Here is a 72,089-nt window from a genome sequence, read left to right as displayed (position 1 = left end):
ACTGGCACCAATACTAGGGGCGCCGGCTGATTGAGCTGAGCGCATGCCCGGTCAGCTGGCCAGTCTCCTGCACTCTCTCCCCAGTCCCTAGTGTCCCTAGTGTTAGTGTCAGTGTTTTTTTTTTCCTGTCAGTGAGCTGCACCCTGAGAGCGGGCTTTTTGCCCAATACACAGGCAGGGGTTGTACCAGAGCTGGGACAGATAGGAAGGCAGGAGAAAGCAAAGATGTGAGAGAGTTTTTTTTTTTTTCGGGGGGGGGGGGGGCGAGGGCTGTGGAGGCAGGTGGGAGGATGGGAGCAGAGCGCACTCCTGAGCCCCGCACTCCGTACCCAGCGCACACGAAAACTCCGCACGCAACCCTACACTCCGCACTCCGCACGCAACCCCGCACTCCAGAACTCCGCACTGCGTATGCAATCCCGCACTCCTGAACTCCGCACTCCGTATGCAACCCCGGACTCCTGAACTCCGCACTCCATACGCAACCCCGCACTCTGTACCCAGGCAACTCCTGAACTCCGCACTCTGTACCCAGCACACTCTTGAACTCCACACTCTGTACCCAGCGCACTCCTGAACTCCGCACTCCATACCCAGTCCACTCCTGAACTCCGCACTCCGTACCCAGCGCACTCCTGAACCCCGCACTCTGTGCGCAGCGCACTCATGAACCCCACACTCCGTACAACCGGCCCTTTGAGGGCAACTATATTGCTGATGCGTCCCCCAATGAATTTGAGTTTAACACCCTTGCTTTAGATGGTCAGAAACTGCGGACATAGCACATAAGATGGTCAGAGACTGCAGACATGATACAAGAGATTATTAAAGACTGTAGACATGGTATATCAGATGGTCAGATACTGTGGACATGGTATAATGGATGGTCAGAGACTGCAGGCATAATACAAGAGTTGGTCAGAAACTGTGAGCATAGTATCAGCATGGTATATGAGATGGTCAGAGACTGCGGACCTGATATATGAGATGGTCAGGGACTGTAGACATGATACAAGAGGAGGCCAGAGACTTTGGGCTGGTATATCAGAGACTGCGGACATGTTATATGGGATGGTCAGAGTATGCAGACGTGGTATATGAGATGGTCAGAGACTGTGGACATGGTACAGGAGGTAGTTAGAGACTGCAGATGTGATATAGGAGATGGTAAAAGACTGAAGACATGATACAAGAGTTTGCCAGAGACTGTGGGCATGATATTTGAGATGGTCAAGGACTGTAGACATGGTATTTTAGATGGTCAGAGACTGCAGGCATGATACAAGAGTTCATATTAAACAAGCAAAAAATTTGGGGGAGCATACCCACTTATTTCTAAAGCTGGTGCAGCTATGAACCAAGAGACATGTATATTAAAAAAGAATAGCGCACACATGCAAAAGAAACTACCAAATTTGAAGACAATCCATAAATAAAAATGGGGATTTGGTCCCACCATATGGCCATATAGTGCTCAAGCCCACCACTGCGTCAAAGTACCACATTACTGTCAAATGTGTGGTCAACCTTCCGTAGTGCGATTTCTGTTCAAGGGCAGAGGGGGTATAGCTCAGTGGTAGAGCATTCGACTGCAGATCGAGAGGTCCCTGGTTCAAATCCGGGTGCCCCCTGGAATACCCTAGCCCTGTATCCAAATGGAGAAGAGCAAAAAAATTACAAAAACAAGTATTGCAAGGGAGACTTGATGGAGCATTTAACCCCACTGATAATGGGGTACTTTGACGCAGTGGTGGGCTTGAGCACGATATGGCCATATGGTGGGACTAAATCCCCATTTTTATTTATGGATTGTCTCCATATTTGATAGTCATTTCTTTTGCATGTGTGCGCTATTCTTTTTTAATATACATGTTGCTTGGTCCATAGCTGCACCGGCTTTAGATATACATGTTCAGGGTTTGCTCCCCCAATTTTTTGCTTGTTTATGATACAAGAGTTGATCAGAAACTGTAAGCATGGCATAAGCATGGTATACGAGATAGTCAGAGACTGTGGACCTGATATATAAGATGGTCAGGGACTGTGGACATGATACAAGAGGTGGCCATAGACTTTGGGATGGTTTATTAGATGGTCAGAGACTACGGACATGGTATATGAGATATTAAAATATTGTGATCCCCGTGCTATGTAGTGTGTGGAGTGCGTTTACTAGACTGCTGCTGGGATGTAAGGTGTATATCCCTCTCAGGTATATTTTATGTGTGTACCCAGCGCTGTCTAACCATAAAGTGCTTAATTTGTATCTCTAACCATTATTTGTGCAGAAACATAATATTTAAATAACAATACATAATATTAAAAATTAAAGTGCAACCAGTGCAAAAAATGTGCATGAACGATAAGTCCTTTCAAGTGCTGGTTATCTTATTCTTCCAGTGCCAGTATGTTCCAACAAGTCACCGACTACTAGTGATGGGTTAAACGCCTGTGCTTCAAAAATAATCCTCCAATGGCAAAAAATGTTTTTTTTTTTTTTAAGACCCCGTTCACACTGGGGCGACCTGTCAGGCGACCTGGTTGCCTAACAGGTCGCCGTAGGTCGCCTGCCATAGAGAAGCTGTGGACCCGTTCTAATAGGAGCGACACAAGTCGCTCCGACTTAGAAAAAGGGTCCGGAGCTTCTTTGGGGCGACCTGGAGCGACCTGCATTGACTTCAATGTTATGAAGTCCGTGCCGGCCGCTCCGAGGTCGCGGTGCGAGCTGCGCGCTGCGACCTGTGGGGTCGCCCCGGCAAGTCGGATCGCCCCAGTGTGAACGGGGTCTAATTCTTTATATTTTTATTATTTTCCATCAATAAACAAAGATATGACAGATATATATATATCACATACAAAAATATAATAAACAGTGAGTCGTCCCTTTTATCCTCCTCCAGGCGTTCCAAAGAGCAGACGTGATGTAACCGGAAGAAAGCGAGTGGATACTTCCAGTTAAGTCACGCCTGCTCTTTGGAACGCAAACCGCGACTTTTGAATTCCAGAGCGGCGTCATTACATGCTCACATGCAAGAGGAGAGGTTTCTAAGTGCGCAATCGGCTTTTATATGTTTTTTTAATAATAAAAACGGAATTTTTGTAAAATCTTACCTGTAAAATTCCTTTCTCTGAGTCCTCCGACAGTCGCCGCCACCTCTAAGTCATCACTGTTGGGTATTGACTTCCCATCCGCAGGAATAGCTAGGCATATAGACTTAGTCCAAAGACAAAAGGCATTAGCATATACACACTCATGGGGGCTGTCCCATCTGGTCAATACCCCCCCTGCATCACCACTCCCAACTCAGTTTGGTATCATAGCAGTAGGTAATAAGAACCCCAAAAGAGGGGCGGGGGCGGCGACTGTTGGAGGACTCAGAGAAAGGAATTTTACAAAAATTCTGTTTTCTCTTACGTCCTCCGACAGTCGCCGCCACCTCTAAGTCATCACTGTTGGGATGTCCCAAAGCAGTATAGACATGAGGGGTGGGAGACGCAACCGTAGAAAAGGCTACGCAGTACCCACATCAGAGAAAGGAACCTTACAGACACTGTAAGAGAACCAACTGGGCAACATAAAAAATACGCTCAACAGGAGCAACAGCCCAGGAAAGCAAATGCCAACAGCCAGGGACCCAGAAACAAACAAGGGTCCATCATGGCACTGCCGCACTGAAAACTTTGCGGCCAAAGGAAGCATCAGCCGATGCCTGAACGCCTACTTTGTAGAATGTGGAAAAACGCGTGCACCGATGACCAAGTCGCAGCCTTGCACACCAGGGCCACCGAGGCCCGATGCCAATAGGCCCAGGACGCACTCACAGAGCTGGTGGAGTGCGCCGTAACAGGGAACGGCGGAACCCGTTCCTTCAAGGCGTAAGCCTGTGCAATGGTCTGTCTGATCCATTTGGCGATAGTGGCTGCAGATGCAGCCATGCCCTTCCGAGGTCCCTCGGGAAGGACAAAGAGGGAATCCATCTTCCGAAAGGACTCCGTAGACGACAAGTAAACCCTGATCGCCCTGACAACATCCAAGGAATGCAGAGCAACCTCCTTAGGATGCTTAGGCTTTGTACAAAGCGAAGGCAGGACAATGTCCTCATTAACGTGCAACTCAGAGACCACCTCAGGAAGAAAGAAGGGATGCGGACACAAAACCCCTTATCCCGGTGAATCACCAAGTACGGAGAACGGCAAGATAACGCTGCCAGTTCAGACCCCCTGCGAGCCAAAGTGATCGCCACCAAAAAGGCAGCCTTCTCAGACAGCAGAGGAAACAATATTTCCCTAATGTTTACAAAGGGAACACGCTGTAAGATGGACAGAACCAAGTTCAAGTCCCATGGAGGTAAAGGCTCCTTCCAGGGAGGAGCCAAACGTCGCACACCTTGAATGAAGGTGCGAACCAAGGAGTGAGACGCCACAGGGCGTTGAAAAAGAATGGCCAGTGCGGACACCTGGCCTACAAACGTGGCCAGCGCCAGGCGCCGGTACACCCCCAACAGGAGGAAGGTCAACACTCTGGACACCGAGTACGAGCGAGGGGAGAACCCCCTGGACTCATACCAGGCAAAATAAGCCTTCCAGGTATGGTAACAAAGTATACCAGAGGAGGAGATCCTGGCCTTAATCAGGGCAGGGATGACCCCCGGGGAGAGACCCTAGTCCTTCAAGACCAGGGTCTCAACAGCCAGGCTGTCAAAGCCAACGACTGTAAGCAGGATGGAAGATCGGACCCTGAGACAGGAGATCTTCCCGCAGAGGCAGACGCCACGGAGGCGCCACTGCCAGGTGAACAACGGCGGCGTACCAGGACCGGCGCGACCAGTCCGGAGCCACCAGAATCCCCACGCGCGGTTCCGAAACCATCGGCGGAGGAACCGGGATAGGAAACGAAACGGGGGAAAGGCATACATCAGATGATACTGATGCCAAGGGGCTACCAATGCATCCGAGGCGTCCGCCAACGGATCGCGCGGTCTTGCCACGAACCTTTCCACCTTTTGGTGTAGCCGGGATGCGAACAGATCCACGTCCAGGGATCCCCACTTCGCACACAGCATTAGGAAGACCTCCGGGTGTAGGGACCATTCCCCCTGGTCCAGGGTCTGGCGGCTCAAATAGGCGGCCCGCCAATTTTTCACACCCGGAATGTGAACTGCTGGGATCGCCGGGACATAAGTCTCGGCCCAAGACAGAATGTCGGTCACCTCTCGGGCCCCTCGAGCACCCCTGGTGCCCCCCTGGTGGTTCACGTAAGCCACCGCAGTAGCATTGTCCGTCTGTACGCGGACAGGCAGGCCCCGGACACGGTCCAACCACTGGAAGAGGCAGAGTTAGATCGCCCGCAATTCCAGCACATCCATCGGGAAGGAGGACTCCTCCCCCGACCAAGTGCCCAGGACTCCACCCCAGCCCGGCAGGCTGGCATTCGTGGTAACCACCGTCCACACCAATGGACGGAAGGATCTGCCTTCCGCCACCGACGGAGACTGGAGCCCCCACAGAAGGGCCAATCTGGTCTGACGACTCAATGAGACATCCAGATCCAAGGACTGAGACAGTCCGTCCCAACCTGCCAGGATCTCCGCCTGGAGAGCCCGCATGTGGAACTGAGCAAAGGGTATCGCCTTGAAGGCTGAAACCATCAACCCCAGGCCCTGCTTACAGGTCCTGAGTGATGAGGACGGGCTGTTCCTGAGGGACCTGAGCTCGTCACGCAAAGTCCGGAGCTTGCCCTCCGGCAAGAACACCTTTGCCAGGAGCGTCTGTACCGTGATGGACAGAACGCGCACAAGGTCCTGGCTGGCACGTGATCTTAGAAGCAGATCGTCCAGGCAAACCAAGACCGCAATGCCCTGGACCCTCAACAGGCCCAGAACCGGCGCCAATACCTTGGTAAACACCCTTGGTGCCGAAGCGAGGTCAAAAAGGTAACGCCACAAAACCGGAAAGGTCCTCTGCGATAGAAAACCGCAGGTACCGCCGACGACCCTCAAAAATGAGGACGTGCAGGTACGCGTCCTTCAGATCTATCTAGGCCAGGAAATCTCCCGGACTCAAGGAGACCACAACCGAACGGAGAGACTCCATTCGAAACTTCCGAACACGCACGAAGCGGTTCAGAACTGTCAGGTCCAGACAGGACGCACTTTGCCCTCCTTCCTGGGCACAGTGAACAGATTAGAAGAAAGCCTCCGAAACCTGTCCCAATGAGACACCGGGACAAACACCCCCTGAGAAAGCAGGTCCAGCACCGCTTGATGCAAATCCTGCAGGCGCCCCAAAAGCAGATGAAGAATGGAGGGAAAGAATCTGTCCGCCGGCCGGGAAAGGAATTCGATCTTGTAACCCGATCAAACGATTTCCTGAACCCACCTGTCCGATAGCCGGAGCGGCCAAGGTTGGAGGAAAACGCGCAAACGTCCCCCCACCCCTGAAATGGGTGAGGGCGCCCCTTCAGGTAGAGGCGGATTGCCCCGCCGAGCCGGCATTGCCGGACTCTTGCTTACCCGCCCAGGGCTTCTTCTGGGTGCCCTGGGCCTGGAAGGGCTTACCCTTGGGATGGGTCCGAAAGGCACAAAAAGACCCCCGATTGGAACTAGACGCAGAACCCCGCCTGCCTCGAAAAGACTTGGTCTTCGGGTTCTGGGGCAGCATAGTGCTCATGCCCCCCGTGACGCCTGTTACCAGGGTGTCCAATGCCTCGCCAAAAAGGCGAGAGCCAGCATAGGGAGAATCAGCAACAGTGTCCCTTGAGGACTGGTCGGCCGACCAGCTCTTCAGCCATATCAGTCGCCGTTGAAGCACCGCGACACTAGAGAGGCGAGCCACTAAGGGGGCCTCGTTCAAGGCTGCATCACACAAGTACATGACTCCTTGGTGGATCTGATCCACCAACTTCAGCCGGGCAGGTGTAACACCAGCAGACACAAGATTGCGCCTAAGCATCTTAGTCCAATCAGCAGCCGCCTGAGCCACCAGGACGGACGCGAAAACGGGTTTAAGCAACGAACCCGCCACCGTACAGGAATGGCGAGATAGGGACTCCAACCACTGGTCTGTGGGACCCCGGAAAACTGGGGCATCCTCAGTAGGAACCAAGGTAGCCTTGTTCAGCACGGCCACAGTGTGATCTACCTGTGGAGGCACACACCATCGTGATTCCGTAGCCGGATCAAAAGGATAAAGCAACCTAAACCGACTAGGTACCAGGAACGGACGTTTTAACATGTGCCACTGTTCATTAACAGTGCCATGGAATTCTTCTGGGCAGGGAAAAACCTGCACAGACTTGCGGGTCCTGTGCGTCCCAATGTAACGCTCTAGCATTTGTTTAGAGAGTTGGATTTGCAGCTGCAGAATCTCCACTCAGTAGTCGTGCAGAGATGTGTTGAATCACCATGTCCAACTCTCCAGACTCATCATTGTGGCCAGCCTGCTTCAGCATACAATATACAAACACTCAATAAGATGTTCCTGGAGTGATAGGTTGTATATGATAGTATAGAGGTGATGTGCTGAAAGGACAGGCGTGAGTTGTGATAGCAATGATGAGTACTCAATAGTAATGTTCAGGAGAGTAGTAGATGATGGTAGATAGGTTAGCAATCATGTGCAATAACAGGTGGTAGGGGACAGCAGATGGAGTGTACAAGAGAGGCTAACTTAGTGCAAGGATATAGATGGTAGTAGAATCAAGAGCTAGCAATCTATGTAACAGTGCAGATGATAGAAATAGTAATGCATAGATAGTAACAGTCCTTAGTATGCAGAAGTAGATAGTGTAAGTTTGATAGGAAGGAATCCCCTGTGGGGTACTTATCACTAGTTAGATTAGTAAGCTGAAGGGTCCGGTAATGAGTGAATGATCGGGTAGCGAGATACGGGATCAATAGCGAGGTTCCGGTCTATCCAGGTATGGCAATAGCTGGAGGCTCCGGCAGCGTAAGACAAGGCTGTATACCATGCGGTTTGAACGAACAATTTGTGAGAGAGAAGCCGGCGATTGAAATAGCCGCTCAGAGCGGCGCTTAGTGATGACGTCATGCGGCTTAAAGGTATATGCGTTCCACCTAGCTGAAAAGGTGGGGCGCAATATGAAGAAGGAAATGACCTATAAGGGTACCGAAGGTACCAGAATCTTACAGTACCCCCCCCTTAAGGCCGGCTCCGGAAGGCCTATAGTACTGGTCTCTCCGGGTATTTGGAGTGAAACCTTCGTATAAGCCTGGGTGCGTGAACGTCAGAAGTATCCAACCAGGTGTCGTCTTGGGGTCCATAGTTCTTCCATCTTATGAGATATTGGAGTTTTCCTCTGTGGATACGAGAATCCAAAATCTCCCTAATCTCAAATTCCTCTCCGCCTTCAACTTGTACTGGAGGTGGAGGCGAGATGGTAGGCCTTATTCCTTGGTTGGGAACATGTGGTTTCAGTAACGACACGTGAAAGATGGGATGTATTTTAAGATCTGCCGGTAAAGTGAGTTGCACTGCAGCTCTTCCAATGAGCTTTTTAATTGGAAAAGGTCCGAGAAATAGAGGTCCAAGCTTTTTACTGGGTATCTTTAACCTCAAATTTTTTGTAGATAGCCAAACGAGATCCCCAATAGCGTATTGAGGAGAAGGTTTTCTACGAAGGTCGTAATACCTTTTTTGTTGGCTATGAGCATGTGAGATGGTGGTGTTAAAGAGGAAGTAAAGTAAAAAAAAAAAACGAGAAAAAAAAAAGCCCTGTAAAGAGAAAGGCATAATGAGCTAGTATGCATCGCATACTAGCTCATTATGTAGTACTTACCTTAAAACGAAGCCCCCGCCGTGCCGCCACCTCAGCGACAGGACGGCGACATGTCCTGCCGTCCCGCTTCCGGGTTCGCGTCCTCCGGCCATCTGATTGGCCGGAGGCGCGATTACATCACTCCCGCGCATGCGTGCGGGAGCCGCCGTTCACGGCACTGAGCTCTGAAGGAACGGCACGGGTGGCCGTTCCCTCAGAGCGCCTGCGCCGATGACGTCATCGGCAGTTTGCGCTGTAAATATCTCCTAAACGGTGCAAGTTTGGGAGATATTTATAGCACCTATAGGTAAGCCTTAATATAGGCTTACCTATAGGTAAAAGTTATACAAGAGGGTTTACAACCTCTTTAAGTAAACCCAAAGAGTCTTTTATTTGGGTAAGATAATCTGAGGCTACTGGGTTACTTGATGGAAGGATGCGTGGTGGAAGAAGTGTTGGATGAAACCCATAGTTTAAGTAGAACGGACTCTGCTTAGTAGTACTGTGGGTTGCATTGTTATAAGCAAATTCTGCCAGAGGGAGGAGGTCCACCCAATCATCCTGTAGGTATGAGGTGTAGCAACGTAGGTATTGTTCAATGCACTGGTTGACTCTTTCAGTTTGTCCGTTGGTCTGAGGATGGTAAGGAGAAGTGAGTTTTCGCTCAATACGTAGTATATGACATAGAACTTGCCAGAACTTGGAGATGAACTGTGAACCTCGGTCAGATAGAAGAGTCTTTGGAATTCCATGTAGCTTGCGGGTAGTATGGTGACTTTCAAAAGACTCTTAGACTTGCATCTCAAGGATCAGGAGATTAAAGGCTATGTTAGATGATTACAGTCACACACACCTACACAGGTTGAACTGGATGGACTATTGTCTTTATTCAACCTCACCTACTATGTAACTATGTAACTATGTAACATGTTTCACTAGTAATTCCGCTGTTTGTTTAGATGAAGGTAGTCTGCGAATAGAAATGAAATGTGCCATCTTTGTCAGATGGTCCACTGACACTAGAATGGTATTAAATCCCCTGGAAGGTGGTAATTCTACTATAAAGTCCAAGGATACAACTTCCCATGGAACCTGGGGTATTGGTAGACTGCAAAGTAGACCAGATGGTTTTGTAGTGTCAATTTTGGACCTTGCACAGATGTCACATGAGGAAACAAACTTTTGTACAGGTGTTTTCATATCAGGCCACCAAAACTGCCTGGTGAGCAAATTAAATGTCTTAGTCATACCCATATGTCCTGCCATAGGTATGTCATGTGATAATTCCAAGATCTTGGTACACATACTAGGAGGTATGTAGAGTTTGTCGTTAAAGTAGAGGAAGCCTTCTGCATCAGCACTTAGTTGTGGTGGAGGTGAATCCAGTCCTATACTGTGCAGAATCTCTTCCTTCAGGGAGCGAACAACACCAACAATACGATCATAGGGTATTATAGGAAATGAAGGGATTTCGGCGCAGTTATCTTCGGTTAATCGTGATAGCGCATCCGCTTTTTTGTTTTTGTCTGCAGGCGTGTAGGTCACTAGGAAGTTGAATCTTAGGAAGAATAGTGACCAACGTACCTGCCGGTGGGAAAGGGTCTTGTTAGTCTGAAGGTATTGGAGATTTTTATGATCTGTATATATGAGAATTGGCAATCGAGTACCTTCAAGTAGATGTCGCCAATTCTCTAGTGCCAGTTTTATGGCAAGCAACTCTTTTTCACCCACTGGGTAATTCACCTCTGGGTTGCTTAATGATTTAGAGAAGAAAGCAACTGGGTGAAGTGGTGAAGTATTTGTTGGTCGTTGGGAGAGAACTGCTCCTACTGCCATATTTGACGCATCTACCTCCAGTATATATTGGAGGGATGGGTCTGGATGGCGTAGTATGGGAGCGGAAGTGAAGCTTGATTTTAACAAGCGGAAAGCTCCATTGGCTTCTTCAGACCTTTTAAATGGTTTCTTTACACTTGTAAGTTGTGTGAGAGGTCTCACAATAGCAGAGAAGTTCTTGATGAACTTCCTATAGAAGTTTGAGAATCCAAGGAATCGTTGTAATGCTTTACGAGTTGTTGGTACAGGCCAATCCAGAATACACGATATCTTGCTCATATCCATTTTGATTCCGTTCTTAGATATGATGTATCCTAGGAATAGTACTTCTTCTTTATGAAATAGGCATTTTTTTAATTTTACGTATAAATTGTGTGCGAGTAATCTGGACAACACAAGTCTTACATGTTTTATATGTTCAGACAAAGATTGAGAATAAATGAGTATATCATCCAGATATACCACAACACAAACATCAAGTAAGTCTCTGAAGATGTCATTTATGAATCGCTGAAAAGCTGCGGGAGCATTACACAACCTGAAAGGCATCACAAGATATTCGAATAATCCGTATCTGGTTCTGAATGCTGTTTTCCACTCATCCCCGTCACGGATTCGGATTAGGTTGTATGCCCCTTTTAGGTCCAATTTAGAGAAGTAGGTAGCTCCGCGCACTTGTTCAATGAGTTCAGGAATGAGAGGTAAAGGATAGCGATCCTTTATCGTAATGGTATTTAATTGCCTATAGTCAATAATAGGCCTAAGACTTGAATCTTTATTGCGGACAAAGAAAAGTCCTGCAGCTGTGGAAGAAGTAGAGGGTCTGATGAACCCTTTCACTAAATTCTCATCCAAATATTCCTTGAGATGAGAAAGTTCATCCTGAGAAAGAGGATAAACATGACTGAAAGGTAATTTGCTATTAGGGAGTAGATCAATAGAACAATCATAGTCCCTATGGGGAGGCAACACTTGAGCGTTTTTCTCAAGGAAGACTTCTGACAGATCCTGGTAGCATGGTGGTGGTGTAATTTCATCTGACACCATAGACAGGATTTTTTTATATGATTGGAGGTTACACGTGATCTCGCAATAGTGAGAAGGGAAGGTTAGAGTCCGTGTCTTCCAATCAATGGTTGGTTGATGTATGTGTAACCAGGGAAGTCCCAAAATAATGGGAAAATGTGGTGAAGGTAATACATCAAAAGTGGTTGTCTCCGCATGAGACTCGTTAGCAGTAACAAGGAGTGCTTGTGTCTGATTGGTGATTGGACCAGAAGATAACGGGATACCGTTAATGAAACTAACAGAGACAGGTTTAGGTTTTGAAATAATAGGTATTTTATTTAAGGTAACAAAACGAGTATCGATGTAGTTCCCACAAGATCCTGTGTCGATCATAGCCTTGGTGGTGATCCTAATTTGGTCCCACTGTAGTGTCAAATGAATAAAGAGATAGGGATTAGAAAAGGAAGTCGTTAAACCCCCCAGCAAGACATGTGAACACTCACCGTCTTTTTTGCGGACAAGGGGACAGACGCTTATCAAATGATCCGAGGAGGCGCAGTACATGCAGAGGTTTTCGTATCTTCTCCTGGCTCGTTCAGTAGTCGATAAAGGTGGGCGTATCGTTCCTAACTCCATAGGAGTAGGGTCAACGGGCGAAACCCGAGAAGGACTGGACAATGGCATTCCCATCTTCTCAGCCTTTCTTTCTCGCAGTCGCCTGTCAATATTGATGCTGAGCTGTATTAAGGCATCCAAAGTGCCAGGTAGATCCGCTCGGGCGAGCTCGTCTTTAACGGCTTCTGATAACCCGAGTCTGAACTGAGTTCGCAGAGATGCATCATTCCACCCAGAATCAAGGGTCCATCTTTTGAACTCTGCTATGAAGTCTTCAACAGGTCTCCTTCCTTGTTTTAAAGCCCTCAATTGGCTGTCAGCAGTACTCTGCCTATTGGGGTCTTCATATAAGCTAGCAAGTTCCGCTATGAACAAAGGATAGGAGTTGAGAAGAGGGTCCTCTTTCTCAAAGAGAGAGTCTGCCCAAGCCCGTGGATCACCCGATAAATATGAAATAGTAGTACAGACTTTAATTTGGTCTGTAGTATAAGTACGAGGTTTTAAATTAAAAAGCAATTGACATGCGTTTTTAAATTCACTAAATTTTTTCCGATCACCTGTAAACCCTAGAGGAGGGTTTATTTTAGGCTCACGAGGTTGAGCAGCAGTGAGTTGTGAAACACGGGCTATCTGCTGTCTTAAAGTCTGATTTTCATTTTTTACTTCAGTAAGAGCAAGGATTAATGCATCTACCTTTTGTGTTAATTGTATCACTTGAGTGGCTAATTCTGCTGAATCCATTTTTTAAAGGTTCGTTCAATCTGTAACGCTCTAGCGTTTGTTTAGAGAGTTGGATTTGCAGCTGCAGAATCTCCACTCAGTAGTCGTGCAGAGATGTGTTGAATCACCATGTCCAACTCTCCAGACTCATCATTGTGGCCAGCCTGCTTCAGCATACAATATACAAACACTCAATAAGATGTTCCTGGAGTGATAGGTTGTATATGATAGTATAGAGGTGATGTGCTGAAAGGACAGGCGTGAGTTGTGATAGCAATGATGAGTACTCAATAGTAATGTTCAGGAGAGTAGTAGATGATGGTAGATAGGTTATCAATCATGTGCAATAACAGGTGGTAGGGGACAGCAGATGGAGTGTACAAGAGAGGCTAACTTAGTGCAAGGATATAGATGGTAGTAGACTCAAGAGCTAGCAATCTATGTAACAGTGCAGATGATAGAAATAGTAATGCATAGATAGTAACAGTCCTTAGTATGCAGAAGTAGATAGTGTAAGTTTGATAGGAAGGAATCCCCTGTGGGGTACTTATCACTAGTTAGATTAGTAAGCTGAAGGGTCTGGTAATGAGTGAATGATCGGGTAGCGAGATACGGGATCAATAGCGAGGTTCCGGTCTATCCAGGTATGGCAATAGCTGGAGGCTCCGGCAGCGTAAGACAAGGCTGTATACCATGCGGTTTGAACGAACAATTTGTGAGAGAGAAGCCGGCGATTGAAATAGCCGCTCAGAGTGGCGCTTAGTGATGACGTCATGCGGCTTAAAGGTATATGCGTTCCACCTAGCTGAAAAGGTGGGACGCAATATGAAGAAGGAAATGACCTATAAGGGTACCGAAGGTACCAGAATCTTACACCCAAACGGGGACACAACGCCCGGAGGACAGGGCTCATCCTCCAAATGTAAGGTGTCCTTAACAGACACAATCAACCCATCTATGGTCGCCCGTTCTTCAGGTGACCCCGGGGAGGGGGCATCAACCCCTTCCATCTCAGCCTCCCCCTCAGACCCCAGGGGGGTCCAAAGATGAGCGGGACCCTGAAAAGGGCACGCTCGCAGCAGCAGCAGCCATATCCCCATCTGAATCAGAAGAGAGAGACAACCTGGGACTCTTTCTCGCAGCCCGTTCAGACATCAGCAGTTCCATATTCGCCACAGCAGCCAGATCGGGGCGCAGCGGGGCCACAGGAGAACTGGGGCCCCCCACTAAAGCTGGAGGAAACTGCTTTCCTGAGAATCCATGGCTCAAGTTATCAGACAAACTACAGTGCAAAAAACAGTGTACTGTCCCCTTTAAGAACGCTGCGGTGTGCGCAGACCACCGCTACTGCAACAGTGATGAAAGACCCCCAAAAGGAGAAGAGAAAACTGAGCCAGAAGCGATATACAGAGGGAAATATGAGAGTGATAAACTGCAGAGCCCGCAGAGCGTTGCTACCAGTGTCCTTGCTGCTGATGGAAATGCTGCTGGAGAGGGCTGGACTATAAGCCAGACCCCGGGAAAATGGCTGCCCCATAGGGATGCATTGGAGGCCACACCAAAATGGCTGCCGACATGCGGCCGGACCGATCGTTCCACCACCCACAAAATGGCGGCGGATGGCGCCAAAACGACATGCAGGAGAGCCCCAGAGGAGCTACACATGTGTGCCCATAGCAAAGATGGCGGACCGCGCAGGGAGTCACACAGGCACAGACATGGGGACACACAGCAACACAGACTGCCACCCCAGACAGAGGCCCCACACAGAAAAGTACTTACCTGTACCAGATGGCGTGGGGGAGCCTCTATGCACGGAAAACCTCTGTCCTCATCTGACAGGGAGTGCCGTGAGCCAGGGACATGACGCTGCAGCACCGCAGACGAGTCCTGTGAGGTAGCCACCTCACGGCTTCATCCCTGTAGCGAACAGGGATGGGTCGTTCGTAATGCCAGGGCGAACCATAGCTGAACGCTCGATGGCGGGCTGGGGGTCCATCTGACCCTCTGTGCCCTGGAAAACCAGGGCGGTCAGTCCGAATCCCAGCACCGCATGATCCATCTTCATCCAAAGAGAAGACTAACACTAGAGCTGACAAAATAACCAGCTAGTAAAGCAAGAGAAAAAACTGACATTTTCAAAGAAAATCAAATAAAAGATTTGGAAGGCTGAGACTGAAGCCCCAGCACAAGGGAAGCCTGACTATTCCTGACGCTAGGCAGATTAAAAGTTGGGAGTGGTGATGCAGGGGGGGTATTGACCAGATAGGACAGCCCCCATGGGTGTGTATATGCTAATGCTTTTTGTCTTTGGACTAAGTCTATATGCCTAGCTATTCCTGCGGATGGGAAGTCAATACCCAACAGTGATGACTTAGAGGTGGCGGCGACTGTCGGAGGACGTAAGAGAAAACAGAATTACACTACGGATTCCTCGATTCTATCTCCCTACACTCATATGAGGTTCTGTAAACCTGCCTGGAGTCACAAAAGAAAGAAAAAAAATTTTTTTTGCCACTGGAGGATTATTTTTTAAACACAGGTGTTTAACCCATAACTAGTCGGTGAGTAAGGGCACATAAGGGGGGGAGCACAACGGCACTTGTTGGAACATACTGGCACTGGCATAATAAGATAACCAGCATTTTAACCACTTCTGGCCCGGAAAGGATTTTCCCCTTAAAGCGGAGTTCCACCCAAAAGTGGAACTTCCGCTTTAGGCAGTTTTAACCCCCTGACATACCAGATTTGGCATGTCATTTTTTTTGGGGGGGGGGGAGCGGGTACCTAGTTTTGACAGGCACCCGCTCCCACTTCCGCTCGGAGCGCCGCGGTGCCCTGAGCGGAAGTTCTCCTCTCCCCCTCCCTCCCTGCAATCTTCTGGGACATGTCAGAGGTCCCAGAAGATTGCCGGCCAATCACGACGCACAGCGCAACTCGCGCATGCACAGTGCGTACCCGGCTGTGAAGCCGACAACTGTCACAGCCGGGTGCCCACACCAGTGATGCCGGAGCCGCGGAGAAGAGCGAGGCTTCGGGCGGCCGCATCGCTGGACCGTTGGACAGGTGAGTGTGTGAGGCTGGAACTCCGCTTTAACCACTTTACGACCGGCGCACGACGATCTATGTCGGCACTCAGCCCCGGCCAGGCAAACTGACATAGGGCTACGTCAGCACTTACTGCCGGCCCTGTGCGTGCTCCCGAGCGCCCCCGCTGCCGCCGATGGCTCGATTGGGTTCAGAACCGATCAGTCATCAGGTCCAGGCCAATCATTTTTGGTCTGGACCTGTTGATCGGTCCTGCCCAATCAAATGTCACTCTAAGCCTGTGAAATGTAAACACAGGCTTAGAGGAGATGTACCCTCCCCCCACAACGGTCTTTTTGGATCCAGCGTGAGAGGAGAGCACATCTAACTGTGAGTATTGCACCAAGCACACCCACACACAGGTAGATAGGCACATTTCACCCCCGATCGCCCCCCGATTAACCCCTACAGTCCCTGACACAACACACACTGTATACAGCATATAGCATTTTCCTATATACCTGTATACGTGTGATTTGTGGTCAGGTGTAGCGCTTGCGACCCCCCCTTTTCCACTTAAATTACCCCCCCTAATAAAGATTTAACCCACTGATCCCCCCTGACCCCCCCTGATCACCGCCGTTAACCCCTACACCCTCTGTCACATCAGCACTAATACAAACGTAATATACGGTATTTTTGTATTTTTGTATTAGTGTCATTGTGATCAGAATTAGCGCAGGCGACTAAGTTTCTGTCCCAAGAAGGTTTAGGGTCCCCGCCACCCGCCCAATAAAGATTTAACCCCCTCACCCCCCCCCTGATCACCCCTACACCCCCTGCCATAACACACACCGTAAACAGTATATAGCATTTTGCTATATACCCGTATAAGTGTGATTTGTGGTCAGGTTTAGCGCTTGCGGCCCCCCTTTTTCCACTTGAATTACCCGCCACCCCTCCCAAATAAAGATTTAACCACTTGATCCCCCCTAATCCCCCCCTGATCACCGCTAGTTAACCCCTACACCCTCTGTCACATCAGCACTAATACAAACGTAATATACAGTGTTTTTGTATATTTGTATTAGTGTGATTGTGATCAGAATTAGCGCAGGCGACTAAGTTTCTGTCCCAAGGAGGTTTAGGGTCCCCGCCAACCGCCCAATGAAGATTTAACCCCCTGACCCCCCCCCCTGATCACCCCTACATCCCCTGCCACAACACACACTGTATACAGTATATAGCATTTTCTATATACCCGTATAAGTGTGACTTGTGACCAGGTTTAGCGCTTGCCACCGTTTCTTTTATCCGTAGGATACCCGCCAGCCCCTTCCAATAAAGATTTAACCCCCTGATCCCCCCCTGATCACATCCAGTTAACCCCCACACCCTCTGTCACATTAGCACTAATACACACATAATATACTGTTTTTACTGTATTTTGTATTGGTGTCATTGTGACTTGAGGTTGCGCTAGAGAGCTAGTTTCTTTCCCAAAGGAGGTTTAGGGTCCCCGCCACCCCCCCCCCCCCAGATCCCCGGCGCATAGTTTAGAAATAACCCCTTGATTACCACACACACACGCACGCACGCACATACACTTCCATTACTAGTATAGTGTTTGAACAGATCAATATCTGATCTAATCAGAACTATACTAGCGCCCCCATAGTTTAGGGTTCCCAAAACGCGGTGTTTGCACGATCAGCACTGATTCCGGCCAGCACCTGCGTTTAACCCTTTCACCCAGGCAAGTGTAGTAATCAATAGATTACTGTCACTTGCAAAAAAACACAACACACAAAACCGCTGTGTTAGCAGAGTCAGGCCTGATCCCTGCTAGCATTAGCAGTTTTTTTGGTAGCGCTTGAAATAGTCTTCGACAACCAGGTGCTTTTATTACCTATGAGTCGCATCACTGTACAGGTAAATTTAGTTACCAAAATGTCTAAACGTTTGTACAGTGATGAAGAGGCTTATAGTTATATGCTGACCGAGTCATCTGATAGCGATGGGGAAGCTACAATGACCGAATTAGTGTCAGTATATGAACCTGATGATGGCAGCGGCTCCCTGACAGATAGCTCCGACGACAGATGGGTCCCTGTTAGACCAAGGCGTACCCGACCCCATTCTGGAGTTGTTGAGATGCAGGAATTGCAGGGTGCTCGTATGGAGCAGAGTGTGGTTACTAGTGCCGCTCATTTTTCTGGCGACCTGGCAAGCGCCAGCGGCCTAGTACACCCTGGACCTAGTACAACCAGCACTGCAGTAACACCTGGTGACGTGGCGAGTCCCCTAAGTGCAGTTGAAGCTGGTGCGGTGGCTAGCACGAGTAGTGGCCCGCAGCCACCGCGTATTCGAAGACAGGCCCGTAGAGCCCATAGTGCCCTCCCTGATGCGCTGGCATTTCCTAATTGGCAACCCACTGATTCTACAGCGCCAGTACTTCCCCCATTCACCGCCCAACCTGGAATCCACGTGGAGACAGCTGGTTTTACGCACCTGAACTTTTTTGAGCTGTTCTTCACGGAAGATCTTTACAGATCTATCGTGGATCAATCAAATTTATAAGCACAACAATTCATCGCCGCCAACCCAAATTCGCACCTTGCCAGACGATTCGACTGGAAACCTATAACGGTTTCCGAATTTAAAATCTTTCTGGGCCTTTCCCTCCACATGGGCATAACTAAACAGAGTGAATTGCGGCTATATTGGTCCACTAGCCCAGTTCACCATATGCGCATGTACTCTGCCTCCATGTCCAGGGCGAGATATGAGCAAATTCTGCGATTTATGCATTTCAGCGACAATGAAATCTGTCGTCCTCGGGGAGACCCTGCATACGATCGGCTCCACAAAATTCGGCCCCTCATAGACCACTTCAATCAGCGGTTTGCAGCCTTGTTTACCCCCGAACAAGTTGTCTGCGTTGACGAGTCCCTGATTAAATTTACTGGCTGCCTTGCTATGAAACAGTACCTCCCCAGCAAACGTGCCAAGTACGGGGTCAAACTGTATAAATTGTGTGACAGGGCCACAGGCTATACAGTTAGTTTCCGGGTCTATGAGGGAAAAGATAGCTGTGTGGAGCCCCCCAACTGCCCAGACTACATAGGGAGCAGCGGTAAGATTGTTTGGGACTTGGTGTCACCCTTATCCGGAAAGGGGTACCATTTGTACGTGGACAACTTTTACACAAGCGTGCCACTATTTAGTCACCTGCTCGAATTACAAATTGGCGCATGTGGCACCGTGCGACCTAATCGCCGGGGCTTCCCCCAACGGCTTGTAGATTCCCGTCTTAGTCGGGGGGCGAGAGCCTGCTTGAAAACGGACAAATTGCTTGCGGTGAAGTGGAAGGATACACGGGATGTTTATGTTCTGTCCTCCCTTCACGCAGACACGACAGTCCAAATCCCTACGGCAACTGGCGTTATGGAGAAACCCCTCTGTGTCAACGAATATAACCTTAATATGGGAGGGGTGGACCTTAACGACCAGCTTTTGGCGCCGTATTTAGTTGCCCGTAAAGCCAGACGCTAGTACAAAAAAGTGTCTGTTTATTTATTCCAATTGGCGATGCTGAACGCCTTTGTCCTATACAGGGCGTCAGGACGAACTGGATCTTTCCGGGAATTCCTGGAAGAGATCATCCTTGCCTACCTGTACCCAGGAGGCATGCCTGTCCAACTTCCCCTTCCAGATGCAGTGAGCCGGCTGCATGAGAGGCATTTTTCACATGTCCTCCCGAGTACCCCTACCCAAAGATGGCCCCAAAGAAGATGTCGTGTCTGTAGCAGGCGCGGATTTAGGCGTGACACCCGTTATTATTGTCCCAAATGTCCTGACCAACCTGGTCTCTGCATCGGGGAATGTTTCGAGCGCTACCATACACTAGTGGAGTATTAGCGTAGGGTACAGCACGACACAGTGTAGGGCACACAAACACAGGGTCTCGAAGGATGTTGGATGTCCATCGACATTTTGAGAGACCCAAGCTGGAAGATCGCAGTCCCAAATCAAGAAATCAAGGAACAATTAGAAAGAAAAATAAAAGGATTCAAAAACTGTTGTGGTGTCAGTAATTTTATATGTCCTTCTACTCTTCCTACTGTACTTTTTTTAATGTCCTTTGTTTGTTTTTTCATTCTTTTGTGACCTGTTTCTCTTGCAGGTACTCGTCGGCTACCACGCATTGATTTTATATATTCTGACACAAACAGCGTTTGCGCTCAGCATATATGGATACCTTTGCTGATAGCAGCTGTGGTGATTTTCTGATTTCAGCACTGCAGTTAAAATCCTATTTTGGTATACGTGGATAGTGTCGTGTATACCCATCATTAAATTCAGTGGGTGGTTGTTTGGGCGGTTAATGATGAAGATCCAAAAACTGTTGTTGTCAGTCATTTTATATGTCCTTCTACTCTTCCTACTGTACTTTTTTTAATTTACTTTTTGTTTTTTCATTCTTTTGTGACCCGTTTCTCTTGCAGGTACTCGTCGGCTACCATGCATTGATTTTATATATTCTGACACAAACAGTGTTTGCGCTCAGCATATATGGATACCTTTGCTCATAGCAGCTGTGGTGATTTTCTGATTTCAGCACTGCAGTTAAAATCCTATTTTGGTATACGTGGATAGTGTCGTGTATACCCATCATTAAATTCAGTGGGTGGTTGTTTGGGCGGTTAATGATGAGTAATACTACGCATTATTCCTGTGCTGATTTCTGATAGGTTCTCTTTTTTTCCGTTCAGCCCACAGGCTGCATGAAAAAAAAATTTTTTATTTTATTGTTAGACATATAAACAAAACAAATATTTACAACTACAGTACATTACTCTGCACCAAAAAAAGTATTATCCATACATACAAACACAGAAAAAAAAAAAAAATAAAAAAAAAAAATTTGGGAGAGGAAGGGAAGGGGAATATCAATAAACCATTTTAGGGGCAGAAAAAGAAAAAAAATAAATAAATAAATAAATAAATATATAAAAGATATAATATATATAAAAAAAAAAAAATGGAATATCATCAATTAGTTAATAAGTTCCTGCTTCTATCCTTATGAAACAGGTGACATTGGCGTGCCTACAGCATCAATCCAGGCTGACCACACTTTATCAAATTTTTTTGGGCAGTTCCTACTACCGTATGTAAAACGGTAGAATGGAAGTGTCTTAGTAACGGCAGCTATCCAGGTTGATCGGGTGGGAGGTTCAGGTAACTTCCATCGCAAAAGGATTTCTCTCCTGGCATAAAACAGGGTATACATAATACACATTTTAGCATATTTATCCCCAACCACTTCTGTAAGGTTACTCAGTAGAGTTACCTTTGGGTCTAAAGGAATCATAGTGTCAAAAATTTCCCCAATAGTATCCGTCACCGCTTTCCAAAATGTTGCAAGCTCAGAGCACGACCAAACAACATGTAGAAAAGTACCAATTTCATGCCCACATCTGGTGCACGAGGGATCCTTCCTGGGATATATCCTAGCAAGACGTTGCGGCGTGTAGTATGCTCTGTGTAAGAATTTGAGTTGTATAAATCTGTCCCTAGCCGCTATCATTGAGGGGATATAATTATTAACCGACTCCTCCCAATCTTCAACAGTCAGGTCTGGGATGTCATCCTTCCACTTATTATAGGTTTTCTCAAGAGACTGACTATGATCTGTTGAGAGTATATAATATATAGCAGAGAGAGTTTTCCCTATTACCTTAAAAGTTAGCATTTTCTCCAAAGGGTCTGATTCCAAGACAACAGGGTCTTGGAACTGGGCCCGCATAGCATGACTAAGCTGGCGGTAACGGAACCCCATAGTGGGAGGCAATGAGTGGGTAGACTGGAGAACATCAAAGCCTTGAAGTCTTCCATCTTTAATAACATGTTTCATGGTCACAATCCCTCTGGCAGCCCATACCTGGGGATCAGGGAGTTGGTACAAATGTATTAGATTAGGATTACCCCACAGCGGAGTGTGGGGGGATATATGTAGAGGTGTGTTATATATCACCCGCGCCCGAGACCATATCCGCAGCACCGTCTTCATCACCCCGGAAAACCAGATTACTAAGGGCCGCATAGGAACCCAGCAATGCTGCTTCTAATGTAACTGCGGAGTTAGTTTTGGGCTGGGAGAACCACCACCGGACCGTGACCAGTACAGCCGCCCAAAAATACAACTTAAAGTTAGGAAACGCTAAACCTCCTCTTGCAAGAGGAAGATATAACGTGCGCCTTGCAACTCGTGGGGTACGCCCAGCCCATACAAAAGTTGTTACCATACTATCTAATCTCGAAAAAAAGGTTCTGGTCATATCAGTGGGGGAGTTACGAAAAAAATACAGAAATTTCGGAAGATAACTCATTTTTAATAAATTAATTCTGCCAACCGGGGACAAAGGAAGCATGCGCCATGACGCACACCTTTTATTTAATTGTGAAACGAAAGGGTCGATGTTATTTTGCTGGTACACATCCAGTGTTGGACCCACTTTGATACCTAAATATACCATATCCTGTACCCATTTCAACGGTGTCTGAGTATCAATTAAAGGTACCGATGGGCGTAGTGGAAAAAGGACAGACTTAGACCAATTAATACGTATACCTGAAAAACGACCAAAGATTTCGAATAATTGTAGGGCCCTATGTAATGAGGTGGAAGCGTCAGCCAAATAAATCAAGGTGTCGTCTGCATATAAGGACAGCTTCTCTTCAATAACCCCCACTTTAATGCCTCGGACTTGTGGGTCCGCCCGCAACATAATCGCGAGCGGCTCCAAAGCCAAGGCAAACAAGGCCGGGGATAACGGACATCCCTGTCGGGTGCCCCTCAGTAGAGGGAATTTATCCGACAGGGATGAATTAGTGCGGACTCTAGCCGTAGGATTCCTATAAAGAAGTTTAATCCATGAGACAAAGTTGGGGCCAAACCCGAAGCTAGCTAGGATCTTCCAAAGAAATGGCCACTCAACAGAATCAAATGCTTTCTCGGCGTCGAGGGAGGCGACCACACCTGCTCCCCCCCTGACGCCAAGGCCATATGTGTAAACAGTCTCCGGATATTAATATCCGTACCCCGTTCAGGTATAAATCTGGTTTGGTCCGGATGAATCAAGTCTATAATAACACTATTAAGTCGAGTGGCCAAAATCTTAGAAAGGATCTTCCCATCTACATTTAATAAAGAGATAGGTCTATATGATGAACATAATGATGGATCCTTCCCTAATTTAGGGATCACGACGATAACCGCTTCGCTCATTGTTTTAGGGAGATCCCCATCATTTAGAGATCCTGCAAGAGTGGCTAATAGATGCGGACCCAAGAGGTCCATATGGGCCTTATAGAATTCAACAGGAATTCCATCCGGTCCTGGTGTTTTATCAGATTGTAAGGAAGCCACCACTTCCTGGATCTCCAAGAGAGTAATAGGGGCGTCTAATTTGGCCCTATCTCTATCAGTTAAGACCGGAAAGTCCACTGCCTGCAAATAGTGATCCAATTCATCTCCTGAATAATTGACCCTAGTATTATATAGTGCCCGATAATAATCAGTGAAATTGTGATTGATAGTTTCTGGATTAAAATGAAGAGTACCTGATTGATCCTGAATATGTGCTATACTATACCCACTTGTCTGTTCCCTAGAAATTTGCGCCAGCATTTTACCGTTATACTCTCCTTGTACAAAAATACGTTGGGATAAAGAAAGCAGTTTTTTCTGTGTGAGAGCTGTGCATATTCCCATTACCTCCCTGGTCAAAGATTGAAATCGTGTATAATGAGTGGGATCTCTAGTTTGAATATACAAGTTTTCCATATCTCTCGCCTCTTTTTCTTTTTGCAATAGACTTGTTCGCCTATATCTTTGGATCTTGCCAATAGCTGACTGATAATACCCCCGAGTGCAGACCTTAAAGGCTTCCCAGACCATAGCCACTGATGACGTGCCCGGGTTTATCTCCCAAAAGGCCGCTATTTGGGGTGCGACTAAAGGGATTATATCAGGGTCAGAAATCCAATATCTGGATAGTCGCCATAGTCTGTCAGAGGGTTTGCCAGATAGTTCCATATTTAAAAGAAGTGGAGCATGGTCAGAGATCCCACGAGGAAGAACCCGAATCTCCCGCACCCGAGATAAGAGTGAGCCACCTGCAAACATTAAATCGATTCGAGAAAATGATTTATAAGTGGCGGAATGGCAGGTATATTCCCTAGAGTGGGGATGGTGCCAACGCCATAGATCCGTCAACCCATAAGTCTCAGCCCATTCAGCAAGATCCGATCTGGTAGAAGAATCTCCATTCATTCTGTCCATGTTCGGGTCTGGAACCATATTAAAATCACCCACAATAAGTATATTATCATTCTCATATTTTGCAATTTCTTTAAAAATTTTATGTAGCAGCCTAACTGAAGCCGGCGGGGGTATATATAACCCTACCAGCAGTAAAGTAAAAGATGATATCTGCAAATTAAGCAAAACAAAACGTCCATCCGGGTCCAGGGAAAGATCCAATAGTCTAAACGGTAGAGACTTATGGATAAGAACGCTGACTCCACGAGCATAGGTAGAAAACGTAGAGTGGTAGTGATGCCCAACCCATGGTTTCTTGAGAGCCAGCGTTCGAGTACCCAACAAGTGAGTCTCCTGCAGGACACATATATGAGGATTAAACGATTTTAAATATTGGAACACTAAGGAGCGTTTCTGCGGGGAATTCAAACCCCTAGTGTTCCAAGAAATCATCCTTAAAGAGTCCATATCCACTCATAAAAAAAATTGAGCAGTAAATATTACAGTATTCCCTAGGAGCCCGGTGGAGGCTGGTCCATTCGGTATTCATTTATGTTATGACTAGCCATTTTTGTATATATAAATTTGTGTGCAAAAAAAAAAAAAATCTTGGAATTTTAGGGCCTCCGAAACTGTGACAGGTAGTGCAGAGGTGACATGCACAATTTACGCCATTAGAAAACCTGAGAGTGTTGATTGGTTTTTGCGGTCCTGTACACAGCTAGGCTCCCAAAAAGTCTCACACATGGGGCATCCCCATACTCAGGAGAAGTGGCAGAATGTATTTTGGGGTGTCATTCCACATATACCCATGTCATGTGTGAGAATTTTAACTTTTAGTGACAACGTTGTGTAAAAAAAAAAAAAAAAAAAAAAAAAATAAATAGTAATTTTCCCAAAACTTGTGGTAAAATATAAAATATTCCATGGACTCACCATGCCTCTCAGCAAACAGCTTGGGGTGTCTACTTTCCAAAATGGGGTCATTGGGGGGGGTTTTGTGGTATCTTGACATTTCAGGGCCTCCTAAACCGTTAGAGGTAGTGAGAAAATGCAATGAAAAATGTACACCCTTTGAAATTCTGATGGTGGTGATTTGTTTTTGGGGTCCCGTACACAGCTAGGCTCCCAAAAAGTCTCACATATGTGGTATCCCTGTACTCAGGAGAAGCAGCAGAATATATTTTGGGGTGTAATTACACATATACCCATGGCATGTGTGAGCAATATATCATTTCAATGACAACTTTGTGTAAAAAAAAAAAAATGAAATATTCAATGAGCTCAACATGCCTCTCAGAACATTCCTTAGGATGTCTACTTTCCAAAAAGTGGTAGTTTGGGGGGGTTTTGTACTGCCCTGCCATTTTAGCACTTCATTTAATGAGATAGGCAGTCAAAAATTAAAGCTGCATAAATTTCAGTATTTACACCATAGTTTGTAGACGCTATAACTTTTGCGCAAACCAATAAAAATACGCTCATTGAATTTTTTTTTGTCAAAAACATGTAGCTAAATATATTTTGGCCAAAAAAAAAATACATAAATATAGTATATTGGATATTTTTTAAAAGACAGAGTTGAAAATGTCATTTTTTTGCAAAATTTTCGCTCTTTTTTTATTAATATCGCAAAAAATAAAAAGTGCAGAGGTGATCAAATACCACCAAAAGAAAGCTCTGTTTGTGGGAAAAAAAGGACGTAAATTTCGTTTGGGTACCACATTGCATGACCGCACAATTGTCAGTTAAAGTCACGCAGTGCCGAGTCGTAAAATACCCCCTGGTCGGAATGGGGGTAAAATCTTCCGGGGCTTAAGTGGTTAATGACCAGGCCATTCTTCTTTGTATGGCCAATTTTTTGGCCAATTTGCATTTTGCTAAATATTTTTGGTAACCAAAATCCAGCCACATAATATAAAATATACTTGAATGGTATATGAGATGGTCAGAAACTGTAGACATGGTGCACATGAACAAACACATGTAAACGTAACTTAGAAAAAAGTCATCGCGCCGGAGCCGTCTCTTCTGGCCAATCACCGCGCCGGAGCCACCGAACCCGGAAGAGACAGCGAGGGATCATGGCAGCTCCCGCAGCGATGTCCGGGGGTCCGTGTCGGGGCTTCGTTCTAAGGTAAGTTACACATAAACACATAATGGGCTAGTATGCGATGCATACTAGCTCATTATGCCTTTGTCTTGCAGGTTTTTTTTTTTTTTTTAAGGGTTTACAACCGCTTTAATATATCCATAGGCAAAAAGAATAAATCAATCTGTTTATATCAATTGTACATCATTTCACCAATCTATGTATTGTACCAAAAATGGCATTGAGGTGTCCTCATTTAAAAAAAAAAAAATGCAATTTACTTTAAAGTTAAAAATTACTTTAAATATAGATACAATGTGCAGACCCTCATAGAGCTGTTATACAAATATAAAGATTTGAATTTTCAGCCATGTGTAATTTTCAGATTTAATCCCCAGCTCAAAATAACTGACATTGTTTAAAAAAAAAAAAAACAATGTTATGCTTATTTTGAATTGAGTCTGTTAGACTTGTTTACACACTTAAGGTACCTGCATGGTCATGTGACTTTAAGCCCCGCCCACTGCACATCCCCGTCCACTGCATGGTCATGTGACTAAGCCCCGCCCACTGGCACTGTGAGTCTATATAAGGAGCTGCGCAGCAGTTGGTGGTCATTCACTCTGTGTCTTGTGATCAGAGAGGAAGCGATCGCTGTGTGTCGTGTTTTCTATTATCTGATATTGCTCAGAATTGGAGAATGACATTTTATCGCAGAATAGAGAAGGAAGAAAAGGTTTCTCTGAACATCACCAAAGAGAAACCTGCAGATAGAATTGATTCCTTGTTAGAGGATCACCAGCCCGCTGAAATGCCAAACGCTACAACCCCCCCAAAAAAGGGGAAGTGGCGGGCATTTAAGCGCGGAGCAAGGAGAGTTTTTAAATGCGTTTTCCCGTGTTTTGGGAAAAAAGAGAAGGAGGAAATTACAACAGGTGAGGATGGTAAGTGAAATCTAATAACTCCGACATCCACTGACTGAGCCCCACCATTACCATTACAATATCTGTACACAAAATAAACCAGAAATGTACATCATTTATATATAATGTCACCAAACATGTCATTTATGTGTCCCAATGGAGAACACACACATTATAGAAACATATTACTATTTTAGGCAACATTCACAAAGCTATGGGAGTCTCATTTTCAAATCTCACTGGACTCAACTGAAAATAACTGACATTTTTCTATAATTACCATCCCCCATCCTGCTGTGTTATCTTTATAATCGGAGACTCTGCAATGTACTGGGGTCACTCCTGTACACAGAACCCCCTCCCCCCACATATGTCAGTAAGCATGAGGCATACATTTAACCCCTTGATCACCAACGGTATTAACCCCTTCCCTGCCAGTGTCATTATTACAGTAACAGTGCATATTTTTAGCATTGATTACTGTAGTAATGTCACTGGTACCCCCAAAAGTGTCAAAAATGTGAGTTAGGGTCCGATCTGTCACAGTTCCGCAAAAAAAACAAAATCGCAGATCCCCGCCATTACTAGTAAAAAAAAAAAAAAAAAACAATAAAAATGACAAATCTTTCCTGTAGTTAGTAAACGCGATAACATTTGCACAAACCAATCAAAATACGCTTATTGCGATATTTTTTACAAGAAATATGTAGCAGAAAACAAATTGCCCTAAAATGTTAAAAAATTTTGATTTTGAAATTCTTTTTTGGGGAATGTTATATATCAGAAGGTGAAAAATATTGTTTTTCTTTCAAAATTGTCGCTCTTTTTTTCAAAAATTAAAAATCGCACAGGTGATCAAATACCACCAAAAGAAAGCTCGATTTGTGGGAAAAAAGGACGTAAATTTAATTTGGGTACAGTGTCACACGACCGCGCAATTGTCCGTTAAAGTAACGCAGTGCCGAATCGCAAAATATAGCCTGGTCAGGAATGGGGTAAAATCTTCCGGTCTTAATGTGGATAAAAATACGCTCATTGAGAATTTTTTTGTCAAAGACATGTAGCTAAATATATTTTGGCCTAAATATATGACATAAATGGAGTATATTGGATATTTTTTAAAAGACAAAGTTGAAAATTTAATTTTTTCTAATTTATTCGCTTTTTTTTTATTAATATCGCAAAAAATAAAAAGTGCAGAGGTGATCAAATACCACCAAAAGAAACCTCTGTTTGTGGGGAAAAAAAGGACGTAAATTTTGTTTGGGTACAGTATTGCATGACCGCGCAATTGTCAGTTAAAGTCACGCAGTGCCAAGTTGAAAAAAGGGGTCTGGTCTTTGAGCAGCTAAATCCTCCAGTCTAAAAGTGGTTAATGAGTGACCTGGTATATACAGTCAGGTCCATAAATAATGGGACATCAACACAATTCTAATCTTTTTGGCTCTATACACCACCACAATGGATTTGAAATGAAACAAACAAGACATACTTTAACTGCAGACGTTCAGCTTTAATTTGAGGGTATTTACATCCAAATCAGGTGATATAAATGTGCCTCCCACTTTTTAAGGGACCAAAAGTAATGGGACAATTGGCTGCTCAGCTGTTCCATGGCCAGGTGTGTGTTATTCCCTCATTATCCCATTTACAAGGAGCAGATAAAAGGTCCAGAGTTAATTTCAAGTGTGCTATTTGCATTTGGAATCTGTTGCTGTCAACTCTCAATATGAGATCCAAAGAGCTGTCACTATCAGTGAAGCAAGCCATCATTAGGCTGAAAAAACAAAACAAACCCATCAGAGAGATAGCAAAAACATAAGGTGTGGCCATATCAACTATTTGGAACATCCTTAAAAAGAAAGAACTCACCGGTGAGCTCAGCAACACCAAAAGACCCGGAAGACCACGGAAAACAACTGTGGTGGATGACCGAAGAATTCTTTCCCTGGTGAAGAAAACATCCTTCACAACAGTTGGCCAGATCAAGAACACTCTCCAGGAGGTAGGTGTATGTGTGTCAAAGTCAACAATCAAGAGAAGACGTCACCAGAGTGAATACAGAGGGTTCACCACAAGATGTAAACCATCGGTGAGCCTCAAAAACATGAAGGCCAGATTAGAGTTTGCCAAACAACATCTAAAAAAGCCTTCACAGTTCTGGAACAACATCCTATGGACAGATGAGACCAAGATCAACTTGTACCAGAGTGATGGGAAGAGAAGAGTATGGAGAAGGAAAGGAACTGCTCATAATCCAAAGCATACCACCTCATCAGTGAAGCATGGTGGTGGTAGTGTCATGGCGTGGGCATGTATGGCTGCCAATGGAACTAGTTGTCTTGTATTTATTGATGATGTGACTGCTGACAAAAGCAGCAGGATGAATTCTGAAGTGTTTTGGGCAATATTATCTGCTCATATTCAGCTAAATGCTTCAGAACTCATTGGACGGCGCTTTACAGTGCAGATGGACAATGACCCCGAAGCATACCGCAAAAGCAACCAAAGAGTTTTTTAAGGGAAAGAAGTGGAATTTTATGCAATGGCCAAGTCAATCACCTGACCTGAATCTGATTTGAGCATGCATTTCACTTGCTGAAGACAAAACTGAAGGGAAAATGCCCCAAGAACAAGCAGGAACTGAAGGCAGTTGCAGTAGCGGCCTGGCAGAGCATCACCAGGGATGAAACCCAGCGTCTGGTGATGTCTATGCGTTCCAGACTTCAGGCTGTAATTGGCTGCAAAGGATTTGCAACCAAGTATTAAAAAGTGAAAGTTTGATTTATGATTGTTAATCTGTCCCATTACTTTTGGTCCCTTAAAAAGTGTGAGGCACATATACAAACTGTTGTAATTCCTACACCGTTTGCCTGATTTGGATGTAAATACCCTCAAATTAAAGCTGGAATCTCCAGTTAAATCACATCTTGTTTGTTTCGTTTCAAATCCATTGTGGTGGTGTAGAGAGCCAAAAAGATTAGAATTGTGTTGACGTCCCAATATTTATGGACCTGACTGTATACATAGCAGTGATTCCTGTATGTGTATTAGTCCAGGCCTCCTCATCCAATCACCATTATAATTACCATTAAAAATATCCATAGGCAAAAAGAATAAATAAATCTGTTTATATCAATTGTACATCATTTCACCAATCTATGTATTGTACAAAAAATGGCATTGAGGTGTCATCATTTAAAAAAAAAAAAATTTACTTTAAGGTTAAAGTAATGTAAAATTACTTTAAATATAGATACAATGTGCAGACCCTCATAGAGCTGTTATACAAATATAAAGATTTGAATTTTCAGCCATGTGTCATTTTCAGATTTAATCCCCAGCTCAAAATAACTGACATTGTTTAAAAAAAAAAAAAAACAATGTTATGCTTATTTTGAATTGAGTCTGTTAACCGACTTGTTTACACACTCAAGGTACCTGCATGGTAATGTGAATTTAAGCCCCGCCCACTGCACAGGTCCGCCCACTGCATGGTCATGTGACTAAGCCCCTCCCACTGGCACTATGGGTCTATATAAGGAGCTGTGCGTCAGTTGGTGGTCATTCACTCTGTGTCTTGTGATCAGAGAGGAAGCGATCGCTGTGTGTCGTGTTTTCTATTATCTGATATCGCTCAGAATTGGAGAATGACATTTTATCGCAGAATAGAGAAGGAAGAAAAGGTTTCTCTGAACATCACCAAAGAGAAACCTGCAGATATAATTGATTCCTTGTTAGAGGATCACCAGCCCGCTGAAATGCCAAACGCTACGACCCCCCCAAAAAAGGGGAAGTGGCGGGCATTTAAGCGCGGAGCAAGGAGAGTTTTTAAATGTGTTTTCCCGTGTTTTGGGAAAAAAGAGAAGGAGGAAATTACAACAGGCGAGGATGGTAAGTGAAATGTAATAATAACTCCGACATCCACTGACTGAGCCCCACCATTACCATTACAATATCTGTACACAAAATAACCCAGAAATTGACATCATTTATATATAATGTCACCAAACATGTCATTTATGTGTCCCAATGGAGAACACACACATTATAGAAACATATTACTATTTAGGCAACATTCACAAAGCTATGGGAGTCTCATTTTCAAATCTCACTGGACTCAACTGAAAATAACTGACATTTTTCTAAAATTACCATCCCCCATCCTGCAGTGTTATCTTTAATCGGAGACTCTGCAATGTACTGGGGTCACTCCTGTACACAGAACCCCCTCCCCCCACACATGTCAGTAAGCATGAGGCATACATTTAACCCCTTGATCACCAACGGTATTAACCCCTTCCCTGCCAGTGTCATTATTACAGTAACAGTGCATATTTTTAGCACTGATTACTGTAGTAATGTCACTGGTACCCCCAAAAGTGTCAAAAATGTGAGTTAGGGGTCCGATCTGTCACAGTTACGCAAAACAAAATCGCAGATCGCCGCCATTACTAGTAAAAAAAAAAAAAAAAAAACAATAAAAATGACAAATCTTTCCTGTAGTTAGTAAACGCGATAACATTTGCACAAACCAATCAAAATACGCTTATTGCGATATTTTTTACAAGAATTATGTAGCAGAAAACAAATTGCCCTAAAATGTTCAAACATTTTTATTTTGAAATTCTTTTTTGGGGAATGTTATATATCAGAAGGTGAAAAATATTGTTTTTTTTTTTCAAAATTGTCGCTCTTTTTTTCAAAAATTAAAAATCGCACAGGTGATCAAATACCACCAAAAGAAAGCTCGATTTGTGGGAAAAAAAGGACGTAAATATAGTTTGGGTACAGCATCGCATGACCGCACAATTGTCAGGTAAATTCGCGCAGTGCCAAGTTGAAAAAAGTGGGCTGGTCATTGAGCAGCAAAATCTTCCGGGGCTAAAGTGGTTAAAGGACTTATCATTCATGCACATTTTTTATTCTGATTGCACTTTTTTATAAATATTATGTATTGCATTGAGGTGTCATCATTTAAAAAAAAAAAATACAATTTACTTTAAAGTTAAAGTAATTTAAAATTACTTTAAATATAGATACAATGTGCAGACACTCATAGAGCTGTTATACAAATATAAAGATTTGAATTTTCAGCCATGTGTCATTTTCAGATTTAATCCCCAGCTCAAAATAACTGACATTGTTTAGAAAAAAAAAAAAAAAAAAAACAATGTTATGCTTATTTTGAATTGTGTCTGTTAGACTTGCTTACACACTCAAGACAACGGCATGGTCAGGTGACTTTAAGCCCCGCCCACTGCACAGCCCTGCCCACTGCATGGTCATGTGACTAAGCCCCGCCCACTGGCACTGTGAGTCTATATAATGAGCTGTGCGTCAGTTGGTGGTCATTCACTCTGTGTCTTGTGATCAGAGAGGAAGCGATCGCTGTGTGTCGTGTTTTCTATTATCTGATATTGCTCAGAATTGGAGAATGACATTTTATCGCAGAATAGAGAAGGAAGAAAAGGTTTCTCTGAACATCACCAAAGAGAAACCTGCAGATATAATTGATTCCTTGTTAGAGGATCACCAGCCCGCTGAAATGCCAAACGCTACGACCCCCCCAAAAAAGGGGAAGTGGCGGGCGTTTAAGCGCAGAGCAAGGAGAGTTTTTAAATGTGTTTTCCCGTGTTTTGGGAAAAAAGAGAAGGAGGAAATTACAACAGGTGAGGATGGTGAGTGAAATGTAATAATAACTCCGACATCCACTGACTGAGCCCCAACATTACCATTCCATTATCTGTACACAAAATAAACCAGAAATTGACATCATTTATATATAATGTCACCAAACATGTCATTTATGTGTCCCAATGGAGAACACACACATTATAGAAACATATTACTATTTTAGGCAACATTCACAAAGCTATGGGAGTCTCAATTTCAAATCTCACTGGACTCAACTGAAAATAACTGACATTTTTCTAAAATTACCATCCCCCATTCTGCTGTGTTATCTTTCAAATATGAGACTCTGCAATGTACTGGGGTCACTCCTGTATACATAACATGGACATTGCTATACATACATATAATAGGATCATTCCTATATACCAGGATCCCTGCTATATACACATACCGGGATCCCTCTTATATATACATATTGGAATCACTGTTATATACACATACCAAGATGGAAGGGGAGCATTTTAGTTTGAGCTGATGGAGGAATAAGTCTGGAGTTAAAGCCTAAACGTTAGGTTCACTAATAGGGCTAGTGTAAGAGTTCGGCATTTAGGTCCTGCATTTGATTGGCTTATTGGTCAAATCAAATGTTAAAATACTATATCCTTAGTTTAAAATCCAAACCCTGAGAACTGGTTCCTAAATCCAAAAAATAGCATGTTATCCATGCATATGGAGAATTCCAAACCAGAAACATGTTTATACAGTAACACACATTAACTAGACAATTTACATTATGCAGATCTCATTTGTTAACAGTGGTTTAAAATGTTAATTTTCTGCTTCTTCCTAGGAGAAAATGATGCCTGCTTCACCAGCATCAAGAAGCCATTGGATCCAGCTATCAGTGGCAAGAAGCCAACTTCGCAGGCATTGGATCCAGCTATCAGTGGCAAGAAGCCAACTTCGCAGACATTGGATCCAGCTATCAGTGGCAAGAAGCCAACTTCGCAGACATTGGATCCAGCTATCAGCGGCAAGAAGCCATGTTCGCAGACATTGGATCCAGCTATCAGTGGCAAGAAGCCAACTTCGCAGGCATTGGATCCAGCTATCAGTGGCAAGAAGCCAACTTCGCAGACATTGGATCCAGCCATCAGTGGCAAGAAGCCAACTTCGCAGACATTGGATCCAGCTATTAGCGGCAAGAAGCCATGTTCGCAGACATTGGATCCAGCTATCAGTGGCAAGAAGCCAACTTCACAGACATTGGATCCAGCTATAAGTGGCAAGAAGCCAACTTCGCAGACATTGGATCCAGTTATCAGTGGCAAGAAGCCAACTTCGCAGACATTGGATCCAGCTATCAGTGGCAAGAAGCCAACTTCGCAGACATTGGATCCAGCTATCAGTGGCAAGAAGCCAACTTCGCAGACATTGGACCCAGCTATCAGTGGCAAGAAGCCAACCCCAGAGGCCCTACCAGCCCCATCCTCCAGCACAGGGTCAGGCCCCTTATCCTTGGCCAGCTTTACATTCCATTGTCAACTGGGACAGGGAGGTTTTGGAAAGGTAAGTAATTAGTCTGATTTTCCTATAGTTTGGTCACGCAGTAGTCCACCATGTGGATTTGCTTGCTGCCAAAATGTACCCATTTCTGTATGTAACTTTTCTATATGTCCATTAATTGACCAAGAGCAATCACCATCCTGCACTATTATTGCACCATACTAATTATGTTCCTCTTTCCTCTACAGGTTGTATTAGCGTCTCATGTTGCCTATGACCATCCGCTTGCTGTCAAGTTTGTGAAAAAGAGTTATCTGCCTGGAGAAATGGAACGTGCGGTCCTGGTAGAACGTCAGGTGCTAGAAGAGACCAGACACAATGTATTTTTCACCCATCTGTTTGGTGCTTTTCAGACAAATGTAAGTTATCTTCCCCATTCTCAGTAAATGTGGAGAATGTTATATGGGGCTTGACCACACTGCATGGTCTGCCTCTATAAATTACCCACCTGGATGTCTATCGTGTAATCCTTATCTTTATTTCTTATTTTCACACAGAACTATTTTGTCTTTGTAATGGAGTATCTGAGCGGAGGAGACCTACACTATCTCATAGAATCTTCAGCCCCAATTTCTACAGATGCCATCCAAATCCTTGCAGCAGAAATGATATGTGGACTGCAATACCTCCACAGCAAGGGCATCATACACAGGTAAGGACTGGAATAATACGATTAACCATGGAGCAAAATGAAGGGTGACATCACCGAAAATTGCTATTTCTAGTTATGGGTAAAGTGATAAAATCAATTCCTGGCTTCTGATTTATAGATAACATAATGAAACCATTTTCTATACCTGTCCCTTATAAAATCTACAGAAGTCTTAGTGCTCCTATCCTGTTTTTAATGCAAGATAAATGGGAAACCAACTGGGCAAGTCAGACTTCCCCATAACCATTGTGGGATAGAAGAAGCTGTGATCCACCCAAAATTCTTTTTTTTTTTTTTTTTTAGTCCTTTACCCTCAGACAGTGGTCTTCCAAAGTGCAGCCCTTTGTTTGCATTGCTGGCCTTTGAGGCACTGTTTCTTCCACTGATATGAAACACTGTTCCTCCCAATGACACCAACAATGATGCACCATTCCTCATTGAACCATGGGCACTATGTCATTTTTTTACTCCCACCAACCACCAAACCTGAGACATTGCCTATTCCCACCTGGCCCCCCTAAAGTACAGTAAACTAGCCCTTTCTTTGGAAAGTTTGTAGACCCCCTGCCCTAGGATCAAAGTCTTCTAATTTGTGTGTTATGTACTAACTCTTTCTTCTCCTTACAGGGACATTAAGCCAGAAAACATATTCCTGAGCAACACAGGCCATGCAAAGATTGGCGATTTTGGATTGGCAGTGACGGGTGTTTTCGAACCAATGATGATTACAGAAATCGGTGGAGGCACGCGAGCATATTATGCTCCAGAGGTAAGAAACAGTCTACTGACTTCATTTTAGTGTTTATCTAGATACACATCTAGATACAGCTCTTCATTATTGGAGAAGAGTTAACATCTTCTATGCTGGCATAGAACCATCTCTGTCCTATGCCTGGCATGACAGTATACTCATCATTCTTCTCTTTTCTTTCTACAGCGTTGGTTGAACCTGCAGTATGATGCCATGATCGACTATTTCGCTCTGGGGTTCATATTATACGAAATGGCGACTGGTACACACCCATTCTACAAATATTTAAAGGATACAACAATGATGATTATGGGGGTTTCTCTGTTTGATCCTGAGTATCCCCTAGAGATGGATTTTGACCTTGTGGCCCTCATTATAAGGGTAAGTATAAACAGATCTTTATACTGGGAATATAGCACACAGAAGGAAAAAGAAGTAGGATTTTTTTTGCAGTGCCAGCTAACGTTAGCATATCTGACACCCCATGCCTGATGGAAGAACTGTTCTGCCTGCCGAGTGCGACAGTTTGGATAAGATTTACATAAGGGGCAATGGTTGGGTATCGTAAAAATATGGCTCAGCAGCATATTTTTATAGCCTCCCCTCCCCCAACCACAAGTGTAAAACGAGGCTTAACCACTTGCCTACAGTGCACTTTCACCCCCTTCCTGCCCAGGCCAATTTTCAGCTTTCAGCGCTCTCACACTTTGAATGACAATTGCGCGGTCATGCTACACTGTACCCATATGAAATTTTTATCATTTTTTTCACACAAATAGAGCTTTCTTTTGGTGGTATTTAATCACCTCTGGGTTTTTTATTTCTTACAAAAAAAAAAGAAAAAAGGCAGAAAATTTAAAAAAAAAAAAGTTTTTCTTATTTTCTGTGAGTAAATTTTGAAAATAAATACATTTTTCTCCTTCACTGATGTGCGCTGATGAGGTGGCACTGATGGGCACTGATAGGCTGCACTTATGGGCACTGATGAGGAGGTACTAATATATCGCACTGATAAGCACTGATAGGCGGCACGGATGAGCACTGATAGGCGGCACTGATGAGCACTGATAGGTGGCACTGATGGGCACTGAGAGGTGGCACCGATGGGCACTGAGAGGTGGCACTGATGTGCACTGAGAGGCGGCACTGATGGACACTAACGGGTGGCACTGATGGACACTGACGGATGGCACTGATGAGCACTGATGGGCAGTACCATCAGTGCCCACACTCAGTGCCCATAGTGCTGCCAGTCAGTGCCCATCAGTGCCTAGATGAGCAGGCACTGATGGGCACTGACTGGCAACACTATGGGCACTGATTGTGGGCACTGTGGGCAGTTATGTCACTTTATTTCACTCTTGTGTAATCAGGGCACTGGTGATCAGTGCAGTGATTACATTTCCCTGTGTCCCCTATGAGGAGGAGCCGCTGATCGGCTCTCCTCGCCTCACACACTGACAGTGTGAGCCGAGGAGAGCCGAATAACGGCACTTCCTCATTTACATGCGACTGGCTGTGATTGGATACAGCCGATCACATGGGTAAAGAGTCATGTTATTGACTCTTTACTGAGATCGGGATTGCGCCGTGTCCTAGCAACACAGTGCGGTCACGATCGCCCGCTCCGCTTACCCCCAGGGGTGCGGGAGAGAGGCTGTTCTGGTGCGCCGTCATATGACGGCGTCCCAGGATAATAGCTACACCGCTCCGCCCTCATTTGACGGCGGGCGGGTAGTAAGTGGTTAATAAAAAGTTTTACATACTGTACAACACTATTATATCATAACAGTAGACTGACAGGGGGGTTTAATTAGACTACTATTAGAGACACATTTTTAAAAGGAATTGTATTGTCCACGTGTTGCTTGTTCATGTTTAACATTCTGTTTCTCTCTTTATAGCTTCTTCAAAAAACGCCAGAGCGCAGGCGAATGTCCTTAAGAGATATCAGAGAGCATCCATTTTTCAACAAGATAGACTGGGTTGAGCTGGAATTGGGACGGTCACCTCCATTATTTCACTCGCTACCTGTAAGTATATTATTAAGAAAGGAGTTTGGGCATATTTGGGAGGAGTAGTGGATTTGGGGCTCATTCACACCAGAACGGGGGGGGGGGGTTCCCGCAACGCATTCAAAAAACGCTCTGCACATGAGAACTGCAGGAGGTGTCAATACAATTATAATGACACCCCAAATGTAGGTCACCGGATTGCATGATACAGAGGAAGTATGTGAGCCGGTTGCATTGCGTTTTTTTAAAATAGAGCATGCACTACTATTGGTGCGGCCCAGTGCGATTTCAGCCCAATCAAGTGAATGGGATTGTATAAGATATAAAAGTACAGCGCTATATAAAAGTATCAATATTAGGTGCTTAATAAACAATAAAGTAACCAGGTGCTTTTTGTGATATACATAAAATGAATATATATACATCTCACACTGTCCAAAGGTGTATAAAAAAAAGGGGTACTCAGTAAGGTGCATGAAAGGTATAAAATATTCAAGTCCAAAGGTATAAAATATTCAAGTCCAATCCAGGAAGGTCCCAAGTGTATGTCTATATTGGACATTATATTCCCATAGGACTCCAAATTCGGATTTCCCCTGTTTCCTTTTCTTATCATTTGGACCATTATGAACTAATAAATCTCTGTCTATTTTACATACTTCATCCCGTTCCCTATTGATCTCATCTAGGTCATAACCTTTCTCGTAAAATCTCTGGCTAAGCATATCCGATTGCTGTCTATATTCATCGGCTGTGATGCAGTTCCGCCTGATTCGGATGAACTGCCCTTTGGGTATATTTTTAATCCAGGAGCGATGGTGGCAGCTGTCTACGTTGCTAAATTTACATGTTTCACCTACTTTTGAACCCTGCCCATGCACTGTGTCACTTTATATTTATTGAGATGGTAATTGCGCTGATTTTTTCACGTTTGCACAAGTGAATAGGATTAACACGCACTAGCACAGGAATGTGAGCGGGTAAATGAAGTGCGCTTAATGTTTATGATCAATTTCTGTATGAACAAGTGAGAAAAATGTTTCCTATTTTTTTTCTTTGCAGGATCCGAAGGCCCCAATACATCAGAAACTCGATATGGCCAATATTATGTCCTCGGAACACCCAAGTATATTTTTACCACCTGACAAAAAGCTCTTTAGCCATTTTACATTTGTCAGTGAAAGATTGAGGACAAAAACATCACCTCAACCATCCGAATCACCACAACCAGATCATAGCAGCACCATGGATGGAGGAATCTCACCGGCATCACCGAGCCCCTCACCGGAAAGAATCTCACCGACATCACTGAGCCCCTCATCGGAAAGAAGCTCACCGACATCACTGAGCCCCTCATCGGAAAGAATCTCACCGGAATCACTGAACCCCTCATCGGAAAGAAGCTCACCGACATCACTGAGCCCCTCATCGGAAATAAGCTCACCGACATCACTGAGCCCCTCATCGGAAAGAATCTCATCGACATCACTGAGCCCCTCATCGGAAAGAATCTCACCGACATCACTGAGCCCCTCATCGGAAAGAATCTCACCGACATCACTGAGCCCCTCATCGGAAAGAATCTCACCGACATCACTGAGCTCCTCATCGGAAAGAATCTTACCGGAATCACTGAGCTCCTCATCGGAAAGAATCTTACCGGAATCACTGAGCCCCTCATCGGAAAGAATCTTACCGGAATCACTGAGCCCCTCATCGGAAAGAATCTTACCGACATCACTGAGCTCCTCATCGGAAAGAATCTCACCGACATCACTGAGCCCCTCATCGGAAAGAATCTCACCGGCATCACCGAGCCCCTCATCGGAAAGAAGCTCGCCGACATCACTGAGCTCCTCATCGGAAAGAATCTTACCGGAATCACTGAGCCCCTCATCGGAAAGAATCTTACTGGAATCACTGAGCCCCTCATCGGAAAGAATCTCACTGGCATCACTTACGCCCTCACCAGCCCCCTTAGAGTATTTTTATGCCATAGTGTATGAATACCGGTTGCCTATGTTAATATTATTCTTGTTTATTATTATACAGAATATAGAGGTAACAGTTTAGGCAGCACTTTACAATATTATGGGGGATGGTACGATTACAATGCAGTTCTACACAGAAGGAAAAGCAGGGTCCTACATCAATTACGTCACAGGGGGACTCTCACCTACATCATCGCTGGGAAGGATCTGGGTGTTCTGGTAGATCCCATGCTTAATAATAGCATGCAATGCCAAGGTCCGGTTTCCAAAGCAAGCAAAGTCCTTTCTTGTATTAACAGAGGCATGGACTCCAGAGAGATATAACTTTGCCCCTGGGGCACAGGAATGTAAAAAGGTTAATGGGGGACAGGAATCTAAAGGGGTAGTGGGGGACAGGAATGTAAAGGGGTAGTGGGGGACAGGAATGTAAAAGGGTACTGAGGAACAGAAATGTAAAGGGGTAGTGGGGGACAGGATTGTAAAGGGGTAGTTGAGGGACAGGAATGTAAAGGGGTAGTGGGGGACAGGAATGTAAAAGGGTACTGAGGAACAGAAATGTAAATGGGTAGTGGGGGACAGGAATGTAAAGAGGTAGTGGGGGACAGGAAAGTAAAAGGGTACTGAGGAACAGATATGTAAAGGGGTAGTTGGGGACAGGAATGTAAAGGGGTAGTGGGGGACAGGAATGTAAAGAGGTAGTGGGGGACAGGAATGTAAAGGGATAGTGGGGGACAGGAATGTAAAGGGGTAGTGGGGGACAGGAATTTAAGGGGTAGTTGGGGACAGGAATGTAAGGGGGTCGTTGGGGACAGGAATGTAAGGGGTAGTTGGGGACAGGAATGTAAAGGGGTAGTGGGGGACAGGAATTTAAGGGGGTAGTGGGGGACAGTAATGTAAAGGGATAGTGGGGGACAGGAATGTAAAGGGCTGGTGGGGGACAGGAATGTAAAGGGGTAGTTGGGGACAGGAATGTAAAGGGGTAGTTGGGGACAGGAATGTAAAGGGGTAGTTGAGGGACAGGAATGTAAAGGGGTAGTGGGGAACAAGAATGTAAAGGGGTAGTGGGGGACAAGAATGTAAAGAGGTAGTGGGGGACAGGAAAGTAAAAGGGTACTGGGGAACAGAAATGTAAAGGGGTAGTGGGGAACAGAAATGTAAAGGGGTAGTGGGGGACAGGAATGTAAAAGGGGAGTGGGGGACAGGAATTTAAGGGGGTAGTGGGGGACAGGAATGTAAAGGGATAGTGGGGGACAGGAATGTAAAGGGGTAGTGGGGGACAGGAATGTAAAGGGGTAGTTGGGGAAAGGAAAGTAAAAGGGTACTGGGGAACAGAAATGTAAAGGGGTAGTTGGGGACAGGAATGTAAAGGGGTAGTGGGGGACAGGAATGTAAAGAGGTAGTGGGGGACAGGAATGTAAAGGGATAGTGGGGGACAGGAATGTAAAGGGGTAGTGGGGGACAGGAATGTAAAGGGGTAGTTGGGGACAGGAATGTAAAGGGGTCGTTGGGGACAGGAATGTAAGGGGTAGTTGGGGACAGGAATGTAAAGGGGTAGTGTGGAATAGAGGTGGTTCTGGCCAGCTCAGTAGATTGCTTTAAAACAGGCCTGGATTATTTCCTAGGTGTACATAATATAAATGGGTACTAATATTTATAGGTAAAGTTGATCCAGGGAATATCCGATTGCCCCTCGGGGGGTCAGGAAGGAATTTTTTTCCCCAGCTGTAGCAAATTGGATCATGCTTTGCTGGGGTTTTTCGCCTTCCTCTGGATCAACTGTGGGTATAGGATTGTGTATATGGGATTGTATGGTTGGGTTTTCTTTACTGTGTTTTTTTTTTTGTTTTTTTTGGTTGAGCCAGATGGACTTGTGTCTTTTTTCAACCTGACCAACTATGTAACTGAAGGAATATCTATCCTCCATTTTGTTCCTTGACTCCATCTTGTGCGGTCAAGCCGACCCTTAGAGCAAGCTTGATTTAAGTGCCAATTTTGCCTTATCTTAACCCTTAGAACAAGTCTGATTTAGTGCCAATAATTATGGCTTATTTTAACCACTTTACGTCTGCCTGCGGTAATATTACTGCGGCAGTGTGGCACGATCCCGTCTGGTCACGTAGACCTACGTCGGGCGCGATCTCGGCTCCCAGAGCGCGCTCCCGCGCGCTGCGGGTCCCGATTCCGATGGCATTCGGTAGGGAACCGATCAATCACCAGATACTGACCAATGATTTTTGGTCAGTGTCTGGCGATCGGTCCCAACCAATGGCAATCTGTCCCCTGTCTGTGTAATGTAAACACAGGCAGGGGAAGTGATGTCACTGTCCCTCCTGGAGTCCTTTCGGTTCCAGGAGAAGACAGAGAGACATCAAAAACGTGAGTTCCACCAAGCAGCACACTGACACACCTCACATAGGCACATTTAACCCCTTGATCACCTCTGATCACCCCCTGATCACCCCCAAATCCCTCACAGTGAACACTATATACAGTGGTATACAGATATTTTACTGATCACTGTATAAGTGTCACTTGTGAGACTAGTTTGCGCCTGCGTTAGGCCCAAATTGGGTTAGGGCACCCGCCACCTATCCCCTAATAACGTTTTAACCCCTTGATCAGCCCCAGTTAACCCCTTTACACCCTATTACTCTGTGCACTAAATACAGTATATAAGTAAATACTGATCACTGTATTTAGTGTCACTAGTGACCCTAATTTGCGCTTGCGCTAAGCCCAGATAGGGTTAGGGCACCCGCCACCTATCCCCTAATAAACTTTTAACCCCTTGATCTTCCCCAGTTAACCCCTTCACTCCCTATAACACAGTGCACTAATATATACAGTATATCACATAACTACTGATCACTGTATTTAGTGTCACTTGTGACCCTAATTTGCGCTTGCGCTAAGCCCAAATAGGTTTAGGCCACCCGCCATCTATCCCCTATAAAGGTTTAACCCCTTGATCTCCCCCAGTTAACCCCTTCACTGCCCTGTCACAGTGTTCACTATATACAGTGATTACCGATCACTGTATTAGCGTCACGGGTGACACAACTTAGGCTAGCTAGTTAGCGTCAGGGTCCCACTACACCACCGTTACTTAGCGTCAGTTAGAGTCAAGTACACTAACACACATACACACACACCTCCATTACCAGTATAGTGTTTGAATAGATCAATATCTGATCTGATCAGAACTATGCTAGCGTCCCCATAATTTAGTGTTCCCCAAACGCAGTGTTTGCACAATCACCACTGATTCCTGCTAGCACCTGCGTTTAGCCCCCTTGCCCAGACCACCTTACCCAGGCAAGTGTAGTAATCAATAGATTACTGACACTTCCAAAAAACACAAATCACACAAAACCACTGCGTTAGCAGAGTCAGGCCTGATCTCTGCTAGCACTAGCAGTTTTTTTTTGTAGCGACCAAATAGTCCTCGACAACCAGGTGCTTTTATTACCTAGTAGTCGCACTACTGTACCGGTAAATTTAGTTACTAAAATTACAAAACGTTGGTACAGTGGTGGAGAGGTCTACAGTATACTGACCATGGCAGGTGAGAGCGATGGGGAAGCCTCACTGTCAGAATCAGGGTCAATATACGAACCAGATGACAGCAGCGGCTCCCTGACAGATAGCTCCGACAGAGGGGTCCCTGCTAGGGTCAGGCGTACCCGACCCCATTCTGGAGTTGCTGACTTGCAAGAACCGGGAGTTTCTCGTATGCAGCAGAGTGCCAGTACTAGTGCCGCTCACACTTCTCGTGATCTGGCAAGCACGGGCGGCCTAGTACATCCTGGACCTTCAACCAGCACTGCAGTATCACCTGGTGACGTGGCGAGTCACCTGAGTGCAGTTGAAGCTGGTGCGGTGGCTAGCACGAGTCGTGGCCCGCAGCCACCGCGTATCCGAAGACAGGCCCGTAGAGCCCATAGTGTCCTCCCTGAAGCGCTGGCATATCCTAATTGGCAGCCCACAGATTCCACAGCGCCAGTACTTCCCCCATTCACCGCCCAACCCGGAATCCAAGTGGAAACAGCTGGTTTTAATCCCATAAACTTTTTTGAGCTGTTTTTCACTGAAGATCTTTTCAGATCTATTGTGGACCAATCAAATTTGTACGCTCAACAATTCATCGCCGCCAACCCAAATTCACCCCTTGCCAGACCATTCGCCTGGAATCCTATTTCGATTCAGGAGTTTAAAACCTTTCTGGGCCTTTCCTTCAACACGGGCATTACAAAAAAGAATGAATTGCGGTTATATTGGTCCACTGACCCAATTCATTAAATGTACGTGTTCTCTGCTGCTATGTCCAGGATTCGATACGAACAAATATTTCGGTTCATGCATTTCAACGACAATGAACTCTGTCGTCCTCGGGGAGACCCTGCATATGATCGGCTCCACAAAATTTGGCCCCTCGTAGACCACTTAAATCAGCGGTTCGCAGCCTTGTTTACCCCCCAACAAAATGTCTGCGTTGACGAGTCCCTGATTATTTTTACTGGTCGCCTTGCTATCAAACAGTACCTCCCCAGCAAGCGTGCCAGATACAGGGTCAAGTTGTATAAGCTGTGTGACAGGGCCACAGGCTATACAGTTAATTTCCGTGTCTACGAGGGAAAAGATAGCACTGTGGAGCCCCCCGACTGCCCAGGCTACATAGGGAGCAGCGGCAAGATAGTTTGGGACTTGGTGTCACCCTTATTCGGAAAGGGGTACCACTTGTACATGGACAATTTCTATACAAGCGTGCCACTTTTTAGACACCTCTTTCAATTTCAAATTGGCGCTTGTGGCACCGTGCGATCTAATCGCCGGGGCTTCCCCCAACGGCTAGTAAATACCCCACTGAGCTTGGGGGAGAGAGCCTGCTTGAGGTGCGAGGAATTGCATGCAGTGAAGTGGAGGGACAAACAAAACGTTTACGTGCTGTCCTCCATTCACCCAGACACGGCAGTCCAAATTACTACGGTCTCCGGTGTTGTTGTTGAGAAGCCCCTCTGTGTCCACGACTATAACCATAAAATGGGAGGGGTGGACTTCAACGACCAGATGATGGGACTGTACTTAATTGCCCGTAAGTCCAGACGCTGGTACAAAAAAGTGTCTGTATACCTATTTCAATTGGCTGTTTACAACGCTTTTGTCTTATACAAAGCGTCTGCCGGAACATTATCCTTCTTTCAATTCCAAGAAGAGATAATCAGAGCCCTTCTGTATCCAGCTGGTGCTCCTGCCCAACTTCCTTAACCAGATGCAGTGAGCCGGCTGCATGAGAGGCATTTTCCGGAATTCCTCCCGAGTACCCCTACCCAACGATACCCCCAAAAAAGATGCCGTGTCTGCAGCAAGCGCGGATTTAGGCGTGACACCCGGAATTATTGTCCCAACTGTCCTGACCAACCTGGTCTTTGCAACGGTGACTGTTTCCGTCGCTACCACACACTAGTGGATTATTAGCGTAGGGTACAGCACGGCACAGTTTAGGGCACATTTACACAGGGTCTCAAAAGATGTTCGATGGCTATCGTCATTTTGAGAGACCCGAACCTGGAACCTGCAACTCGACGTTTGAAGAAAAAAAAAATACATAAAAGCCAAAAATAGTTGTCGTCTCAGTCATTTTTTATGTTCTTCTACACTTCCTACTGTACTTTTAATGTCCTTTGTTTGTTTTTTCATTCTTTTGTGACCTGTTTCTCTTGCAGGTACTCGTCGGCTACCACGACATTGATTTTATATATTCTGACACAAACAGCGTTTGCGCTCAGCATATATGGATACCTTTGCTGGTAGCAGCTGTGGTGATTTTCTGATTTCAGCACTGCAGTTAAAATCCTATTTTGGTATACGTGGATAGTGTCGTGTATACCCATCATTAAATTCAGTGGGTGGTTGTTTGGGCGGTTAATGATGAGTAATACTACGCATTATTCCTGTGCTGATTTCTGATAGGTTCTCTTTTTTTTTCGTTCAGCCCACAGGCTGCATGAAAAAAAAAAAAAAAAACTATATGCCAAACAAGGACCAGCAATGTACTGGTACTTTATTGGTACTTTTATTGCTGTCACAAGGGATGTTTACATCGCTTGTGACAGCAATAAAAGTGATCAGATTTTTTTTTTTTTAAAAAACCTGTGGTAAATTTAAAAAAAGAAATAAAATAAATAGGAAAAAAATAATAATACATTTTTAGCCAGCCCCGTCGACGTGAGCTTGCGCACGAAAAAAACGTATACAGACGTCATGCCCGCAAATGAAATTGCTGTTCAAACCACACGTGTGAGGTATCGCCACGATCGCCAGAGCGAGAGCAATAATTTAAAAAAAATAGCTACTCTCATACTCTAAACTGGTAACTGTTAAAACATTTTTAAAGCGTCGCCTATGGAGATTTTTATTGACCGTAGTTTGTCACCATTCCGCGAGTGTGCGCATATTTTAAACCGTAACATGTTGGGTATCTACTTACTCGACCTGACATCTTTCGCAATAAAAAAAATGGGCTAACTTTACTGCTTAGTTTTTTTTTAAATGCGGTGAAATGTAATTTTTCGTAATTTTTCCCCCAAAAAAAAGGCGTTTGAAAGACCGCTGCGCAAATACCACGTGACAAAAAATATTGCAATGACCGCCATTTTATTCTCCAGAGTCTTTGCTAAAAAATATATATAATGTTTGGGGGTTCTAAGTAGTTTTCTAGCAAACAATACTGACTGATTTTAACTTGTGAACAAAATGTATCAAAAATGGGCTCGGTCCTTAAGTGGTTAATTCAATACCCCTGGTCTAGAGGAAAACAGATTTCGTCTCAAAATACGGAAAGGTTTCTTCACCGTAAGAGCTGTGAAAATGTGGAATAGAGGTGGTTCTGGCCAGCTCAGTAGATTGCTTTAAAACAGGCCTGGATTCTTTCCTAGGTGTACATACTGTATAAATGGGTACTAATATTTATAGGTAAAGTTGATCCAGGGAATATCCGATTGCCTCTCGGGGGGTCAGGAAGGAATTTTTTTCCCCAGCTGTAGCAAATTGGATCATGCTTTGCTGGGGTTTTTCGCCTTCCTCTGGATCAACTGTGGGTATAGGATTGTGTATATGGGATTGTATGGTTGGGTTTTCTTTACTGTGTTTTTTTTTGGTTTTTTTGGTTGAGCCAGATGGACTTGTGTCTTTTTTCAACCTGACCAACTATGTAACTGAAGGAATATCTATCCTCCATTTTGTTCCTTCGACTCCATCTTGTGCGGTCAAGCCGAACCTTAGAGCAAGCTTGATTTAAGTGCCAATTTTGCCTTATCTTAACCCTTAGAACAAGTCTGATTTAGTGCCAATAATTATGGCTTATTTTAACCACTTTACGTCTGCCTGCGGTAATATTACTGCGGCAGTGTGGCACGATTCCGTCTGGTCACGTAGACCTACGTCGGGCGCGACGTAAATCGGTACTAATATTTATAGGTAAAGTTGATCCAGGGAATATCCGATTGCCTCTCGGGGGGTCAGGAAGGAATTTTTTCCCCCAGCTGTAGCAAATTGGATCATGCTTTGCTGGGGTTTTTCGCCTTCCTCTGGATCAACTGTGGGCAGGGCCGATCCTGGGGTCACAGGTGCCTGGGTGCAGAAATATTTTTGGCGCCCCCATGTGGGCGTGGTTATCTTACTAACTCCTCCCCTTTAAAATGGTAGCGGGCGCTGTGGTGGCAGGCGGGGAGGCGCTGTGCTGGCAGGCGCTGTGGTGGCAGGCGGGCAGGCCCTGTGGTGGCAGGCGGGCAGGCCTTGTGGTGGCAGGTGGGCAGGCGCTGTGGTGGCAGGCGCTGTGGTGGCAGGCAGGCAGGCCCTGTGGTGGCAGGCGGGCAGGCCCTGTGGTGGCAGGCGGGCAGACCTTGTGGTGGCAGGCAGGCAGGCATGCCTTGTGGTGGCAGGTGGGCAGGCGCTGTGGTGGCAGGTGGGTAGGCCCTGCACTGCAGTATCACCTGGTGACATGGCGAGTCACCTGAGTGCAGTTGAAGCTGGTGCGGTGGCTAGCACGAGTCGTGGCCCGCAGCCACCGCGTATCCGAAGACAGGCCCGTAGAGCCCATAGTGTCCTCCCTGAAGCGCTGGCATATCCTAATTGGCAGCCCACAGATTCCACAGCGCCAGTACTTCCCCCATTCACCGCCCAACCCGGAATCCAAGTGGAAACAGCTGGTTTTAATCCCATAAACTTTTTTGAGCTGTTTTTCACTGAAGATCTTTTCAGATCTATTGTGGACCAATCAAATTTGTACGCTCAACAATTCATCGCCGCCAACCCAAATTCACCCCTTGCCAGACCATTCGCCTGGAATCCTATTTCGATTCAGGAGTTTAAAACCTTTCTGGGCCTTTCCTTCAACACGGGCATTACAAAAAAGAATGAATTGCGGTTATATTGGTCCACTGACCCAATTCATTAAATGTACGTGTTCTCTGCTGCTATGTCCAGGATTCGATACGAACAAATATTTCGGTTCATGCATTTCAACGACAATGAACTCTGTCGTCCTTGGGGAGACCCTGCATATGATCGGCTCCACAAAATTTGGCCCCTCGTAGACCACTTCAATCAGCGGTTCGCAGCCTTGTTTACCCCCCAACAAAATGTCTGCATTGACGAGTCCCTGATTAAGTTTACTGGTCGCCTTGCTATCAAACAGTACCTCCCCAGCAAGCGTGCCAGATACAGGGTCAAGTTGTATAAGCTGTGTGACAGGGCCACAGGCTATACAGTTAATTTCCGTGTCTACGAGGGAAAAGATAGCACTGTGGAGCCCCCCGACTGCCCAGGCTACATAGGGAGCAGCGGCAAGATAGTTTGGGACTTGGTGTCACCCTTATTCGGAAAGGGGTACCACTTGTACATGGACAATTTCTATACAAGCGTGCCACTTTTTAGACACCTCTTTCAATTTCAAATTGGCGCTTGTGGCACCGTGCGATCTAATCGCCGGGGCTTCCCCCAACGGCTAGTAAATACCCCACTGAGCTCGGGGGAGAGAGCCTGCTTGAGGTGCGAGGTATTGCTTGCAGTGAAGTGGAGGGACAAACAAAACGTTTACGTGCTGTCCTCCATTCACCCAGACACGGCAGTCCAAATTACTACGGTCTCCGGTGTTGTTGTTGAGAAGCCCCTCTGTGTCCACGACTATAACCATAAAATGGGAGGGGTGGACTTCAACGACCAGATGATGGGACTGTACTTAATTGCCCGTAAGGCCAGACGCTGGTACAAAAAAGTGTCTGTATACCTATTTCAATTGGCTGTTTACAACGCTTTTGTCTTATACAAAGCGTCTGCCGGAACATTATCCTTCTTTCAATTCCAAGAAGAGATAATCAGAGCCCTTCTGTATCCAGCTGGTGCTCCTGCCCAACTTCCTGAACCAGATGCAGTGAGCCGGCTGCATGAGAGGCATTTTCCGGAATTCCTCCCGAGTACCCCTACCCAACGATACCCCCAAAAAAGATGCCGTGTCTGCAGCAAGCGCGGATTTAGGCGTGACACCCGGAATTATTGTCCCAACTGTCCTGACCAACCTGGTCTTTGCAACGGTGACTGTTTCCGTCGCTACCACACACTAGTGGATTATTAGCGTAGGGTACAGCACGGCACAGTTTAGGGCACATTTACACAGGGTCTCAAAAGATGTTCGATGGCTATCGTCATTTTGAGAGACCCGAACCTGGAACCTGCAACTCGACGTTTGAAGAAAAAAAAAATACATAAAAGCCAAAAATAGTTGTCGTCTCAGTCATTTTTTATGTTCTTCTACACTTCCTACTGTACTTTTAATGTCCTTTGTTTGTTTTTTCATTCTTTTGTGACCTGTTTCTCTTGCAGGTACTCGTCGGCTACCACGACATTGATTTTATATATTCTGACACAAACAGCGTTTGCGCTCAGCATATATGGATACCTTTGCTGGTAGCAGCTGTGGTGATTTTCTGATTTCAGCACTGCAGTTAAAATCCTATTTTGGTATACGTGGATAGTGTCGTGTATACCCATCATTAAATTCAGTGGGTGGTTGTTTGGGCGGTTAATGATGAGTAATACTACGCATTATTCCTGTGCTGATTTCTGATAGGTTCTCTTTTTTTTTCGTTCAGCCCACAGGCTGCATGAAAAAAAAAAAAAAAACTATATGCCAAACAAGGACCAGCAATGTACTGGTACTTTATTGGTACTTTTATTGCTGTCACGGGATGTTTACATCGCTTGTGACAGCAATAAAAGTGATCAGATTTTTTTTTTTTTTAAAAACCTGTGGTAAATTTAAAAAAAGAAATAAAATAAATAGGAAAAAAATAATAATACATTTTTAGCCAGCCCCGTCGATGTGAGCTTGCGCACGAAAAAAACGTATACAGACGTCGTGCCCGCAAATGAAATTGCTGTTCAAACCACACGTGTGAGGTATCGCCACGATCGCCAGAGTGAGAGCAATAATTTAAAAAAAATAGCTACTCTCTAACTCTAAACTGGTAACTGTTAAAACATTTTTAAAGTGTCGCCTATGGAGATTTTTATTGACCGTAGTTTGTCACCATTCCGCGAGTGTGCGCATATTTTAAACCGTAACATGTTGGGTATCTACTTACTCGACCTGATATCTTTCGCAATAAAAAAAATGGGCTAACTTTACTGCTTAGTTTTTTTTTAAATGCGGTGAAATGTAATTTTTCGTAATTTTTCCCCCCAAAAAAAGGCGTTTGAAAGACCGCTGCGCAAATACCACGTGACAAAAAAATTTGCAATGACCGCCATTTTATTCTCCAGAGTCTTTGCTAAAAAATATATATAATGTTTGGGGGTTCTAAGTAGTTTTCTAGCAAACAATACTGACTGATTTTAACTTGTGAACAAAATGTATCAAAAATGGGCTCGGTCCTTAAGTGGTTAATTCAATACCCCTGGTCTAGAGGAAAACAGATTTCGTCTCAAAATACGGAAAGGTTTCTTCACCGTAAGAGCTGTGAAAATGTGGAATAGAGGTGGTTCTGGCCAGCTCAGTAGATTGCTTTAAAAAAGGCCTGGATTCTTTCCTAGGTGTACATACTGTATAAATGGGTACTAATATTTATAGGTAAAGTTGATCCAGGGAATATCCGATTGCCTCTCGGGGGGTCAGGAAGGAATTTTTTTCCCCAGCTGTAGCAAATTGGATCATGCTTTGCTGGGGTTTTTCGCCTTCCTCTGGATCAACTGTGGGTATAGGATTGTGTATATGGGATTGTATGGTTGGGTTTTCTTTACTGTGTTTTTTTTTGGTTGAGCCAGATGGACTTGTGCCTTTTTTCAACCTGACCAACTATGTAACTGAAGGAATATCTATCCTCCATTTTGTTCCTTCGACTCCATCTTGTGCGGTCAAGCCGAACCTTAGAGCAAGCTTGATTTAAGTGCCAATTTTGCCTTATCTTAACCCTTAGAACAAGTCTGATTTAGTGCCAATAATTATGGCTTATTTTAATCACTTTACGTCTGCCTGCGGTAATATTACTGCGGCAGTGTGGCACGATTCCGTCTGGTCACGTAGACCTACATCGGGCGCGACGTAAATCGGTACTAATATTTATAGGTAAAGTTGATCCAGGGAATATCCGATTGCCTCTCGGGGGGTCAGGAAGGAATTTTTTCCCCCAGCTGTAGCAAATTGGATCATGCTTTGCTGGGGTTTTTCGCCTTCCTCTGGATCAACTGTGGGCAGGGCCGATCCTGGGGGTCACAGGTGCCTGGGTGCAGAAATATTTTTGGCGCCCCCATGTGGGCGTGGTTATCTTACTAACTCCTCCCCTTTAAAATGGTAGCGGGCGCTGTGGTGGCAGGCGGGGAGGCGCTGTGCTGGCAGGCGCTGTGGTGGCAGGCGGGCAGGCCCTGTGGTGGCAGGCGGGCAGGCCTTGTGGTGGCAGGTGGGCAGGCGCTGTGGTGGCAGGCACTGTGGTGGCAGGCAGGCAGGCCCTGTGGTGACAGGCGGGCAGGCCCTGTGGTGGCAGGCGGGCAGGCCTTGTGGTGGCAGGCAGGCAGGCATGCCTTGTGTCGGCAGGTGGGCAGGCGCTGTGGTGGCAGGCGGGTAGGCCCTGAAGTGGCAGGCCGCCTGCGGCCTGCCACCACAGGGCCTGCCCGCCTGCCACCACTGCGCCTGCCCGCCTGCCACCACAGCGCCTGCTACCACAGCACCTGCCTGCCTGCCACTACAGCATCTGCCACTTCAGCGCCTGCTCACCTGCCACCACAGGATCTGCCCGCCTGCCACCACAGCGCCTGCCACTACAGCGCCTGCCCGCCTGCCACCACAGGACCTGCCCCGCCTGCCACCACAGCACCTGCCTGCCTGCCACCACAGCGCCTGCCACTACAGCGCCTGCTCGCCTGCCACCACAGCGCCTGCCACTACAGCTCCTGCCCGCCTGCCACCACAGTGCCTGGCCGCCTGCCGCAGGCGCTGTGGTGGCAGGCGGGCAGGCGCAGCCTGTTTTGGCAGGCGGGCAGGCCCTGTGGTGGCAGGTGGGCAGGCCCTGTGGTGGCAGGTGGGCAGGCGCTGTGGTGGCAGGTGCTGTGGTGGCAGGCGGGCAGGCCTTGTGGTGGCAGGTGGGCAGGCGCTGTGGTGGCAGGCGCTGTGGTAGCAGGCGCTGTGGTGGCAGGCGCTGTGGTGGCAGCAGGTCTGCTGCTTCAGGTAAGGTAAGACAGAGTAAGACATTGACAAAGAAAACAACAACAAGTTTTTATTGAAGCTCACTCACTCAGCCAGGCCTCACTGCCTCAGCCGCCCTCAGGCCTCATCGACACCTGACAGACCCCATAGTGCACTCTCCCCTCTGCCCACCACAGCACCTGCCTGCCTGCCACCACAGCGCCTGCCCGCCTGCCACCACAGCGCCTGCTACCACAGCGCCTGCCACCACAGCGCCTGCCCGCCTGCCACCACAGGGCCTGCCCGCCTGCCACCACAGGGCCTGCCCGCCTGCCACCACAGGGCCTGCCTGCCTGCCAACACAGGCTGCGCCTGCCCGCCTGCCACCACAGCACCTGCCGCAGGCGCTGTGGTAGCAGGCGGGCAGGCGAAGCCTGTGTTGGCAGGCGGGCAGGCCCTGTGGTGGCAGGCGGGCAGGTGCTGTGGTGGGCAGAGGGGAGAGTGCACTATGGGGTCTGTCAGGTGTCGATGAGGCCTGAGGGCGGCTGAGGCAGTGAGGCCTGGCTGAGTGAGTGAGCTTCAATAAAAACTTGTTGTTGTTTTCTTTGTCAATGTCTTACTCTGTCTTACCTTACCTGAAGCAGCAGACCAGACCAGATGCCAGTTTCTTCAGGGGCAGGGCACTGGCTGGGCACAGTACTTCTTGTTCCTCTTCTCTTCTTCAGGCCAGGCAGGCACCACCGAGGCAGGTCACCGGTCACGCGGTCTTCTACTTCTTCTTTCGTTTCAGGGGCTCCTCCAACGCACAGCGCGCTGCTGGAGGGGGTGGGGGTGGAGCGCCAGCCCGCCCCCAACACTGTTTACTTGCGGAGGAATAGGTTCCTGTTCCTCCTCCGCTCCCTGAATGCTGGGGCGGCGGGCCGGCCCGGGCATATGACGTCACTGGTTGCTAGACGCTAAGCGGTCCTAGCATAGCAACCAGTGACAGCGGGACTGTCTGGATGGATCGCGCCGTGGAGGAGAAAACACTGTCTAGTAGAGAGAGGCTGTGGCTGCGCTTGACTGGTGGTCAGTAACCGTGCGCCGCACGCTTGGGAAGCGGGTTAGAGGGGAGCGGGCCGGCCCGGGTAATACTAATTACATTACAGTAAGGGTCTCTCTGATAGCTTCGGCCGGCCGGCGGCGCCCCCCCTTTTTAACACACTGAAGCGCCTGGGTGCTCTGCACCCTCCGCACCTGCTTAGGATCGGCCCTGACTGTGGGTATAGGATTGTGTATATGGGATTGTATGGTTGGGTTTTCTTTACTGTGTTTTTTTTTGGTTTTTTTGGTTGAGCCAGATGGACTTGTGTCTTTTTTCAACCTGACCAACTATGTAACTGAAGGAATATCTATCCTCCATTTTGTTCCTTCGACTCCATCTTGTGCGGTCAAGCCGACCCTTGGAGCAAGCTTGATTTAAGTGCCAATTTTGCCTTATTTTAACCCTTAGAACAAGTCTGATTTAGTGCCAATAATTATGGCTTATTTTAACCACTTTACGTCTGCCTGCGGTAATATTACTGCGGCAGTGTGGCACGATCTCGTCTGGTCACGTAGACCTACGTCGGGCGCGATCTCGGCTCCCAGAGCGCGCTCCCGCGCGCCGCGGGTCCCGATTCCGATGGCATTCGGTAGGGAACCGATCAATCACCAGATACTGACCAATGATTTTTGGTCAGTGTCTGGCGATCGGTCCCAACCAATGACAATCTGTCCCCTGTCTGTGTAATGTAAACACATGCAGGGGAAGTGATGTCACTGTTCCTCCTGGAGTCCTTTCGGTTCCAGGAGAAGACAGAGAGACATCAAAAACGTGAGTTCCACCAAGCAGCACACTGACACACCTCACATAGGCACATTTAACCCCTTGATCACCTCTGATCACCCCCTGATCACCCCCAAACCCCTCACAGTGAACACTATATAAAGTGGTATACAGATATTTTACTGATCACTGTATAAGTGTCACTTGTGAGCCTAGTTTGCGCCTGCGTTAGGCCCAAATTGGGTTAGGGCACCCGTCACCTATCCCCTAATAAAGTTTTAACCCTTTGATCAGCCCCAGTTAACCCCTTTACACCCTATTACTCTGTGCACTAAATACAGTATATAGGTAAATACTGATCACTGTATTTAGTGTCACTAGTGACCCTAATTTGCGCTTGCGCTAAGCCCAGATAGGGTTAGGGCACCCGCCACCTTTCCCCTAATAAACTTTTAACCCCTTGATCTTCCCCAGTTAACCCCTTCACTCCCTATAACACAGTGCACTAATATATACAGTATATCACATAACTACTGATCACTGTATTTAGTGTCACTTGTGACCCTAATTTGCGCTTGCGCTAAGCCCAAATAGGTTAAGGCCACCCGCCATCTATCACCTATAAAAGTTTAACCCCTTGATCTCCCCCAGTTAACCCCTTCACTGCCCTGTCACAGTGTTCACTATATACAGTGATTACCGATCACTGTATTAGCGTCACGGGTGACACAACTTAGGCTAGCTAGTTAGCGTCAGGGTCCCACTACACCACCGTTACTTAGCGTCAGTTAGAGTCAAGTACACTAACACATATACACACACACCTCCATTACCAGTATAGTGTTTGAACAGATCAATATCTGATCTGATCAGAACTATACTAGCGTCCCCATAATTTAGTGTTCCCCAAAGTCAGGCCTGATCTCTGCTAGTGCTAGCAGTTTTTTTTTTGTTGCGACCAAATAGTCCTCGACAACCAGGTGCTTTTATTACCTAGTAGTCGCACTACTGTACCGGTAAATTTAGTTACTAAAATGACAAAACGTTGGTACAGTGGTAAAGAGGTCTACAGTATACTGACCATGGCAGGTGACAGCGATGGGGAAGCCTCACTGTCAGAATCTGGGTCAATATACGAACCAGATGACAGCAGCGGCTCCCTGACAGATAGCTCCGACAGAGGGGTCCCTGCTAGGGTCAGGCGTACCTGACCCCATTCTGGAGTTGCTGACTTGCAAGAATCGGGAGTTTCTCGTATGCAGCAGAGTGCCAGTACTAGTGCCGCTCACACTTCTCGTGATCTGGCAAGCACGAGCGGCCTAGTACATCCTGGACCTTCAACCAGCACTGCAGTATCACCTGGTGACGTGGCGAGTCACCTGAGTGCAGTTGAAGCTGGTGCGGTGGCTAGCACGAGTCGTGGCCCGCAGCCACCGCGTATCCGAAGACAGGCCCGTAGAGCCCATAGTGTCCTCCCTGAAGCGCTGGCATATCCTAATTGGCAGCCCACAGATTCCACAGCGCCAGTACTTCCCCCATTCACCGCCCAACCAGGAATCCAAGTGGAAACAGCTGGTTTTAATCCCATAAACTTTTTTGAGCTGTTTTTCACTGAAGATCTTTTCAGATCTATTGTGGACCAATCAAATTTGTACGCTCAACAATTCATCGCCGCCAACCCAAATTCACCCCTTGCCAGACCATTCGCCTGGAATCCTATTTCGATTCAGGAGTTTAAAACCTTTCTGGGCCTTTCCTTCAACATGGGCATTACAAAAAAGAATGAATTGCGGTTATATTGGTCCACTGACCCAATTCATCAAATGTACGTGTTCTCTGCTGCTATGTCCAGGATTCGATACGAACAAATATTTTGGTTCATGCATTTCAACGACAATGAACTCTGTCGTCCTCGGGGAGACCCTGCATATGATCGGCTCCACAAAATTTAGCCCCTCGTAGACCACTTCAATCAGTGGTTCGCAGCCTTGTTTACCCCCCAACAAAATGTCTGCGTTGACGAGTCCCTGATTAAGTTTACTGGTCGCCTTGCTATCAAACAGTACCTCCCCAGCAAGCGTGCCAGATACAGGGTCAAGTTGTATAAGCTGTGTGACAGGGCCACAGGCTATACAGTTACGAGGGAAAAGATAGCACTGTGGAGCCCCCCGACTGCCCAGGCTACATAGGGAGCAGCGGCAAGATAGTTTGGGACTTGGTGTCACCCTTATTCGGAAAGGGGTACCACTTGTACATGGACAATTTCTATACAAGCGTGCCACTTTTTAGACACCTCTTTCAATTTCAAATTGGCGCTTGTGGCACCGTGCGATCTAATCGCCGGGGCTTCCCCCAACGGCTAGTAAATACCCCACTGAGCTTGGGGGAGAGAGCCTGCTTGAGGTGCGAGGAATTGCTTGCAGTGAAGTGGAGGGACAAACGAAACGTTTACGTGCTGTCCTCCATTCACCCAGACACGGCAGTCCAAATTTCTACGGTCTCCGGTGTTGTTGTTGAGAAGCCCCTCTGTGTCCACGACTATAACCATAAAATGGGAGGGGTGGACTTCAACGACCAGATGATGGGACTGTACTTAATTGCCCGTAAGGCCAGACGCTGGTACAAAAAAGTGTCTGTATACCTATTTCAATTGGCTGTTTACAACGCTTTTGTCTTATACAAAGCATCTGCCGGAACATTATCCTTCTTTCAATTCCAAGAAGAGATAATCAGAGCCCTTCTGTATCCAGCTGGTGCTCCTGCCCAACTTCCCCAACCAGATGCAGTGAGCCGGCTGCATGAGAGGCATTTTCCGGAATTCCTCCCGAGTACCCCTACCCAACGATACCCCCAAAAAAGATGCCGTGTCTGCAGCAAGCGCGGATTTAGGCGTGACACCCGGAATTATTGTCCCAACTGTCCTGACCAACCTGGTCTTTGCAACGGTGACTGTTTCCGTCGCTACCACACACTAGTGGATTATTAACGTAGGGTACAGCACGGCACAGTTTAGGGCACATTTACACAGGGTCTCAAAAGATGTTCGATGGCTATCGTCATTTTGAGAGACCCGAACCTGGAACCTGGAACTCGACGTTTGAAGAAAAAAAAAAATACATAAAAGCCAAAAATAGTTGTCGTTTCAGTCATTTTTTATGTTCTTCTACACTTCCTACTGTACTTTTAATGTCCTTTGTTTGTTTTTTCATTCTTTTGTGACCTGTTTCTCTTGCAGGTACTCGTCGGCTACCACGACATTGATTTTATATATTCTGACACAAACAGCGTTTGCGCTCAGCATATATGGATACCTTTGCTGGTAGCAGCTGTGGTGATTTTCTGATTTCAGCACTGCAGTTAAAATCCTATTTTGGTATACGTGGATAGTGTCGTGTATACCCATCATTAAATTCAGTGGGTGGTTGTTTGGGCGGTTAATGATGAGTAATACTACGCATTATTCCTGTGCTGATTTCTGATAGGTTCACTTTTTTTTCGTTCAGCCCACAGGCTGCATGAAAAAAAAAAAAAACTATATGCCAAACAAGGACCAGCAATGTACTGGTACTTTATTGGTACTTTTATTGCTGTCACAAGGGATGTTTACATCGCTTGTGACAGCAATAAAAGTGATCAGATTTTTTTTTTTTTTTAAAAACCTGTGGTAAATTTAAAAAAAGAAATAAAATAAATAGGAAAAAAATAATAATACATTTTTAGCCAGCCCCGTCGACGTGAGCTTGCGCACGAAAAAAACGTATACAGACGTCGTGCCCGCAAATGAAATTGCTGTTCAAACCACACGTGTGAGGTATCGCCACGATCGCCAGAGTGAGAGCAATAATTTTAAAAAAAATAGCTACTCTCTAACTCTAAACTGGTAACTGTTAAAACATTTTTAAAGTGTCGCCTATGGAGATTTTTATTGACCGTAGTTTGTCACCATTCCGCGAGTGTGCGCATATTTTAAACCGTAACATGTTGGGTATCTACTTACTCGACCTGACATCTTTCGCAATAAAAAAAATGGGCTAACTTTACTGCTTAGTTTTTTTTTAAATGCGGTGAAATGTAATTTTTCGTAATTTTTCCCCCAAAAAAAAGGCGTTTGAAAGACCGCTGCGCAAATACCACGTGACAAAAAATATTGCAATGACCGCCATTTTATTCTCCAGAGTCTTTGCTAAAAAATATATATAATGTTTGGGGGTTCTAAGTAGTTTTCTAGCAAACAATACTGACTGATTTTAACTTGTGAACAAAATGTATCAAAAATGGGCTCGGTCCTTAAGTGGTTAATTCAATACCCCTGGTCTAGAGGAAAACAGATTTCGTCTCAAAATACGGAAAGGTTTCTTCACCGTAAGAGCTGTGAAAATGTGGAATAGAGGTGGTTCTGGCCAGCTCAGTAGATTGCTTTAAAAAAGGCCTGGATTCTTTCCTAGGTGTACATACTGTATAAATGGGTACTAATATTTATAGGTAAAGTTGATCCAGGGAATATCCGATTGCCTCTCGGGGGGTCAGGAAGGAATTTTTTTCCCCAGCTGTAGCAAATTGGATCATGCTTTGCTGGGGTTTTTCGCCTTCCTCTGGATCAACTGTGGGTATAGGATTGTGTATATGGGATTGTATGGTTGGGTTTTCTTTACTGTGTTTTTTTTTGGTTTTTTTGGTTGAGCCAGATGGACTTGTGTCTTTTTTCAACCTGACCAACTATGTAACTGAAGGAATATCTATCCTCCATTTTGTTCCTTCGACTCCATCTTGTGCGGTCAAGCCGAACCTTAGAGCAAGCTTGATTTAAGTGCCAATTTTGCCTTATCTTAACCCTTAGAACAAATCTGATTTAGTGCCAATAATTATGGCTTATTTTAATCACTTTACGTCTGCCTGCGGTAATATTACTGCGGCAGTGTGGCACGATTCCGTCTGGTCACGTAGACCTACGTCGGGCGCGACGTAAATCGGTACTAATATTTAAAGGTAAAGTTGATCCAGGGAATATCCGATTGCCTCTCGGGGGGTCAGGAAGGAATTTTTTCCCCCAGCTGTAGCAAATTGGATCATGCTTTGCTGGGGTTTTTCGCCTTCCTCTGGATCAACTGTGGGCAGGGCCGATCCTGGGGTCACAGGTGCCTGGGTGCAGAAATATTTTTGGCGCCCCCATGTGGGCGTGGTTATCTTACTAACTCCTCCCCTTTAAAATGGTAGCGGGCGCTGTGGTGACAGGCGGGGAGGCGCTGTGCTGGCAGGCGCTGTGGTGGCAGGCGGGCAGGCCCTGTGGTGGCAGGCGGGCAGGCCTTGTGGTGGCAGGTGGGCAGGCGCTGTGGTGGCAGGCGCTGTGGTGGCAGGCAGGCAGGCCCTGTGGTGGCAGGCGGGCAGGCCCTGTGGTGGCAGGCGGGCAGGCCTTGTGGTGGCAGGCAGGCAGGCATGCCTTGTGTCGGCAGGTGGGCAGGCGCTGTGGTGGCAGGCGGGTAGGCCCTGAAGTGGCAGGCCGCCTGCGGCCTGCCACCACAGGGCCTGCCCGCCTGCCACCACTGCGCCTGCCGCCTGCCACCACAGCGCCTGCTACCACAGCACCTGCCTGCCTGCCACCACAGCACCTGCCACTACAGCGCCTGCTCACCTGCCACCACAGGATCTGCCCGCCTGCCACCACAGCGCCTGCCACTACAGCGCCAGCCCGCCTGCCACCACAGGACCTGCCCCGCCTGCCACCACAGCACCTGCCTGCCTGCCACCACAGCGCCTGCCACTACAGCGCCTGCTCGCCTGCCACCACAGTGCCTGCCACTACAGCTCCTGCCCGCCTGCCACCACAGTGCCTGGCCGCCTGCAGGCGGTGGCAGGCGGGCAGGCGCAGCCTGTTTTGGCAGGCGGGCAGGCCCTGTGGTGGCAGGCGGGCAGGCCCTGTGGTGGCAGGTGGGCAGGCGCTGTGGTGGCAGGTGCTGTGGTGGCAGGCGGGCAGGCCTTGTGGTGGCAGGCGCTGTGGTGGCAGGCGCTGTGGTAGCAGGCGCTGTGGTGGCAGGCGCTGTGGTGGCAGCAGGTCTGCTGCTTCAGGTAAGGTATGACAGAGTAAGACATTGACAAAGAAAACAACAACAAGTTTTTATTGAAGCTCACTCACTCAGCCAGGCCTCACTGCCTCAGCCGCCCTCAGGCCTCATCGACACCTGACAGACCCCATAGTGCACTCTCCCCTCTGCCCACCACAGCACCTGCCTGCCTGCCACCACAGCGCCTGCCCGCCTGCCACCACAGCGCCTGCTACCACAGCGCCTGCCACCACAGCGCCTGCCCACCTGCCACCACAGGACCTGCCCGCCTGCCACCACAGGGCCTGCCTGCCAACACAGGCTGCGCCTGCCCGCCTGCCACCACAGCACCTGCCGCAGGCGCTGTGGTAGCAGGCGGGCAGGCGAAGCCTGTGTTGGCAGGCGGGCAGGCCCTGTGGTGGCAGGCGGGCAGGTGCTGTGGTGGGCAGAGGGGAGAGTGCACTATGGGGTCTGTCAGGTGTCGATGAGGCCTGAGGGCGGCTGAGGCAGTGAGGCCTGGCTGAGTGAGTGAGCTTCAATAAAAACTTGTTGTTGTTTTCTTTGTCAATGTCTTACTCTGTCTTACCTTACCTGAAGCAGCAGACCAGACCAGATGCCAGTTTCTTCAGGGGCAGGGCACTGGCTGGGCACAGTACTTCTTGTTCCTCTTCTCTTCTTCAGGCCAGGCAGGCACCACCGAGGCAGGTCACCGGTCACGCGGTCTTCTACTTCTTCTTTCGTTTCAGGGGCTCCTCCAACGCACAGCGCGCTGCTGGAGGGGGTGGGGGTGGAGCGCCAGCCCGCCCCCAACACTGTTTACTTGCGGAGGAATAGGTTCCTGTTCCTCCTCCGCTCCCTGAATGCTGGGGCGGCGGGCCGGCCCGGGCATATGACGTCACTGGTTGCTAGACGCTAAGCGGTCCTAGCATAGCAACCAGTGACAGCGGGACTGTCTGGATGGATCGCGCCGCGGAGGAGAAAACACTGTCTAGCAGAGAGAGGCTGTGGCTGCGCTTGACTGGTGGTCAGTAACCGCGCGCCGCGCGCTTGGGAAGCGGGTTAGAGGGGAGCGGGCCGGCCCGGGTAATACTAATTACATTACAGTAAGGGTCTCTCTGATAGCTTCGGCCGGCCGGCGGCGCCCCCCCCTTTTTAACACACTGAAGCGCCTGGGTGCTCTGCACCCTCCGCACCCGCTTAGGATCGGCCCTGACTGTGGGTATAGGATTGTGTATATGGGATTGTATGGTTGGGTTTTCTTTACTGTGTTTTTTTTTGTTTTTTTTGGTTGAGCCAGATGGACTTGTGTCTTTTTTCAACCTGACCAACTATGTAACTGAAGGAATATCTATCCTCCATTTTGTTCCTTCGACTCCATCTTGTGCGGTCAAGCCGACCCTTAGAGCAAGCTTGATTTATGTGCCAATTTTACCTTATTTTAACCCTTAGAACAAGTCTGATTTAGTGCCAATAATTATGGCTTATTTTAACCACTTTACGTCTGCCTGCGGTAATATTACTGCGGCAGTGTGGCACGATCTCGTCTGGTCACGTAGACCTACGTCGGGCGCGATCTCGGCTCCCAGAGCGCGCTCCCGCGCGCCGCGGGTCCCGATTCCGATGGCATTCGGTAGGGAACCGATCAATCACCAGATACTGACCAATGATTTTTGGTCAGTGTCTGGCGATCGGTCCCAACCAATGGCAATCTGTCCCCTGTCTGTGTAATGTAAACACATGCAGGGGAAGTGATGTCACTGTTCCTCCTGGAGTCCTTTCGGTTCCAGGAGAAGACAGAGAGACATCAAAAACGTGAGTTCCACCAAGCAGCACACTGACACACCTCACATAGGCACATTTAACCCCTTGATCACCTCTGATCACTCCCTGATCACCCCCAAACCCCTCACAGTGAACACTATATAAAGTGGTATACAGATATTTTACTGATCACTGTATAAGTGTCACTTGTGAGCCTAGTTTGCGCCTGCGTTAGGCCCAAATTGGGTTAGGGCACCCGTAACCTATCCCCTAATAAAGTTTTAACCCTTTGATCAGCCCCAGTTAACCCCTTTACACCCTATTACTCTGTGCACTAAATACAGTATATAGGTAAATACTGATCACTGTATTTAGTGTCACTAGTGACCCTAATTTGCGCTTGCGCTAAGCCCAGATAGGGTTAGGGCACCCGCCACCTTTCCCCTAATAAACTTTTAACCCCTTGATCTTCCCCAGTTAACCCCTTCACTCCCTATTAATTTGCGCTTGCGCTAAGCCCAAATAGGTTAAGGCCACCCGCCATATATCACCTATAAAAGTTTAACCCCTTGATCTCCCCCAGTTAACCCCTTCACTGCCCTGTCACAGTGTTCACTATATACAGTGATTACCGATCACTGTATTAGCGTCACGGGTGACACAACTTAGGCTAGCTCAGTGGTTCTTAACCTGGGTTCGATCGAACCCCAGGGGTTCGGTGAGTCACTCTCCGGGGTTCGGCGGGGGGGGACAAAGGGGCAATTGCTCCCCCCAAGAAAATATTACTGATTGTGAGGCCGAGCGCACCCCGGGAAATCAGAGCTGCAGTCGGGACAACTCACAGCCATTACACATAGACACTTGACACTCCGCCCCCTGTACCTCCCCCAGCAGGTTTCCAGCCTATCTCCTGCAGGCTGCTTGCTGCGTGAGTGGGCAGGATGGGGATGTACCTGACCACGGAGATCGCGCCCGCCTGGAAGAGGGAAGTGTGAGCAGATGAGCAGAGGGAGCCGAGTGAATGTTCCTGGAGGTAGGCTCAGCTAGCTGTACATGGTGGATTCGTTTACAAGGACCTCTATGTTACGTCTGCTGAGTTACTGCAGCTTAGCATAGAGGTGCTGTTAGCTGACGAGATGGAAATGCATGTCCTTTTCATTTAGCTCAATAAAGCATTGTGAATACCCCCTGGTGTGTGCCCTCCTGATACCCCATGGAATGCTCTCCCAACACCTCCCCCCAATGTGTGCCCTCCCAACACCCCATGGTATGCCCTCCAAACACCTCCCCAAAGTGTGTTCCCTCTTGACACCCCATGCTATGTTCTCCCAACCCCCCCAGTGTGTGCCCTCCCGATACCCCATAGTATGCCCTCCCAACACCTCCCCCCTCAGTGTGTGCCCTCCTGACACCCCATGTTTTAATGGTTTTGTTTTTTGAGATACAGTCGCCAACACTTGCAGGGAGGCCCCAGCGAGATTTGAACTCGCGACCCCTGGTTTACAAGACCAGTGCTCTAACCCCTGAGCTATGGAGCCTTTTTTTTTTTTTTTTTTTTTTTTTTTTTTTTTTTTTTTTTTTATGGTTTTGTTCATTTTGTGCACCTATGTATAAATGTATACCTAAATATATACCTATGTTTTGAATTTGAAAAAATCATATTTTATTTTTTCAATTAAGAATGGTTCAGTGAATGCGTATATGAAACTGGTGGGGTTCAGTACCTCCAACAAGGTTAAGAACCACTGGGCTAGCTAGTTAGCGTCAGGATCCCACTACACCACCGTTACTTAGCGTCAGTTAGAGTCAAGTACACTAACACACATACACACACACCTCCATTACCAGTATAGTGTTTGAACAGATCAATATCTGATCTGATCAGAACTATACTAGCGTCCCCATAATTTAGTGTTCCCCAAAGTCAGGCCTGATCTCTGCTAGTGCTAGCAGTTTTTTTTTGTTGCGACCAAATAGTCCTCGACAACCAGGTGCTTTTATTACCTAGTAGTCGCACTACTGTACCGGTCTACAGTATACTGACCATGGCAGGTGAGAGCGATGGGGAAGCCTCACTGTCAGAATCTGGGTCAATATACGAACCAGATGACAGCAGCGGCTCCCTGACAGATAGCTCCGACAGAGGGGTCCCTGCTAGGGTCAGGCGTACCCGACCCCATTCTGGAGTTGCTGACTTGCAAGAACCGGGAGTTTCTCGTATGCAGCAGAGTGCCAGTACTAGTGCCGCTCACACTTCTCGTGATCTGGCAAGCACGAGCGGCCTAGTACATCCTGGACCTTCAACCAGCACTGCAGTATCACCTGGTGACATGGCGAGTCACCTGAGTGCAGTTGAAGCTGGTGCGGTGGCTAGCACGAGTCGTGGGCCGCAGCCACCGCGTATTCGAAGACAGGCCCGTAGAGCCCATAGTGTCCTCCCTGAAGCGCTGGCATATCCTAATTGGCAGCCCACAGATTCCACAGCGCCAGTACTTCCCCCATTCACCGCCCAACCCGGAATCCAAGTGGAAACAGCTGGTTTTAATCCCATAAACTTTTTTGAGCTGTTTTTCACTGAAGATCTTTTCAGATCTATTGTGGACCAATCAAATTTGTACGCTCAACAATTCATCGCCGCCAACCCAAATTTACCCCTTGCCAAACCATTTGCCTGGAATCCTATTACGATTCAGGAGTTTAAAACCTTTCTGGGCCTTTCCTTCAACACAGGCATTACAAAAAAGAATGAATTGCGGTTATATTAGTCCACTGACCCAATTCATCAAATGTACATGTTCTCTGCTGCTATGTCCAAGATTCGATACGAACAAATATTTCGGTTCATGCATTTCAACGACAATGAACTCTGTCGTCCTCGGGGAGACCCTGCATATGATCGGCTCCACAAAATTCGGCCCCTCGTAGACCACTTCAATCAGCGGTTCGCAGCCTTGTTTACCCCCCAACAAAATGTCTGCGTTGACGAGTCCCTGATTAAGTTTACTGGTCGCCTTGCTATCAAACAGTACCTCCCCAGCAAGCGTGCCAGATACAGGGTCAAGTTGTATAAGCTGTGTGACAGGGCCACAGGCTATCAGAGATGTATAGTAACTAAGTAGAACTACTTCACTACTGTACTTAAGTACCGAAAGGCGGTATCTGTACTTTCCTAGAGTAGAATTTTTTTCTCTTACTTCCACTTTTACTTCACTACATTTTTTCAGTGATTTCAATACTTCTACTCCGATATTTTTTTTTTGTGTTGCATAGTTACTCATTACAATTATAAAAATTACCACTGCCAGAACAGAAGGTGGCAGGTTTCATGAAGTTCAAAACATGTGTATTATCAGCGCATACGAAACTAATTGCTCCTGTATGTATAAATAAAAGCTGCATTTGAAATAATAAAAAACAATATGATGTTCAAACTTTTGACTTCTTTCTTTAATAACTACATAACACAGTACTTGTACTTTTACTTTCAGTACTTGAGTAGCAATTTTTTTTTCAAAACTACTGGTACTTTTACTTTCAGTACTTGAGTAGCAAAATTTTTTAAAAAACTACTTGCAATACTTAAGTACAAAAAATGTTGCATACTTTAGTACTTCTACTCAAGTCACTTTTTGATCGAGCACTTCCACTTCTACTCAAGTCACTTTTTGATCGAGCACTTGTACTTTTACTCAAGTATGGGTTGTGAGTACCTTATACAACTCTGCAGGCTATACAGTTAATTTCCGTGTCTACGAGGGAAAAGATATCACTGTGGAGCCCCCCGACTGCCCAGGCTACATAGGGAGCAGCGCAAGATAGTTTGGGACTTGGTGTCACCCTTATTCGGAAAGGGGTACCACTTGTACGTGGACAACTTCTATACAAGCGTGCCACTTTTTAGACACCTCTTTCAATTTCAAATTGGCGCTTGTGGCACCGTGCGATCTAATCGCCGGGGCTTCACCCAACGGCTAGTAAATACCCCACTGAGCTCGGGGGAGAGAGCCTGCTTGAGGTGCGAGGAATTGCTTGCAGTGAAGTGGAGGGACAAACGAAACTTTTACGTGCTGTCCTCCATTCACCCAGACACGGCAGTCCAAATTACTACGGTCTCCGGTGTTGTTGTTGAGAAGCCCCTCTGTGTCCACGACTATAACCGTAAAATGGGAGGGGTGGACTTCAACGACCAGATGATGGGACCGTACTTAATTGCCCGCAAGGCCAGACGCTGGTACAAAAAAGTGTCTGTATACCTATTTCAATTGGCTGTTTACAACGCTTTTGTCTTATAGAAAGCGTCTGCCGGAACATTATCCTTCTTTCAATTCCAAGAAGAGATAATCAGAGCCCTTCTGTATCCAGCTGGTGCTCCTGCCCCAATTCACCAACCAGATGCAGTGAGCCGGCTGCATGAGAGGCATTTTCCGGAATTCCTCCCGAGTACCCCTACCCAACGATACCCCCAAAAAAGATGCTGTGTCTGCAGCAAGCGCGGATTTAGGCGTGACACCCGGAATTATTGTCCCGACTGTCCTGACCAACCTGGTCTTTGCAACGGTGACTGTTTCCGTCGCTACCACACACTAGTGGATTATTAGCGTAGGGTACAGCACGGCACAGTTTAGGACACATACCCGAGAGTGCAGCCGGTGGTTCAAATATCTAACCATAGAGCTGATTGGAGATGAGAATGGCTCCAATCATCTCTATGGCCTAAGATACCGGAAGCTACAAGCATTTCATGACTTCTGTTTCGCCAGAAATAAACAGCGCCATTGGGAAATTGGGAAAGTATTTTATCACACCAATTTTGGTGTGGTCAGATGCCTTAAGGTCAGAGGAAAGATCTAGAGTCGCTACCACACACTACTGGATTATTAGCGTAGGGTACAGCCCGGCACAGTTTAGGGCACATTTTCACAGGGTCTCAATAGATGTTCGATGGCTATCGTCATTTTGAGAGACCCGAACCTGGAACTCGACGTTTGAAGAAAAAAAAAAAAAAATACATAAAAGCCAAAAATAGTTGTCGTCTCAGTCATTTTTTATGTTCTTCTACACTTCCTACTGTACTTTTAATGTACTTTGTTTGTTTTTCATTCTTTTGTGACCTGTTTCTCTTGCAGTTACTCGTCGGCTACCATGACATTGATTTTATATATTCTGACACAAACAGCGTTTGCGCTCAGCATATATGGATACCTTTGCTGGTAGCAGCTGTGGTGATTTTCTGATTTCAGCACTGCAGTTAAAATTCTATTTTGGTATACGTGGATAGTGTCGTGTATATCCATCATTAAATTCAGTGGGTGGTTGTTTGGGCGGTTAATGATGAGTAATACTACGCATTATTCCTGTGCTGATTTCTGATAGGTTCTCTTTTTTTTCGTTCAGCCCACAGGCTGCATGAAAAAAAAAAAACCTATATGCCAAACAAGGAGCAGCAATGTACTGGTACGTTGCTGGACTTTGAGTGGTTATACCAGGATGATGCCTGCAGATTTAGGCATCATCTTGGTATCGTTTTTTACAGCCAGCGGTCGACTTACATGTAAAAGCAATCCTAGCAGGTAATTGGCCGCTAGACTGCTTTTACATACAGTGGGAGGGGACTCTCCCCCCCCCCCCCACCGCCGCCTTCCGCAGCCTTCCGTGGTTTTTCTCGGGCTCTCCTGTCCCACCGGTTAACCCGAGAGTGCAGCCGGTGGTTCAATTATCCAACCATAGAGCTAATTGGAGATGAGAATGGCTCCAATCATCTCTATGGCCTAAGATACCGGAAGCTACGAGCATTTCATGACTTGTTTCGCCAAAAATAAACAGCGCCATTTGGAAATTGGGAAAGTATTTTATCACACCAATTTTGGTGTGGTCAGATGCGTTAAGGTCAGAGGAGAGATCTAGAGTCTAAAAGACCACAATTTTTTTTTAAAAGAGTACCTGTCACTACAGATTGCTATCAAAGGGGAAATTTAAATTCACCGTGACGTGATAACAATAAAAATGATAAAAAAAAAAAAAATGAAAGAAAAGGTGTCAAAATAACATAGAAAAGCAAATAAAAAAAAAAAATCAAGCCCCCCCTGTCCCCCTGTGCTTGCGCGCAAATTCGCACACAAGCGTTGGTCTAGTGTCATATGTAAACTGCAATTCCAGCATGCATGTGAGGTATCGCCGTGAACGCCAGGTCGAGGGCAGTAATTCTTGCAGTAGACCTCCTCTGTAAGTACAAAGTGGTAGCCTGTAAAGACTTTTAAAGGCTTTTAAAACCGTACGTAGTTTGTTGCCGCGGCACGGGCGTGCGCAGTTTTTAAAGCATGTCATGTTAGGTGTCTATGAACTCAGCATAAGATCATCTTTTAAATTTTATCAAACAATTTGGAATTATATAGTGTATTTCTGCATTAAATATAAAAAAAGTGTTTTTTTTACGCAAAAATTGCGTTTGGAAAATGTGTGCGCAAATACCGTGTGACAAAAAAAATTGCAACATCCACCATTTTGTTCTGTAGGGCCTCTGCTTTAAAAAAATATATAATGTTTGGGGGTTCAAAGTAATTTTCTTGTAAAAAAAAAAATATTTTTTCATGTAAACAAAAAGTCACAGAAAAGGCTTGGTTTTCAAGTGGTTAGAAGAGTGGGTGATGTGTTGCTAAAATTGAGCATAAAATGCCAGGACTGTTCAAACACCTCCCAAATGACCCCTTTTTGGAAAGTAGACACCCAAAGCTATTTGCTGATAGGCATATTGAGTCCATGGAGTATTTTACATTTTGCCCTCAGTTTCAGGAAAATGACAATTTGTTTTTTTTTTGTTTTTTTTTTTACACAAAGTTGTCAGTAAATGATATAATGCTCACACATGCCATGGGTATATGTGAAATGACACCCCAAAATACATTCTGCTGCTTCTCCTGAGTACAGGGATACCCCATGTGTGAGACTTTTTGGCAGTCTAGCCGCGTACAGGACCCGGAAAACCAATCACCTCCTTCAGGCTTTCTAAGGGCATAAATTGTTGATCTCACTCCTTACTACCTATCACACTTTTGAAGGCCAAGAAATGCAAAGATAGCACAAAACCCCCCCAAATGACCCCATTTTGCAAAGTAGACACTCCAAGCTATTAGCTGAGAGGCATGATGAGTCCATGGCATAGTTTATATTTTGCCACAAGTTTCGGGAAAATTATAATTTTTTTTTTTGTTTTTTTACACAAAGTTGTCAGTAAATGATATAATGCTCACACATGCCATGGGTATATGTGAAATGACACCCCAATACATTCTGCTGCTTCTCCTGAGTACAGGGATACCCCATGTGTGAGACTTTTTGGCAGTCTAGCCGCGTACAGGACCCGGAAAACCACTCCCCACCTTCAGGCTTTCTAAGGGCGTAAATTGTTGATCTCACTCCTTACTACCTATCACACTTTTAAAGGCCATGAAATGCCAAGATAGCACAAAACCCCAGCAATAGACACCATTTTGCAAAGTAGACACTCCAATCTATTTGCTGAGAGGCATGGTGAGTATTTTGCAGCTCTAATTTTTTTTGGAAAATGAAGAAAAAACAGAAAAATGCATTTTTTTTCCTCTTTTTTTCAATTTCCAAAACTTTGTGACAAAAAGTGATATCTGCAAAACACCCAACATGCCTCTCTGCAAATAGCTTAGGGTGTCTACTTTCCGAAAAGGGGTCATTTGGGGGGGGGGGGGGTTGTGCTGTCTTGGCATTTCATGGCCTCCGAAACTGTGATAGGTAGTCAGGAGTGAAATCAACAATTTACGCCCTTGGAAAGCCTGGAAGTGGTGATTGATTTTCGGGGGCCTGTACTCGGCTAGACTGCAAAAAAGTCTCACACATGGGGTATCCCTGTACTCAGGAGAAGCAGCAGAGTGTATTTTGGGGTGTCATTTCACATATACCCATGGCATGTGTGAGAAATATATCATTTAGTGACAACTTTGTGTAAAAAAACAAAAAAAAAAAAATAATAATAATATATTTCCCGAAACTTGTGGCAAAATATAAAATATTCCATGGACTCACCATGCCTCTCAGCAAATAGCTTGGGGTGTCTACTTTGCAAAATGGGGTCATTTAGGGGGGGTTTTGTGCTATCTTGAAATTTCAGGGCCTCCGAAACTGTGATGGGTAGTGAGGAGTAAAATCAAAAATTTACGCCATTAGAAAACCTAAAGATGGAGATTGAATTTCGGGGTCCCGTACACAGCTAGGCTCCCAAAAAGTCTCACATATGTGGTATCCCTGTACTCAGGAGAAGCAGCAGAATATATTTTGGGGTGTAATTACACATATACCCATGGCATGTGTGAGCAATATATCATTTCATTGACAACTTTGTGTAAAAAAAAAAGATTTTTTTTTTTTAGTCATTTTTCAAACACCTGTGACAAAAAAATGAAATATTCAATGAGCTCAACATGCCTCTCAGAACATTCCTTAGGATGTCTACTTTCCAAAAAGTGGTAATTTGGGGGGGTCTTGTACTGCCCTGCCATTTTAGCACTTCATGAAATGAGATAGGCAGTCAGAAATTAAAGCTGCGTAAAATTTCAGTATTTACACCATAGTTTGTAGACGCTATAACTTTTGCGCAAACCAATAAAAATACGCTCACTGAATTTTTTTTGTCAAAGACATGTAGCTAAATATATTTTGGCCAAAAAAATGACATAAATTGAGTATATTGGATATTTTTTAAAAGACAAAGTTGAAAATGTCATTTTTTTGCAAAATTTTTGCTCTTTTTTTATTAATATCGCAAAAAATAAAAAGCTCAGAGGTGATCAAATACCACCAAAAGAAAGCTCTGTTTGTGGGAAAAAAAGGACGTAAATTTCGTTTGGGTACCACATTGCATGACTGCACAATTGTCAGTTAAAGTCGCACAGTGCCGAAGCACAAAAAGTGGCCTGGACGTAAGACAGCAAAATCCTCCGGTGGTAAAGTGGTTAAGCTATTGCTAGGATAGCATTAAAAGGGGAAAGAAAACAAAGAAACCGACCTAGCGCATTATCCTCAATAAAAGGCTTTATTTGTGTAACATTAAAAAGTGGCTACTCACAGACATAGATGTAAATATAGCATATCGAGCTCATTTGCCCAAGTGTCCGGATAAGTCCAAATAATCGTCCATAACCGATGAGATGACGGCTGACGCGTTTCAAGGCTTAGCCTCTTCCTCAGAGCTCGATATGCTATATTTACATCTATGTCTGCGAGTAGCCACTTTTTAATGTTACACAAATAAAGCCTTTTATTGAGGATAATGCGCTAGGTCGGTGCGCCCTTTCTTTGTTTTCTTTGCTTTTAGTACCGGTGGACTACCCCAGTCCGTTATGGGCAGCAAGACCTTAGCCATCTGAGAAGCCAGGTGTGAGTCCCGGGAGGAGTGTGGTCGGGAGGCTTGGATTCCAAGCGCAGGAGAAAGGTGTTTCACCTTATTGTTTTTTGGAGTAGCATTAAAAGGGGGAATGTGGCATCAGCTGAAAAGCCTTCTAACATGGCGGATGGTTATTAAAAAACAAAATGGTTGATTATGACACGTTTTTTGTGGAACTACAGGGAACAGCAGAAGTGGCATAGCTGCATACTTCCAGCCCCCTCATTCTCCCCTCCTCTACCTAATTTCCTCTTTTGCAAAGAACACAGAGAAGTGTAAAAGCTGCAAAAGCCATTTGTTCTGAAATAGGAAATTAGAGGAAGTAGCTACATAAGAGAAAGAAGTATGTTTTGCTTAGATAAAGGAAAAATTATATTTTTTATTTTTTTTTGTATATGCCCTTGTGACGCAACTGTTGACATATAAGTGATGTCCACGCCTATTTCGGTAACTTAGCAAGAGGG

The sequence above is a fragment of the Pelophylax lessonae genome (assembly GCF_965119305.1).
Source record: "Pelophylax lessonae genome assembly, chromosome: 3".
NCBI lineage: Eukaryota > Metazoa > Chordata > Amphibia > Anura > Ranidae > Pelophylax > Pelophylax lessonae.
The sequence above is the reverse complement of the archived record's forward strand: the minus strand, read 5'-3'. Positions refer to the sequence as shown.